We start from the raw sequence: 72,089 nt of genomic DNA, 5'->3' as shown, positions 1-72,089 counted from the left end.
TGTAATGACAATGAAACACACAAATTGCGTCACGATTCAATGCAGTAGTCTGCAGACGATTTCACACCCAGGGTCTAACACATCCACAGTCACAGGATGGACATTCTCCAGGGAGTCACGTATCTTGTGACCGACGCAAAACTGATAGTTAATTGTAACCCTCGCACCTTCGTAATGACAATGAAACAGACAAATTGCGTCACGATTCATTGCGGTAGTCTGCATCCGACTTCACTCCCAGGGTCTTATATAGCCACGGTCACAGCATAGACATTCTACTGGGAGTCACGTATCTTCTTTCCGACGCAAATCCGATAGTTAATTGTAACCCTCGCACCTTCGTAATGACAATAAAACACACAAACTGCGTCAGGATTCATTGCAGTAGTCTGCAGCCGAATTCACTCCCAAGGTCTTACACAGCCACGGTCACAGCATAGACATTCTGGTGGGAGTCACGTTTCCTGTTTCCGACGGAAAACTGATAGTCAATTGTAACCCTCGCACCATCCTAATGACAATCAAAAACACAAATATCGTCACAATTCAATGCAGTAGTCTGCTGCCGATCACACTCCCAGGATCTTACACAGCCACAGCCATAGAATGGACATTCCCCTGGAAGTCACGTTTCTTGTTTCCGACGCAAAACCGATATTTAATTGTAACCATTGCACCCTCGTAATGACAATGAAACACACAAATATCGTCACGATTCAAAGCAGTAGTCTGCTGCCGATCACACCCCCAGTATCTTACACATCCACAGAAATAGAATGGACATTCTCCTGGGAGTCACGTTTCTTGTTTCCGACCCAAACCGATAGTTAGTTGTAACCCTCGCAAACTCGTAATGATAATGAAACACACAAATTGCGTCACGATTCAATGCAGTAGTCTGCAGACGATTTCACTCCCAGGGTCTAACACACCCACGGTCACAGGATGGACATTCTCCTGGGAGCCACGTTTCTTGTTTCCGACGCAAAACCGATAGTTCATTGTAACCCTCGCACCCTCGTAATGACAATGAAACACACAAATTGCGTCACGATTCATTACAGTAGTCTGCAGACGATTTCACTCCCAGGCTCTTACACAGCCACGGTCACAGCATAGACATTCTCCTGTGAGTCACGTTTCTTGTTTCCGACGCAAAACCGATAGTTGATTGTAACCCTCGCACCGTCGTAATGACAATGATACACACAAATTGCGTCACGATTCATTGCAGTAGCCTGCAGCCAGTTTAACTCCCAGGGTCTAACACATCCACAGTCACAGGATGGACATTCTCCTGGGAGTCACGTTTCTTGTTTCCGACGCAAAACCGATATTTAATTGTAACCCTCGCACCCTCGTAATGACAATGAAACAAATAAATTGCGTCACGATTCAATGCAGTAGTCTGCAGACGATTTCACTCCCATGTTCTAACACATCCACGTTCACAGGATGGACATTCTCCTGAGAGCCACGTATCTTCTGTCCGACGCAAAACCGATAGTCACTTGTAACCCCCGCACCCTCGTAATGAGAATGAAACACAAAAATTGCCTCACGATTCCATGCAGTAGTCTGCTGCCGATCACACTCCCAGGATCTTACACAGAACAGCCATAGAATGGACATTCTCCTGAGAGCCACGTATCTTCTGTCCGACGCAAAACCGATAGTCACTTGTAACCCTCGCACCTTCATAATGACAATGAAACACATAAATTGCGTCACGATTCAATGCAGTAGTCTGTAGATGATTTCACTCCCAGGGTCTAACACATCCACGGACACAAGATGGACATTCTCCTGGGAGCCACGTATCTTGTGTCCGACGCAAAACCGATAGTTAATTGTACCCTCGCACCTTCATAATGACAATGAAAAACACATATTGCGTCACGATTCAATGCAGCAGTCTGCTGCAAATCAAACTCCCAGGAACTTGCACAGCCACAGCCATAGAATGGACATTCTCCTGGGAGACACTTTTCTTGTTTCCGAGGCAAAACCAATAGTTAATTGTAACCCTCGCACCCTCGAATTGACAATGAAACACATAAATTGCGTCACGTTTCAATGCAGTAGTCTGCAGACGATTTCACTCCCATGTTCCAACACATCCACGTTCACATTATGGACATTCTCCTGGGAGCCACATATCTTGTGTCCGACGCAAAACCGATAGTTAATTGTAACCCTCGCACCTTCGTAATGAGAATGAAACACACAAATTGCGTCACGATTCATTGCAGTAGTCCGCAGACGATTTCACTCCCAGGCTCTTACACAGCCACGGTCGCAGCATATACATTCTCCTGGGATTCACGCTTCTTGTTTCCGACGCAAAACCCTTAGTTAATTGTAACCCTCGCAGCCTCGTAATGACAATTAAACACACAAATTGCTTCACGATTCAATACAGTAGTCTGCAGACGATTTCACTCCCAGGGTCTGACACATCCACGGTCACAGGGTGGACATTGTCCTGGGAGTCACGTCTCTTGCGTCCGACGCAAAACCGATAGTTAACTGTACCCCTCGCACCTTTGTAATGACAATTAAACACACAAATTGCGTCACGATTCTTTGCAGTGGTCTGCAGACAATTTCACTCCCAGGGTCTTACACAGCCACGGTCACAGCTTAGACATTATCCTGGAAGTCACGTACCTTGTGTCCGACGCAAAACCGATAGTTAATTGTAACCCTCGAACCCGTGTACTGTCGATGAAACACACAAATATCGTCACGATTCACTGCAGTAGTCTGCTGCCGATCACACTCTCAGGATCTTGCACAGCCACAGCCATAGAATGGACATTCTCCTGGGAGACACGTTTCTAGTTTCCGACGCAAAACCAATAGTTAATTGTAACCCTCGCACCCTCGTAATGACCATGAAACACATAAATTACGTCACGATTCAATGCAGTAGTCTGCAGACGATTTCACTCCCAGGGTCTAACACATCCACGTTCACAGGATGGACATTCTCCTGGGAGCCACGTATCTTGTGTCCGACGCAAAACCGATAGTTAATTGTAATCCTCCAACCTTCGTAATGACAATGAAACACACAAATTGCGTCATGATTCCATGTAGTAGTCTGCTGCCGATCACACTCGCAGGATCTTACACAGAAACAGCCATAGAATGGACATTCCCCTGCGAGTCACGTATCTTGTGTCTGACGCAAAACCGATAGTTAATTGTACCCCTCGCACCTACATAATGACAATGAAACACACAAATTGCGTCACGATTCATGCAGTGGTCTGCAGACGATTTCACTCCCATGTTCTAACACATCCACGTTCACAGGATGGACATTCTCGTGGGAGTCACGTTTCTTGCTTCCGACGCAAAACCGATAGTTAATTGTAACCCTCGCAGCCTCGTAATGACAATGAAACACATAAATTGCGTCACGATTCACTGCAGTAGTCAGCAGACGATTTCACTCCCAGGGTCTAACACATCCACGTTCACAGGATGGACATTCTCCTGGGAGCCACGTATCTTGTGTCCGACGCAAAACCGATAGTTAATTGTAACCCTCCAACCTTCGTAATGACAATGAAACACACAAATTGCGTCACGATTCCATGCAGTAGTCTGCTGCCGATCACACTCCCAGGATCTTACACAGAAACAGCCATAGAATGGACATTCTCCTGGGAGACACTTTGCTTGTTTCCGACGCAAAACCAATAGTTAATTGTAACCCTCGCACCTTCGTAATGACAATGAAACACACAAATTGCCTCACGATTCCATGCAGTAGTCTGCTGCCGATCACACTCCCGGGATCTTACACAGCCACAGCCATAGAATGACATTCTCCTGGGAGTCACATTTCTTGTTTCCCACGCAAAACCGATAGTTAATTGTAACCCTCGCACCATCGTAATGACAATGAAACACATAAATTGCGTCACGATTCAAAGCAGTAGTCTGCAGATGATTTCACTCCCAGGGTCTAACACATCCACGGTCACAGGATGGACATTCTCCTGGAAGCCACGTATCTTGTGTCCGACGCAAAACCGATTGTTAATTGTAACCCTCGCACCTTCGTAATGACAATGAAACACATACATTGCGTCACGATTCAATGCAGTAGCCTGCAGACGATTTCACTCGCACGGTCTCATACAGCCACGGTCACAGCATACACATTCTTCTGGGATTCATGTTTCTTGTTTTCGACGCAAAACCGATAGTTAATTGTAACTCTCGCACCGTCGTAATGACAAAGATACACACAAATTGCGTCACGATTCATTGCAGTAGTCTGCAGCCGATTAACTCCCAGTGTCTAACACATCCACGGTCACAGGATGGACATTCTCCTGGGAGCTACGTATCTTGTGTACGACGCAAAACCGATAGTTAATTGTAACCCTCGCACCTTCGTAATGACAATGAAACACATAAATTGCGTCACGATTCAATGCAGTAGTCTGCAGACGATTTCACTCACAGGGTCTACCACATCTACGTTCACAGGATGGACATTCCCCTGGGAGTCACGTTTCTTGTTACCGACGCCAAACAGATATTTAATTGTAACCCTCGCACCGTCGTAATGACAATGAAACACATAAATTGCGGTACGATTCAATGCAGTAGTCTGCAGACGATTTCACTCCCAGGGTCAAACATATCCACGGTCACAGGATGGACATTCTCCTGGGAGCCACGTATCTTGTGTCCGACGCAAAACCGATAGTTAATTGTCACCCTCGCACCTTCGTAATGAGAATGAAACACACAAATTGCGTCACGATTCATTGCAGTAGTCTGCAGACGATTTCACTCCCAGGGGCTAACACAGCCAAGGTCACAATATAGACGTTCTCCTGGTTGTCACGTATCTTGTGTCCGACGCAAAACCGATAGTTAATTGTAACCCTCGCACCCTCATTATGACGATGAAACACACAAATATCGTCACGATTCAGTGCAGTATTCTGCAGCTGAACACACTCCCAGGATCTTACACAGCCACAGCCGTAGGATGGACATTGTCTTGTAAGTCACGTTTCTTGTTTCCGGAGCAAAACCGATAGTCAATTGTAACCCTAGCACCCTAGTAATGACAATGAAACACACAAATTGCGTCACGATTCAATGCAGTAGTCTGCAGACGATTTCACTCCCAGGGTCTAACACATCCATGGTCACAGGATGGACATTCTCCTGGGAGACACGTATCTTGAGTCCGACTCAAAACCGATGGTTAATTGTAACCCTCGCACCTTCGTAATGACAATGAAACACACAAATTCCGTCACGATTCGTTGTAGTAGTCTGCAGCCGATTTCACTCCCAGGGTCTTACACATCCACGGTCACAGGATGGACATTCTCCTGGGAGTCACGTATCTTGTGTCCGCCGCAAAACCGATAGTTAATTGTCCCTTTCGCACCTTCGTAATGACAATGAAACACACAAATTGCGTCACGATTCATTGCAGTAGTCTGCTTCCGATTTCACTCCCAGGGTCTAACACAGCCAAGGTCACAATATAGACGTTCTCCTGGTTGTCACGTATCTTGTGTCCGACGCAAAACCGATAGTTAATTGTAACCCTCGCACCCTCATAATCACGATGAAACACACAAATATCGTCACGATTCAATGCAGTATTCTGCAGCCGAACACACTCCCAGAATCTTACACAGCCACAGCCGTAGAATGGACATTGTCTTGTAAGTCACGTTTCTTGTTTCCGACGCCAAACAGATATTTAATTGTAACCCTCGCACCGTCGTAATGACAATGAAACACATAAATTGCGACACGATACAATGCAGTAGTCTTCAGACGAATTCACTCCCAAGGTCTTATACAGCCACGGTCACAGGATGGACATTCTCCTGGGAGTCACGTATCTTCTGTCTGACGCAAATCCGATAGTTAATTGTCCCCCTCGCACCTTCGTAATGGCAATGAAACACACAAATTGCGTCACGATTCATTGCAGTAGTCTGCTGCCGATTTCACTCCCAGGGTCTTACACAGCCACGGTCACAGCATAGACATTCTCCTGGGAGTCACGTTTCTTGTTTCCGACGCAAAACCGATAGTTAATTGTAAATCTACCAGCCTCGTAATGACAATGAATCACATAAATTGCGTCACGATTCAATGCAGTAGTCTGCAGACAGTTTCACTCCTAGGGTCTAACACATCCATGGTCACAGGATGACATTCTGCTGGGAGTCACGTATCTTGTGTCCGACGAGAAACCGATAGTTAATTGTAGCCCTCCCACCTTCGTAATGACAATGAAACACACAAATTGCGTCACGATTCATTGCAGTAGTCAGCAGCCGATTTGTCTCCCAGGGTATAACACAGCCATGGTCACAGCATAGACATTCTCCTGAGATTCACGTTTCTTGTTTCCGGCGCAAAACCGATAGTTAATTGTAACCCTCGCACCCTCGTAATGATAATGAAACACACAAATTGCGTCACGATTCATTGCAGTAGTCTGCAGACGATTTCACTCCCAGGGTCTTACGCAGCTACGGTCATAGCATAGACATCTCCTGGGAGTCACGTATCTTGTTTCCGACGCCAAACAGATATTTAATTGTAACCCTCGCACCATTGTAATGACAATGAAACACATAAATTGCGTCACGATACAATGCAGTAGTCTTCAGACGAATTCACTCCCAAGGTCCTATACAGCCACGGTCACAGGATGGACATTCTCCTGGGAGTCACGTATCTTGTGTCTGACGAAAAACCGATAGTTAATTGTCCCCCTCGCACCTTCGTAATGGCAATGAAACACACAAATTGCGTCACGATTCATTGCAGTAGTGAGCAGCCGATTTCTCTCCCAGGGTATAACACAGCCATGGTCACAGCATAGATATTCTCCTGAGATTCACGTTTCTTGTTTCCGGCGCAAAACCGATAGTTAATTGTAACCCTCGCACCCTCGTAATGATAATGAAACACACAAATTGAGTCACGATTCAATGCATTAGTCTGCTGCCGATCATACTCCCAGGATCTTACACAGCCACAGCCATAGAATGGAAATTCTCCTGGGAGTCAGGTTTCTTGTTTCCGACGCAAAACCGATAGTTAATTGTAACCCTCGCACCCTCGTAATGACAATGAAACACATAAATTGCGTCTCGATTCATTGCAGTAGTCTGCATCCGATTTCACTCCCAGGGTCTTACACAGCCACGGTCACAGCATAGACATTCTCCTGGCAGTCACGCTTCTTGTTTCCGACGCAAACCGATAGTTAACTGTAAATCCCGCACTGTCGTAATTACAATGAAACACATAAATTGCGTCACGATTCAATGTAGTAGTCTCCAGCCGATTTTACTCCCAGGGTCTTACACAGCCACGGTCACACATAGACATTCTCCTGTGAGTAACGTTTCTTGTTTCCGACGCAAAACCGATATTTAATTGAAACCCTCGCAACGTCGTAATGACAACGGAACACTCAAATTGCGTCACGATTCATTGCAGTAGTCTGCAGCCGATTTCATTCCCAGGGTCTTACACAGCCACGGTCACAGCGTAGACATTCTCCTGGGAGTCACGTTTCTCGTTTCCGACGCAAAACCGATAGTTAATTGTAACCCTCGCAACCACGTAATGACAAGGGAACCCATAAATCGCGTCACTATTCAATGCAGTAGTCTGCAGACGATTTCACTCCCAGGCGTCTAACACATCCACGGTCACAGGATGGACATTCTCCTGGGCGTCACGTATGTCTTGTGGCCGACGCAAAACCGATAGTTAATTGTAACCCTCGCACCTTCGTAATGGCAATGAAACACTTAAAATGCGTCACGATTCGATGTAGTAGTCTGCAGCCGATTTCACTCCCAGGGTCTTACACAGCCACGGTCACAGCATAGACATTCTCCTGGGAGTCACGCTTCTTGTTACCGACGCAAACCGATAGTTAACTGTAAATCTCGCACTGTCGTAATTACAATGAAACACATAAATTGCGTCACGATTCAATGCAGCAGTCTGCAGACGATTTCACTCCCAGGGTCTAACACATCCACGGTCTGAGGATGGAAATTCTCCTGGGAGTCACGTACCTTGTGGCCGACGCAAAACCGATAGTTAATTGTATCCCACGCACCTTCGTAATGACAATGAAACACAAAAATTGTGGCACGATTCATTGCAGTGGTCTGCAGCCGATTTCAATCCCAGGGTCTTACACAGCCATGGTCACAGCATAGACATTCTCCTGGACGTCACGTTTCTTGTTTCCGACGCCAAACAGATAGTTAATTGTAAATCTCGCACCCTCGTAATGACAATGAAACACTTAAAATGCGTCACGATTCATTGCAGTAGACCTGCTGCCGATTTTACTCCCAGGGTCTTACACAGCCACGGTCACAGCATAGACATTCTTCTGTGAGTCACGTTTCTAGTTTCCGACGCAAAACCGATAGTTAATTGTAAATCTCCCTCCCTCGTAATGACAATGAAACACATAAATTGCGTCACGATTCGATGTAGTAGTCTGCAGCCGATTTCACTCCCAGGGTCTTACACAGCCATGGTCACACGATGAACATTCTCCTGGGAGTCACGTTTCATATTTCCGACGCAAAACCGATAGTTAATCGTAAAACTGGCCCCATCGTAATGACAATGAAACACACAAATATCGTCACGATTCAATGCAGTAGTCTGCAGCCGAACACACTCCCAGGATCTTACACAGCCACAGCCATAGGATGGGCATTCTCTTCGGAGTCACGAATCTTGTTTCCGGCGAAAAACCGATAGTTAATTGTAACCCTCGCACTGTCGTAATGACAATGAAACACAGAAATTGCGTCACGATTCATTGCAGTAGTCTGCAGCCGATTTCATTACCAGGGTCTTACACAGCCACGGTCACAGCATAGACATTGTACTGGGCGTCACGTTTCTTGTTTCCGACGCAAAACCGATAGTTAATTGTAAATCTCCCACCCTCGTAACGACAATGAAACACATAAATTGCGTCACGATTCAATGCAGTAATCTGCAGACGATTTCACTCCCAGGATCTAACACATCCACGGTCACAGCATGGACATTCTCCTGGGTGTCACGTATCTTGTGTCCAATACAAAACCGAAAGTTAATTGTACCCCTCGCACTTTCGTAATGACAATGAAACACACAAATTGCGTCACGATTCAATGCAGTAGTCTGCAGCCGATTTCACTCCCTGGGTCTTACACACCCACGGTCACAGCATAGACATTCTCCTGGGACCCACGTATCTTGTGTCCGACGCAAACCCGATAGTTAATTGTAACCCTCCCACCCTCGTAATGACGATGAAACACACGAATATCGTCACGATTCAATGCAGTAGTCTGCAGCCGAACACACGCCCAGGATCTTACACAGCCACAGTCACGTTTCTTGTTTCCGGAGCAAAACCGATAGTCAATTGTAACCCTAGCACCCTCGTAATGACAATGAAACACACAAATTGCGTCACGATTCAATGCAGTAGTCTGCAGACGATTTCACTCCCAGGGTCTAACACATCCATAGTCACAGGATGGACATTCTCCTGGGAGACACGTATCTTGTGTCCGACGCAAAACCGATGGTTAATAGTAACCCTCGCAACTTCGTAATGACAATGAAACACACAAATTGCGTCACGATTCATTGCAGTAGTCTGCAGCCGATTTCATTCCCAGGGTCTTACACAGCCACGGTCACAGCGTAGACATTCTCCTGGTAGTCACGTTTCTCGTTTCCGACGCAAAACCGATAGTTAATTGTAACCCTCGCAACCTCGTCATGACAAGGGAACCCATAAATCGCGTCACTATTCAATGCAGTAGTCTGCAGACGATTTCACTCCCAGGCGTCTAACACATCCACGGTCACAGGATGGACATTCTCCTGGGCGTCACGTATGGCTTGTGGCCGACGCAAAACCAATAGTTAATTGTAACCCTCGCACCTTCGTAATGACAATGAAACACACAAATTGCGTCACGATTCATGCAGTAGTCTGCTGCCGATCACACTCCCAGGATCTAAAACAGCCACAGCCATAGAGTGGACATTCCCCTGGGAGTCACGTTTCTGGTTTCCGACGCAAAACCGATAGTTAATTGTAACCCTCGCACAGTCGTAATGACAATGAAACACACAAAATGCGTCACAATTCATTGCAGTAGCCTGCAGCCGCTTTCGCTCCCAGTGTCTTTCACAGCCACGGTCACAGCATAGACATTCTCCTGGGAGTCACGTTTCTTGTTTCCGACGCAAAACCGATAGTTAATTATAACCCTCGCACCCTCGTAATGACAATGAAACACACAAATTGCGTCAAGATTCATTGCAGTAGTCTGCAGCCCATTTCATTCCCAGGGTCTTAAACAGCCACAGGCACAGCATAGACATCCTCCTGCGAGTCACGTTTCTAGTTTCCGACGCAAAACCGATAGTCAATTGTAACCCTCGCAACCTCGTAATGATAAGGAAACCCATAAATTGCGTCACGATTCAATGCAGTAGTCTGCAGACGATTTCACTGCCAGGGGTCTAACACATCCACGGTCACAGGATGGACATTCTCCTGGGAGTCACGTATCTTGTGGCCGACGCAAAACCGATGGATAATCGTAACCGTCGCACCTTCGTAATGCCAATGAAACACACAAATTGCGTCACTATTCATTGCAGTAGTCTGCAGCCGATTTCACTCACAAAGTCTTACACAGCCATGGTCACAGCATAGACATTATCCTGGGAGTCACGTATCATGTTTCCGACGCAAAACCGATAGTTAATTGTACTCCTCGCACCCTCGTAATGACAATGAAACACACAAATTGCTTCACGATTCAATACAGTAGTCTGCAGCCGATTTCACTCCCAAGGTCTTACACACCCACAGTCACAGCATAGATATTCTCCTGGGAGTCACGTTTCTTGTTTCCGACGCAAAACCGATAGTTATTTGTTAATCTACCACCCTCGTAATAACAATGTAACACACAAATTGCGTCACTATTCATTGCAGTAGTCTGCAGCCGATTTCACTCACAGGGTTTTACACAGCCATGGTCACAGCATAGACATTATCCTGGGAGTCACGTGTCATGTTTCCGACGCAAAACTGATCTTTAATTGTAACCCTCGAACCCTCGTAATGACAATGAAACACGCAAATATCGTCGCGATTCATTGCAGTAGTCTGCAGCCGAACAAACTCCCAGGATCTTACACAGCCACAGCCATAGGATGGGCATTCTCTTGGGAGTCACGTTTCTTGTTTCCGGCACAAAACCGATAGTTAATTGTACTCCTCGCACCCTCGTAATGACAATGAAACACACAAATTGTGTCACGATTCAGTGCAGTAGTCTGCAGACGATTTCACTCCCATTGTCTAACACATCCACGGACACAGGATGGACATTCTCCTGGGAGTCACGTGCCTTGTGTCCGACGCAAAACCGATGGATAATCGTAACCGTCGCACCTTCGTAATGCCAATGAAACACACAAATTGCGTCACTATTCATTGCAGCAGTCTGCAGACGATTTCACTCACAAAGTCTTACACAGCCATGGTCACAGCATAGACATTATCCTGGGAGTCACGTTTCATGTTTCCGACGCAAAACCGATAGTTAAAAGTAACCCTCGCACCCTCGTAATGACAATGAAACACACAAATTGCGTCAAGATTCAATGCAGTAGTTTGCAGCCGAACACACTCCTAGGATCTTACACAGCCACAGCCATAGGATGGACATTCTCTTGGGAGTCACGTTTCTTGCTTCCGGCGCAAAACCGATAGTTAATTGTAACCCTCGCACCCTCGTAATAACAATGAAACACACAAATTGTGTCACGATTCAATGCAGTAGTCTGCAGACGATTTCACTCCCAGGGTCTTACACAGACACGGTCACAGCATAGACATTCTCCTGGGAGTCACGTATCTTGTGTCCAACGCAAAACCGATAGTTAATTGTAACACTCGCACCCTCGTAATAACAATGAAACACACAAATATCGTCACGATTCAATGCAGTAGTCTGCAGCCGAACACACTCCCAGGATAATACACAGCCACAGCCATAGGATGGGCATCCACTTGGGAGTCACGTTTCTTGTTTCCGGCAAAAAACCGATAGTTAATTGAATTCCTCGCACCCTCCGTAATGACAACGAAACACACAAATTGCGTAACGATTCATTGCAGTAGTCTGCATACGATTTCACTCCCAGGGTCTTACACAGCCACAGTCACAGCATTGAAATACTCCTGGGAGTCACGATTCTTGTTTCCGACGCAAAACCGATAGTTAATTGTAAATCTCCCACCCTCTTAATGACAATGAAACACATAATCTGCGTCATGATTCAATGCAGTAGTCTGCAGACGTATTCAATCCCAGGGTCTAACACATTCACGGTCACAGGATGGACATTCTCCTGGGTGTCACATATCTTGTGTTCGACGAAAAACCGATAGTTAATTGTAACCCTCGCTCCCACGTAATGACAATGAAACACACAAATTGCATCACGATTCGATGTAGTAGTCTGCAGCCGATTTCACTCCCAGTGTTTTACACAGCCACGGTGACACGATGGACATTCTCCTGGGAGTCAAGTTTCTTGTTTCCGACGAAAAACCGATAGTTAATTGTAACCCTCGCACCCACGTAATGACAATGAAACACACAAATGTCGTCACGATTCAGTGCAGTAGTCTGTCGCCGTACACACTCCCTGGATATTGCACAGGCACAACCATAAGATGGACATTCTCCTGGGATTCACGTTTCTTGTTTCCGACGCAAAACCGATAGTTAATTGTAAATCTCCCACCCTCGTAATGACAATGAAACACATAAATTGCGTCACGATTCAGTGCAGTAGTCTGCAGCCGATTACACTCCCAGGGTCTTACACAGTTACGGTCACAGCATAGACCTTCTCTTGGGAGTCACGTTTTCTGTTTCCGACGCTAAACCGATAGTTAATTGTAAATCTCCCACCCTCGTAATGACAATGAAACACACAAATTGCGTCACGATTCTTTGCAGTAGCCTGCAGCCGATTTCACTCCCAGGGTCTAGCACATCCACGGTCACAGGATGGACATTCTCTTGGGAGTCACGTTTCTTGTTTCCGGCGCAAAACCGATAGTTAATTGTAACCCTCGCACCTTCGTAATGACAATGAAACACACAAGTTGCATGACGATTCAATGCAGTATTCTGCAGTCGAACACACTCCCAGGATCTTACACAGCCACAGCCATAGGATGGACATCGTCTTGGGAGTCACGTTTCTTGTTTCCGACGCAAAACCGATAGTTAAGTGTAATCCTCGCACCGTCGTAATGACGATGAAACACAATCTGCGTCACGATTCATTGCAGTAGTCTGCAGCCGATTTCACTCCCAGTGTCTTACACATCCACAGTCAAGGGATGGACATTCTCCTGGGAGTCATGTTTCTTGTTTCCGACGCAAAACCGATACTTAATTGTAACCCTCGCACCCTCGTAATGACAATTAAACACACAAATATCGTCACGATTCAATGCAGTAGTATGCAGCCGAACTCACTCCCAGGATCTTACACAGCCACAGCCATAGGATGGCCATCATCTTGGGAGTCACGTATCTTGTTTCCGACGCAAAACCGGTAGTTAATAGTAACACTCGCACCCTCGCAATGAAAATGAAACACACAAATTGCGTCACGACACAATGCAGTAGTCTGCAGACGATTTCACTCCCAGGGTCTAACACATCAACGGTCACAGGACGGATATTCTCCCTGGAGTCACGTATCTTGTGTCCGACGCAAAAGCGATAGTTAATTGTAACCCTCGCCCCTTCGTAATGACATTAATACACAAATTGCGTCACGATTCATTGCAGTAGTCTGCAGCCGGTTTCACTCCCAGGGTCTTACACATCCACAGTCAAGGGATGGACATTCTCCTGGGAGTCACGTTTCCTGTTTCCGACGCAAAACCGATAGTTAACTGTAACCCTCGCACCCTCATAATGACAATGAAACACACAAATTGCGGCACGATTCGTTGCAGTAGTCTGCAGCCGATTTCACTCCCAGGGTCTTACACAGCCCCAGCCATAGGATGGAAATTCTCCTGGGAGTCACGTTTCTTGTTTCCGACGCAAAACCGATAGTTAAAAGTAATCCTCGCACCCTCGTAATGACTTTGAAACACACAAATTGCGTCACGAATCAATGCAATAGTCTGCAGACGATTTCACTCCAAGAGTCTAACACATCCACGGTCACAGGTTGGACATTCTCCTGGGAGTCACATATTTGTGTCCGACGGAAAACCGATAGTTAATTGTAACCCTCGCACCTTCGTAATGATAATGAAACACACAAATTTCGTGACGATTCAATGCAGTAGTCTGTCGCCGAACACACTCCCTGGATCTTGCACAGGCACAGCCATAAGATGGACATTCTCCTGGGATTCACGTTTCTTGTTTCCGACGCAAAACCGATAGTTAATTGTAACCCTCACACCCTTGTAGTGACAATGAAACACATAAATTGCGTGACGATTCAATGCAGTAGTCTGCAGCCAATTTCACTCCCAGGTCTTACACAGTCACGGTCACACGATGGATATTCTCCTGGGAGTCACGTTTCTTGTTTCCGACGCAAAACCGATAGTTAATTGTAACCCTCGCACCCTCGTAATGACAATGAAACACACAAATATCGTCACGATTCAATCCAGTAGTCTGCAGCCGGTCACACTCCCAGGATCTTACACAGCCACAGCCATAGGATGGACATTCTCCTGGGAGTCACGTTTCTTGTTTCCGACGCAAAACTGATAGTTAACTGAAACCCTCGCACCCTCGTAATGACAATGAAACACACAAATTGCGTTACGATTCAATGCAGTAATCTCCCGGGGTCTAACACATCCACGGTCACAGGATGGTCGTTCTCCTGGGAGGCACGTATCATGTGTCCGACGCAATACCGATAGTTAATTGTAACCATCGGACCTTCGTAATGACAATGAAACACACAAATTGTGTCACGATTCATTGCAGTAGTCTGCAGCCGATTTCACTCCCAGGGTGTTACACAGCCACGGTCACAGCATAGACATTCTCCTGCGAGTCACGTTTCTTGTTTGCGACGCAAAACCGATAGTTAATTGTAACCCCCGCACCCTCGTCATGACAATGAAACACACAAATATCGTCACAATTCAATGCAGTAGTCTGCAGCCGAACACACTCCCAGGATCTTATACTGCCACTGCCATAGGATGGACTTCTCTTCGGAATCAGGTTTCATGTTTCCGGCGCAAAACCGATAGTTAATTGTAACACTGGCACCCTCGTAAAGACAATGAAACACACAAATTGCGTCACGATTGAATGCAGTAGTCTGCAGACGATTTCACTCCCAGGGTCTTACACATCCACGGTCACAGCATAGACATTCTCCTGGGAGTCGCGTTTCTTGTTTCCTACGCAAAACTGATAGTTAATTGTAACCCTCGCATCCTGTTAATGACAATGAACCACATAAATTGCGTCATGATTCATTGCAGTAGTCTGCAGACGATTTCACTCCCAGGGTCTAACAAAGCCACGGTCACACAATGGATATTCTCCTGGGAGTCACGTATCTAGTGTCCGACGCAAAACTGATACTTAATTGTAACCCTCGCTCCTTCGTAATGACAATGAAAAACACAAATAGCTCACGACTCATTGCAGTAGTCTGCAGCCGATTTCACTCCCAAAGTCTAACACATCCACGGTCACAGGGTGGACATTCTCAAAGGGTCACAGCATAGACATTCTCCTGGGAGTCACGTTTCTTGTTTGTGAAGCAAAACCCTTATTTAATTGCAACCCACGCACCCACGTAATGAAAATGAAACACACAAACTTGGTCACGATTCATTGCAGTAGTCTGCAGACGATTTCACTCCCAAAGTCTAACACATCCACGGTCACAGGGTGGACATTCTCAAAGGGTCACAGCATAGACATTCTCCTGGGAGTCACGTTTCTTGTTTCCGACGCAAAACCGTTAGTTATCTGTAACCCTCGCACAATCGTAATGACAATGAAACACACAAATTGCGTCACGATTCAATGCAGTATTCTGCAGCCGATTTCACTCCCAGGGTCTTACACAGCCACAGTCACACGTTGGACATTCTCCTGGGAGTCACGTTTCCTGTTTCCGACGCAAAACCGTTAGTTAAATGTAACCCTCGCATCCTCGTAATAACAATGAAACACACAAATTGCGTCACGATTCAGTGCAGTAGTCTGCAGACAATTTTACTCCCTGGTCTAACACATCCACGATCACAGGATGGACATTCTCCTGGGAGTCACGTATCTTGAGTCCGACGTAAAACCGATAGATAATTGTAACCCTCGCACCCTCGTGATGATTAATGAAACACACAAATTGCGTCACGATTCATTTCAGTAGTCTGCAGCCGATTTCGCTCCCAGTGTCTTACACATCCACAGTCACAGGATGGACATTTTCCTGGGAGTCACGTTTCTGATTTCCGACGTAAAACCGATAGTTAATTGTAACACTCGCACCCTCTTAATGACAATGAAACACACAAACTGGGTCACGATTCATTGCAGTAGTCTGCAGACGATTTCACTCCCAAAGTCTAACACATCCACGGTCACAGGATGGACATTCTCAAAGGGTCACAGCATAGACATTCTCCTGGGAGTCACGTTTCTTGTTTCCGAAGCAAAACCGATATTTAACTGCAACCCTCGCACCCACTTAATGACAATGAAACACACAAATTGGGTCACGATTCATTGCAGTAGTCTGAAGACGATTTCACTCCCAGGGTCTAACACATCCACGGTCACAGGATGGACATTCTCTCAGGGTCTTACACAGCAATGGTCACAGCATAGACATTTTCCTGGGAGTCACGTTTCTTGTTTCCGACGCAAAACCGATAGTTAACTGTAACCCTCGCACAATCGTAATGACAATGAAACACACAAACTGCGTCACGAATCAGTGCAGTAGTCTGCAGACGATTTCACATTAGCAGGATCACACACAGCCATAGCCAGAGGATGGACATTCTCCTGGGAGTCACGTTTCTTAATTCCGACGCAAAACCGATAGTTAATTGTAACCCTCGAACCCTAGTAATGACAATGAAACACACAAATTACGCCACGATTCAATGAAGTAGTCTGCAGACGATTTCACTCCCAGGGTCTAACACATCCACGGTCAAAGAATGGACATTCTCCTGGGAATCAGTCATTTTGTGTCCGACGCAAAACCGATAGTTAATTTTAACCCTCGCACCTTCGTAATGACAATGAAACACACAAATTGCGTCACAATTCATTGCAGTAGTCTGCAGCCGATTTCACTCCCAGGGTCTAACAAAGCCGCGGTCACAGCATTGACATTCTCTTGGGAGTAACGTATCTTGATTCAGACGCAAAACCGATAGTTAATTGTAACCGTCGCACCCTCGGTATGACAATGAAACACACAAATATCGTCACGATTCAATGCAGTAGTCTGCAGTCGATCACACATCCAGGATCTTACACAGCCACAGCCATAGAATGGACATTCTCCCGGGAGTCACCTTTCTTGTTTCCGACGCAAAACCGATAGTTAATTGTAACCCTCGCACCCTCGTAATGACAATGAAACACACAAATTGCGTCACGATTCGTTGCAGTAGTCTGCAGCATATTTCACACCCAGGGTCTTACCCAGCCACGGTCACAGCATTGACATTCTCCTGGGAGTCACGTTTCTTGTTTCCGACGCAAAACCGATAGTTAACTGTAACCCTTGCACCCTCGTAATGACAATGAAACACACAAACTGCAACACGAATCAGTGCAGTAGTCTGCAGCCGATTTCACTCCCAGGGTCTTACACAGCCACGGTCACAGCATAGACATTCTCCTGGGAGTCACGTTTCTTGTTTCCGACGGAAAACCGATAGTTAACTGTAACCCTCGCACCCTCGTAATGATTAATGAATCACACAACTTTCGTCACGCTTCATTGCATTAGTCTGCAGACGATCACACTCCCAGGGTCTGACACAGCCACAGCCATAGGATGGACATTGTCCTGGGAGTCTCGTTTCTTGTTTCCGACGCAAAACCGATAGATAATTGTAACCCTCACACCCTTGTAATGACAATGAAACACACAAATTGCGTGACGAATCAATGCACTAGTCTGCAGCCAATTTCACTCCCAGGGTCTTACACAGTCACGGTCGGACGATGGATATTCTCCTGGGAGTCACGTTTCTTGTTTCCGACGCGAAACCGATAGTTAATTGTAACCCTCGCACCCTCGTAATGACAATGAAACACACAAATATCGTCACGATTCAATCCAGTAGTCTGCAGCCAGTCACACTCCCAGGATTTTACACAGCCACAGCAATAGGATGGACATTCCCCTGGGAGTCACGTTTCTTGTTTCGGACGCAAAACCGATAGTTAAATGAAACCCTCGCACCCTCGTAATGACAATGAAAAACACAAATTGTGTCACGATTCAATGCAGTAATCTACCGGGGTCTAACACATCCACGGTCACAGGATGGACGTTCTCCTGGGAGGCACTTATCATGTGTCCGACGCAATACCGATAGTTAATTGTAAACCTCGCCCCTTCGTAATGACAATGATACACACAAATAGCGTCACGATTTATTGCAGTAGTCTGCAGCCGATTTCACTCCCAGGGTCTTACACAGCCACGGTCACAGCATAGACATTCTCCTGCGAGTCACGTTTCTTGTTTCTGACGCAAAACCGATAGTTAATTGTAACCCCCGCACCCTCGTAATGACAATGAAACACACAAATGTCTTCACGATTCAATGCAGTAGTCTGCAGCCGAACACACTCAGAGGATTTTATACTGCCACAACCATAGGATGGGTTTCTCTTGGGAATCACGTTTCATGTATCCGGCGCAAAACCGATAGTTAATTGTAACACTGGCACCCTCGTAATGACAATGAAACACACAAATTGCGTCACGATTGAATGCAGTAGTCTGCAGCCGATCACATTCCCAGTATCTTATACTGCCACAGCCATAGGATGGATTTCTCTTGGGAATAACGTTTCATGTTTCCGGCGCAAAACCGATAGTTAATTGTAACACTGGCACCCTCGTAATGACAATGAAACACACAAATTTCGTCACGATTCATTGCAGTAGTCTGCAACTTATTTCGCTCCCAGGGTCTAACAAAGCCACGGTCACACGATGGACATTCTCCTGGGAGTCACGTATCTTGTGTCCGACGCAAATCCGATAGTTAATTGTAACCCTCGCACCCTCATAATGACAATGAAACACACAAATTTCGTCACGATTCATTGCAGTAGTCTGCAGCCGATTTTACTCCCTGGGCCTAACACATCCACGGTCACAGCATAGACATTCCCTGGGAGTCACGTTTCTTGTTTCCGAAGCAAAACCGATATTTAATTGCAACCCTCGCACCCATGTAATGACAATGAAACACACAAATTGGGTCACGATTCATTGCAGTAGTCTGCAGACGATTTAACTCCCAGGGTCTAACACATCCACTGTCACCAGATGGACATTCTCTCAGGGTCTTACACAGCCATGGTCACAGCATAGACATTCTCCTGGGAGTCACGTTTCTTGTTTCCGACGCCAAACCGATAGTTTACTGTAACCCTCGCACAATCGTAATGACAATGAAACACACAAACTGCGTCACGAATCAGTGCAGTAGTCTGCAGACGATTTCACATTCCCAGGATCACACACAGCCATAGCCAGAGGATGGACATTCTCCTGGGAGTCACGTTTCTTGCTTCCGACGCAAAACCGATAGTTAATTGTAACCCTCGAACCCTAGTAATGACAATGAAACACACAAATTACGCCACGATTCAATGAAGTAGTCTGCAGACGATTTCACTCCCAGGGTCTAACACATCCACGGTCACAGAATGGACATTCTCCTGGGAGTCAGTCATTTTGTGTCCGACGCAAAACCGATAGTTAATTTTAACCCTCGCACCTTCGTAATGACAATGAAACACACAAATTGCGTCACAATACATTGCAGTAGTCTGCTTCCGATTTCACTCCCAGGGTCTAACAAAGCCGCGATCACAACATCGACATTCTCTTGGGAGTAACGTATCTTGATTCAGACGCAAAACCGATAGTTAATTGTAACCCTCGCACCCTCGCAATGACAATGAAACACACAAATATCGTCACGATTCAATGCAGTAGTCTGCAGTCGATCACACATCCAGGATCTTACACAGCCACAGCCATAGAATGGACATTCTCCCGGGAGTCACCTTTCTTGTTTCCGACGCAAAACCGATAGTTAATTGTAACCCTCGCACCCTCGTAATGACAATGAAACACACAAATTGCGTCACGATTCGTTGCAGTAGTCTGCAGCATATTTCACACCCAGGGTCTTACCCAGCCACGGTCACAGCATTGACATTCTCCTGGGAGTCACGTTTCTTGTTTCCGACGCAAAACCGATAGTTAACTGTAACCCTCGCACCCTCGTAATGACAATGAAACACACAAATTGCGTCACGATTTATTGCAGTAGTCTGCAGCCGATCACATTCCCAGGATCACACACAGCCATAGCCATAGGATGGACATTCTCCTGGGAGTCACGTTTCTTGCTTCTGACGCAAAACAGATAGTTAATTGTAACCCTCGAACCCTCGTAATGACAACGAAACACACAAATTACGCCACGATTCAGTGAAGTAGTCTGCAGACGATTTCATTCCCAGGGTCTAACACATCCACAGTCACAGGATGGACATACTCCTGGGAGTCACGTATCTTGTATCCAACGCAAAACTGATAGTTAATTGTAACCCTCGCACCTTCGTAATGACAATGAAACACACAAATATCGTCACGATTCAATGCACTAGTCTGCAGCCGGTCACACTCCCAGGATCTTACACAGCCATAGCCATAGGATGGACATTCTCCTGGGAGTCACTTTTCTTGCTTCCGACGCAAAACCGATAGTTAATTGTAACTCTGCACCCTCGTAATGACAATGAAACACACAAATTGCATCAGGATTCAATGCAGTAGTCTGCAGACGATTTTACTCGCAGGGTCTAACACATCCACAATCACAGGACGGATATTCTCCTGGGAGTCACGTATCTTGTGTCCGACGCTAAACCGATAGTTAATTGTAACCCTCGCACCTTCGTAACGACAATAAAACACACAAATTGCGTCTCGATTCAATGCAGTAGTCTACAGACTATTTCACTCCCGGGGTCTAACACATCCACAGTCACAGGATGGACAATCTCCTGGGAGTCACGTTTCTTGGTTCCGATGAAAAACCGATAGTTAACTGTAACTCTCGCACCCTCGTAATGACAATAAATTACACAAATTGCGTCATGATTTATTGCAGTAGTCTGCAGCCGATTTCACTCCCAGGGTCTTAAACAGCCACAGTCACAGCATAGACATTCTCCTGGGAGTCACGTTTCTTTTTTCAGACGCAAAACCGATAGTTAATTGTAACCCTCGCACCCTCGTAATGAGAATGAAACACACAAATTGCGTCACGATTCTATGCAGTAGTCTGCAGCCGATTTCATTCCCAGGGTCTTACACAGCTACGACCACAGGATGGACATTCTCCTGGGAGTTATGTTACTTGTTTCCTGCGCAAAAACCGATAGTTAATTGTAACCCTCGCACCCTCGTAATGACAATGAAACACAAAAATTGCGTCACGATTCAATGCAGTAGTCTGCAGACAATTTCACTCCCAGGGTAACACATCCACGGTCACAGAACGGACATTCTCCTGGGAGTCACGTATCTTGTGTCCGACGCAAAACCGATAGTTAATTTTAACACTCGCACATTCTTAATGACAATGAAACACACAAATTGCGTCACAATTCATTGCAGTAGCCTGCAGCCGATTTCACTCCAAGGGTCTAACAAAGCCGCGGTCACAGCATAGACATTCTCCTGCGAGTAACGTATCTTGTTTCCGACGCAAAACCGATAGTTAACTGTAACCCTCGCACACTCGTAATGACAATTAAACACACAAATTGCGTCACGTATCAATGCAGTGGTCTGCAGCCTATTTCACTCCCAGGATCTTACACAGCCACAGCAATAGGATGGACATTCTCCTGGGACTCACGTTTCTTGTTTCCGACGCAAAACCGATAGTTAATAGTAACCCTCGCACCCTCGTAATGACAATGAAACACACAAATTGCGTCACGATTCAATGCAGTAGTCTGCAGACCATTTCACTCCCAGGGTCTAACACATCCACAGTCACAGGATGGACATTCTTCTGGGAGTCACTTTTCTTGTTTCCTGCGCAAAACCGATAGTTAATTGTAACCCTCGCACCCTCGTAATTTCAATGAAACACACAAATTGCGTCACGATTCAATGCAGTAGTCTGCAGACGATTTCACTCCCAGGGTCTAACACATCCACGGTCACAGAATGGACATTCTCCTGGGAGTAACGTATCTTGATTCCAACGCAAAACCTATAGTTAATTGTAACCCTCGCACCTTCGCAATGACAATGAAGCACACAAATTGCGCCACGATTCATTGCAGTAGTCTGCAGCCGATTTCACACGCAGGGTCTTACCCAGCCACGGTCACAGCATTGACATTCTCCTGGGAGTCACGTTTCTTGTCTCCTACGCAAAACCGATAGTTAATTGTAACCCTCGCCAATTCGTAATAACATTGATACACTTAAATTGTGTCACGATTAGTTGCAGTAGTCTGCAGCCGATTTCACACCCAGGGTCTTACCCAGCCACGGTCACAGCATTGACATTCTCCTGGGAGTCACGTTTCTTGTCTCCTACGCAAAACCGATAGTTAATTGTAACCCTCGCCAATTCGTAATGACATTGATACACTTAAATTGTGTCACGATTAGTTGCAGTAGTCTGCAGCCGATTTCACGCCCAGGATCTTACACATCCACAGTCAATGGATGGACATTCTCCTGGGAGTCACGTTTCTGGTTTCCGACGCATAACCGATAGTTAATTGTAACCCTCGCACCTTCGTAATGACAATGAAGCACACAAATTGCGCCACGATTCATTGCAGTAGTCTGCAGCCGATTTCACTCACAGGGTCTTACACAGCCATAATCACAGCATAGACATTCCCCTGGGAGTCACGTTTCTTATTTCCGAAGCAAAACCGATATTTAATTGCAACCCTCGCACCCACGTAATGACAATGAAACACACAAATTGGGTCTCGATTCACTGCAGTAGTCTGCAGACGATTTCACTCCCAGGGTCTAACACATCCACGGTCACAGGATGGACATTCTCCCAGGGTCTTACACAGCCACGGTCACAGCATAGACATTCTGCTGGGAGTCTCGTTTCTTGTTTCCGACGCAAAACCGATAGTTAACTGTAACCCTCGCACAATCGAAATGACAATGAAACACACAAATTGCGTCACGATACATTGCAGTAGTCAGCAGCCGATTTTACTCCTGGGTCTTACACTGCCGCGGTCACAGCGTAGACATTCTCCTGGGAGTAACGTTTCTTGTTTCCCACGCAAAACCGATAGTTAATTGTAACCCTCGCACCCTCGCAATGACACTGAAACACACAAATATCGTCACGACCAATGCAGTAGTCTGCAACCGATCACACTCCCAGGAACTAACACAGCCACAGCCATAGGATGGACATTCTCCTGGGAGTCACGTTTCTTGTTTCCGACGCAAAACCGATAGTTAATTGCAACACTCGCACCCTCGTAATGACAATAAATTACACAAATTGCGTCTTGATTCATTGCAGTAGCCTGCAGCCGATTTCACTCCCAGGGTATTACACAGCCACGGTCACAGCATAGACATACTCCTGGGAGTCACATTTCATTTTTCAGACGCAAAACCGATAGTTAACTGTAACCCTCGTACCCTCGTAATGACAATGAAACACAGAATTTGCGTCACGATTCAATGCATTAGCCTGCAGACGATTTCACTCACACATCTACGGTGACAGAATGGACATTCTCCTGGGAGTCACGTATCTTGGGTCCGACGCAAAACCAATAGTTAATTTTAATCCTCGCACCTTCTTAATGACAATGAAACTCACAAATTGCGTCACAATTAATTGCAGTAGCCTGCAGCCGATTTCACTCCAAGGGTCTAACAAAGCCGCGGTCACAGCATAGACATTCTCCTGGGAGTAACGTATCTTGTTTACGACGCAAAACCGATAGTTAACTGTAACCCTCGCACACTCGTAATGACAATTAAACACACAAATTGCGTCACGTATCAATGCAGTGGTCTGCAACCGATCACACTCCCAGGATCTTACACAGCCACAGCCATAGGATGGACATTCTCCTGGGAGTCACGTTTCCTGTTTCCGACGCAAAACCGATAGTTAATTGTAAACCTCGCACCCTCGCAATGACAATGAAACACACAAATATCGTCACGATTCAATGCAGTAGTCTGTAGCCAATCACACTTCCAGGATCTTACACAGCCACAGCCATAGAATCGACATTATCCTGGGAGTCACGTTTCTTGTTTCCTGCGCAAAACCGATAGTTAATTGTAACCGTCGCACCCTCGTAATGACAATGAAACACAGAATTTGCGTCACGATTCAATGCATTAGCCTGCAGACGATTTCACTCATACATCTACGGTGACAGAATGGACATTCTCCTGGGAGTCACGTATCTTGGGTCCAACGCAAAACCAATAGTTAATTTTAATCCTCGCGCCTTCTTTATGACAATGAAACTCACAAATTGCGTCACAATTCATTGCAGTAGCCTGCAGCCGATTTCACTCCAAGGGTCTAACAAAGCCGCGGTCACAGCATAGACATTCGCCTGGGAGTAACGTATCTTGTTTCCGACGCAAAACCGATAGTTAATTGTAACCCTCGCACCCTCGTAATGTCAATGAAACACACAAATTGCGTCACGATTCATTGCAGTAGTCTGCAGCCGATTTCACTCCCAGGGTCTTACACAGCCACGGTCACAGCACTGACATTCTCCTGGGAGTCACGTTTCTTGTTTCCGGCGCACAACCAATAGTTAATTGTAACCCTCGCACCCTCGTAATGACAACGAAACACACACATTACGTCACGATACAGTGAAGTAGTCTGCAGACGATTTCACTCCCAGGGTCTTACACTGCCACGGTCACCGGATGGACATTCTCCTGGGAGTATAATTTTTGTTTCCGACACAAAACTGATAGTTAATTCTAACCCTCCCACCCTCGTAATGTCAATGAAACACACAAATTGCGTCACGATTCAATGCAGTAGTCTGCAGACGATTTTACTCCCAGGGTCTAACACATCCACAATCACAGGACGGATATTCTCCTGGGAGTCACGTATCTTGTGTCCGACGCTAAACCGATAGTTAATTGTAACCCTCGCACATTCGTAATGACAATGAAACACACAAATTACGCCACGATTCAATGAAGTAGTCTACAGACGATTTCACTCCCAGGGTGTAACACATCCACAGTCACAGGATGGACATTTTCCTGGTAGTCACGTATCTTGTGTCTGACGCAAAACTGATAGTTAATTGTAGCCCTCGCACCTTCGTAATCACAAAGAAACACACAAATATCGTCACGATTCAATGCAGTAGTCTGCAGCCGATCACACTTCCAGGATCTTACACAACCACAGCCATAGACTGGACATTCTCCTTGGAGTAACGTGTCTTGTCTCCGACGAGAAAACCGATAGTTAATTGTAACCCTCGCACCCTCGTAATGACAATGAAACACAAAAATATCGTCACGATTCAATGCAGTAGTCTGCAGCCGATCACACTCCCAGGATCTTACACAGCCACAGCCATAGGATGGACATTCTCCTGGGAGTCACGTTTCCTGTTTCCGACGCAAAACCGATAGTTAATTGTAAACCTCGCACCCTCGCAATGACAATGAAACACACAAATATCGTCACGATTCAATGCAGTAGTCTGTAGCCGATCACACTTCCAGGATCTTACACAGCCACAGCCATAGAATCGACATTCTCCTGGGAGTCACGTTTCTTGTTTCCGACGCAAAACCGATAATTAATTGTAACTCTCGCACCCTCGTAATGACAATAAATTACACAAATTGTGTCATGATTCATTGCAGTAGTCTGCAGCCAATTTCACTCCCAGGGTCTTACACAGCCACGGTCACAGCATAGACATTCCCCTGGGAGTCACGTTTCTTTTTTCAGACGCAAACCGATAGTTAACTGTAACCCTCGCACCCTCGTAATGACAATGAAACACCAATTTGCGTCACGATTCAGTGCAGTAGGCTGCAGACGATTTCACTCCCAGTGTCTTACACATCCACAGTCAGAGTATGGACATTCTCCTGGGAGTCACGTTTCTTGTTTCCTGCGCAAAACCGATAGTTAATTGTAACCGTCGCACCCTCGTAATGACAATGAAACACAGAATTTGCGTCACGATTCAATGCATTAGCCTGCAGACGATTTCACTCACACATCTACGGTGACAGAATGGACATTCTCCTGGGAGTCACGTATCTTGGGTCCGACGCAAAACCAATAGTTAATTTTAATCCTCGCACCTTCTTAATGACAATGAAACTCACAAATTGCGTCACAATTCATTGCAGTAGCCTGCAGCCGATTTCACTCCAAGGGTCTAACAAAGCCGCGGTCACAGCATAGACATTCGCCTGGGAGTAACGTATCTTGTTTCCGACGCAAAACCGATAGTTAATTGTAACCCTCGCACTCTCGCAATGACAATGAAACACACAAATATCGTCACGATTCAGTGCACTATTCTGTAGCCGATCACATTCCCAGGATCTTACACAGCCACAGCCATAGGATGGAGATTCTCCTGGGACTCACGTTTCTTGTTTCCGACGCGAAACCGTTAGTTATTTGTAACCCTCGCACCCTCGTAATGACAATGAAACACACAAATTACGCCACGATTCAATGAAGTAGTCTACAGACGATTTCACTCCCAGGGTGTAACACATCCACAGTCACAGGATGGACATTTTCCTGGTAGTCACGTATCTTGTGTCTGACGCAAAACTGATAGTTAATTGTAGCCCTCGCACCTTCGTAATGACAAAGAAACACACAAATATCGTCACGATTCAATGCAGTAGTCTGCAGCCGATCACACTTCCAGGATCTTACACAGCCACAGCCATAGACTGGACATTCTCCTTGGAGTAACGTGTCTTGTCTCCGACGAGAAAACCGATAGTTAATTGTAACCTTCGCACCCTCGTAATGACAATGAAACACACAAATTGCGTCACGATTCATTGCAGTAGTCTGCAGCCGATTTCACTCCCAGGGTCTTACACAGCCACGGTCACAGCACTGACATTCTCCTGGGAGTCACGTTTCTTGTTTCCGGCGCACAACCAATAGTTAATTGTAACCCTCGCACCCTCGTAATGACAACGAAACACACACATTACGTCACGATACAGTGAAGTAGTCTGCAGACGATTTCACTCCCAGGGTCTTACACAGCCACGGTCACCGGATGGACATTCTCCTGGGAGTCTAATTTTTGTTTCCGACACAAAACTGATAGTTAATTCTAACCCTCCCACCCTCGTAATGTCAATGAAACACACAAATTGCGTCACGATTTATTGCAGTAGTCTGCAGCCGATTTCACCCCCAGGGTCTTACACGGCCACAGTCACAGCATAGACATTCTCCTGGGAGTCACGTTTCTTTTTTCAGACGCAAAACCGATAGTTAATTGTAACCCTCGCACCCTCGTAATGAGAATGAAACACACAAATTGCGAGACGATTCAATGCAGTAGTCTGCAGCCGATTTCATTCCCAGGGTCTTACACAGCTACGGCCACAGGATGGACATTCTCCTGGGAGTTATGTTACTTGTCTCCTGCGCAAAAACCGATAGTTAATTGTAACCCTCGCACCCTCGTAATGACAATGAAATACACAAATTGCGTCACGATTCAATGCAGTAGTCTGCAGACGATTTCACTCCCAGGGTAACACATCCACGGTCACAGAACGGACATTCTCCTGGGAGTCACGTATTTTGTGTCCGACGCAAAACCGATAGTTAATTTTAACACTCGCACATTCTTAATGACAATGAAACACACAAATTGCGTCACAATTCATTGCAGTAGCCTGCAGCCGATTTCACTCCAAGGGTCTAACAAAGCCGCGGTCACAGCATAGACATTCTCCTGCGAGTAACGTATCTTGTTTCCGACGCAAAACCGATAGTTAACTGTAACCCTCGCACCCTCGTAATGACAATGAAACACATAAATTGCGTCACGTATCAATGCAGTGGTCTGCAGCCTATTTCACTCCCAGGGTCTAACACATCCACAGTCACAGGATGGACATTCTCCTGGGAGTCACGTTTCTTGCTTCCTGCGCAAAACCGATAGTTAATTGTAACCTTCGCACCCTCGTAATTTCAGTGAAACACACAAATTGCGTCACGATTCAATGCAGTAGTCTGCAGACGATTTCACTCCCAGGGTCTAACACATCCACGGTCACAGAATGGACATTCTCCTGGGAGTAACGTATCTTGATTCCAACGCAAAACCGATAGTTAATTGTAACCCTCGCACCTTCGCAATGACAATGAAACACACAAATTTCGTCACGATTCAATGCAGTAGTCTGCGGCCGATCACACTTCCAGGATCTTACACAGCCACAGCCATAGAATCGACATCCTCCCGGGAGTCACGTTTCCTGTTTCCGACGCAAAACCGATATTTAATTGTAACCCTTGCACCCCCGTAATGACAATGAAACACACAAATTGCGTCACGATTCATTGCAGTAGTCTGCAGCCGATTTCACACGCAGGGTCTTACCCAGCCACGGTCACAGCATTGACATTCTCCTGGGAGTCACATTTCTTGTTTCCTACGCAAAACCGATAGTTAACTGTAACCCTTGCACCCTCGTAATGACAATGAAAAACACAAACAGCGTCACGATTCAGTGCAGTAGTCTGCAGACGATTTCACTCCCACGGTCTTACACAGCAACGGTCACAGCATAGACATTCTCCTGGCAGTCACGTTTCTTTTTTCCGACGCAAAACCGATAGTTAACTGTAACCCTCGCACCCTCGTAATGACATTTAAACACACAAATTGCGTCACGTATCAATGCAGTAGTCTGCAGCCGATTTCACTTCCTGGGTCTTACACAGCCACGGCCACACGATGCAAATTCTCCTAAGAGTCACGTTTTTTGTTTCCGACGAAAAAAACCGATAGTTAATTGTAACCCTCGCACCCTCGTAATGACAATGAAACACACAAATTAGGTCACGATTCAATCCAGTAGTCTGCAGACGATTTCACTCCCAGGGTCTAACACATCCACAGTCACAGGATAGACAATCTCCTGCGAGTCACGTTTCTTGTTTCCGACGCAAAACCGATAGTTAATTGTAACCCTCGCACCCTCATAATGACAATGAAACACACAAATTGTGACACGATTCAATGCAATAGTCTACAGCCGATTTCACTCACATAGTCTTACACAGCCATGGTCACGATTCAATGCAGTTGTCTGCATACGATTTCACTCCCGCAGTCTAACACATCCACAGTCACAGGATGGACATTCTCCTGGGAGTCACGTTTCTTGTTTCCTGCGCAAAACCGATAGTTAATTGTAACCCTCGCACCTTTGTAATTTCAATGAAACACACAAATTGCGTCACGATTCAATGCAGTAGTCTGCAGACGATTTCACTCCCAGGGTCTAACACATCCACGGTCACAGAATGGACATTCTCCTGGGATTAATGTATCTTGATTCCGACGCAAAACCGATAGTTAATTCTAACCCTCGCACCTCCGTAATGACAATGAAACACACAAATTGCGTCACGATTCAATGCAGTAATCTGCAGACGATTTCACTCCCAGGGTCTAACACATCCACGGTCACAGAATGGACATTCTCCTGGGAGTCACGTGTCTTGTGTCCGACGCAAAACCGATAGTTAATTTTAACCCTCGCAAGTTCGTAATGACAATGAAACACACAATTTGCGTCACGATACATTGCAGTAGTCAGCAGCCGATTTCACTCCTGGGACTTACACTGTTGCGGTCACAGCGTAGACATTCTCCTGGGAGTAACGTTTCTTGTTTCCCACGCAAAACCGGTAGTTAATTGTAACCCTCGCACCCTCGCAATGACACTGAACCACACAAATATCGTCACGACCAATGCAGTAGTCTGCAACCGTTCACACTCCCAGGAACTAACACAGCCACAGCCATAAAATGGACTTTCTCCTGGGAGTCACGTTTCTTGTTTCCGACGCAAAACCGATAGTTAATTGCAACCCTCGCACCCTAGTAATGACAATAAATTACAGAAATTGCGTCTTGATTCATTGCAGTAGTCTGCAACCGATTTCACTCCCAGGGTCTTACACAGCCACGGTCACAGCATAGACATACTCCTCGGAGTCACATTTCTTTTTTCAGACGCAAAACCGATAGTTAACTGTAACCCTCGCACCCTCGTAATGATAATGAAACACACAATTGCGTCACGATTCAATGCATTAGCCTGCAGACGATTTCACTCACACATCTATGGTCACAGAATGGACATTCTCCTGGGAGTCACGTATCTTGTGTCCGACGCAATACCGATAGTTAATTTTAACCGCCGCAAGTTCGTAATGACAATGAAACACACAATTTGCGTCATGATACATTGCAGTAGTCAGCAGACGATTTCACTCCTGGGTCTTACACTGCCGCGGTCACAGCGTAGACATTCTCCTGGGGATAACGTTTCTTGTTTCCCACGCAAAACCGATAGTTAATTGTAACCCTCGCACCCTCGCAATGACACTGAAACACACAAATATCGTCACGACCAATGCAGTAGTCTGCAACCGTTCACACTCCCAGAAACTAACACAGCCACAGCCATAGGATGGGCATTCTCCTGGGAATCACGTTTCCTGTTTCCGACGCAAAACCGATATTTAATTTTAACCCTCGCACCTTCTTAATGACAATGAAACTCACAAATTGCGTCACATATCATTGCAGTAGCCTGCAGCTGATTTCACTCCAAGGGTCTAACAAAGCCGCGGTCACAGCATAGACATTCTCCTGGGAGTAAAGTATCTTGTTTCTGACGCAAAACCGATAGTTAATTGTAACCCTCGCACTCTCGCAATGTCAATGAAACACACAAATATCGTCACGATTCAATGCACTATTCTGTAGCCGATCACATTTCCAGGATTTTACACAGCCACAGCCATAGGATGGAGATTCTCCTGGGACTCACGTTTCTTGTTTCCGACGCGAAACCGATAGTTATTTGTAACCCTCGCACCCTCGTAATGACAATGAAAAACACAAATTACGCCACGATTCAATGAAGTAGTCTACAGACGATTTCACTCCCAGGGTCTAACACATCCACAGTCACAGGTTGGACATTCTCCTGGTAGTCACATATCTTGTGTCTGACGCAAAACTGATAGTTAATTGTAACCCTCGCATCTTCGTAATGACAATGAAACACAAAAATATCGTCACGATTCAATGCAGTAGTCTGCAGCCGATCACACTTCCAGGATCTTACACAGCCACAGCCATAGAATGGACATTCTCCTGGGAGTCACGTTGCTTGTTTCTGGCGCAACACCGATAGTTAATTGTAACCCTCGCACCCTCGTAATGACAATGAAACACACAAATTGCGTCACGATTTAATGCAGTAGTCTCCAGACGATTTTACTCCCAGGGTCTAACACATCCACAATCACAGGACGGATATTCTCCTGGGAGTCACGTATCTTATGTCCGACGCAAAACCGATAGTTAATTGTAACCCTCGCACCTTCGTAATGACAATGAAACACACAAATTGCGTCTCGATTCAATGCAGTAGTCTGCAGACGATTTCACTCCCGGGGTCTAACACATCCACAGTCACAGGATGGACAATCTCCTGGGAGTCACGTTTCTTGTTTCCGATGCAAAACCGATAGTTAACTGTAACCCTTGCACCGTCGTAATGACAATGAAAAACACAAACAGCGTCACGATTCAGTGCAGTAGTCTGCAGACGATTTCACTCCCACAGTCTTACACAGCAACGGTCACAGCATAGACAATCTCCAGGGAGTCACGTTTCTTGTTTCCGACGCAAAACCGATAGTTAACTGTAACCCTCGCACCCTCGTAATGACAATGAAACACACAAACTGCGTCAAGATTCAGTGCACTAGTCTGCAGACGATTTCAATCCCATGTCCTAACACATCCACATTCACAGGATCGACATTCTCCTGGGAGTAACGTATCTTGTGTCCGAAGCAAAACCGATAGTTAATTGTAACCCTTGCACCGTCGTAATGACAATGAAACATACAAATTGCGTCACGATTCAGTGCAGTAGTCTGCAGCCGATTTCACTCCCAGGGTCTTACACAGCCACGGTCACAGCATAGACATTCTCCAGGGAGTCACGTTTCTTGTTTCCGACGCAAAACCGATAGTTAACTGTAACCCTCGCACCCTCGTAATGACAATGAAACACACAAACTGCGTCACGATTCAGTGCACTAGTCTGCAGACGATTTCAATCCCATGTCCTAACACATCCACATTCACAGGATCGACATTCTCCTGGGAGTAACGTATCTTGTGTCCGAAGCAAAACCGATAGTTAATTCTAACCCTCGCACCTTCGTAATGACAATGAAACACACAAATTGCGTCACGATTTAATGCAGTAGTCTCCAGACGATTTCACTCCCAAGGTCTAACACATCCACGGTCACAGAATGGACATTCTCCTGGGAGTCACGTATCTTGTGTCCGACGCAAAACCGATAGTTAATTGTAACCCTCACAATGACAATGAAACACAATAAATATCGTCACGACCAATGCAGTAGTCTGCAGCTGATCACACCCCCAGGATCTAACACAGCCACAGCCATAGGATGGACATTCTCCTGGGAGTCACGTTTCTTGTTTGCGACGCAAAACCGATAATTAATTGTAACCCTCGCACCCTCGTAATGACAATAAATTACACAAATTGTGTCATGATTCATTGCAGTAGTCTGCAGCCAATTTCACTCCCAGGGTCTTACACAGCCACGGTCACAGCATAGACATTCCCCTGGGAGTCACGTTTCTTTTTTCAGACGCAAACCGATAGTTAACTGTAACCCTCGCACCCTCGTAATGACAATGAAACACCAATTTGCGTCACGATTCAGTGCAGTAGGCTGCAGACGATTGCACTCCCAGTGTCTTACACATCCACAGTCAGAGTATGGACATTCTCCTGGGAGTCACGTTTCTTGTTTCCTGCGCAAAACCGATAGTTAATTGTAACCGTCGCACCCTCGTAATGACAATGAAACACACAAATTGCGTCACGATTCAATGCAGTAGTCTGCAGACAATTTCACTCCCAGGGTCTAACCCATCCACGGTCACAGAATGGACATTCTCCTTTGAGTCACGTATCTTGTGTCCGACGCAAAACCGATAGTTAATTGTAACCCTCGCACCCTCGCAATGACAATGAAACACACAAATATCGTCACAATTCAATGCACTAGTCTGTAGCCAATCACACTCCCGGGATTTACACAGCCATAGCCATAGGACGGACATTCTCCAGGGTGTCACATTTCTCGTTTCCGACGCAAAACCGATAGTTAATTGTAACCCTCGCACCCTCGTAATGGCAACGAAACACACAAATTACGTCACTATTCAATGAAGTAGTCTGCAGACGATTTCACTCCCAGGGTCTTACACAGCCACGGTCACAGCATAGACATTCTCCTGGGAGTCACGTATATTGTTAAGGACGCAAAACCGATAGTTAATAGTAACCCTTGCACCCTCGTAGTGTCAATGAGACACACAAATTGCGTCACGATTCAATGCAGTAGTTTGCAGCCGTTCACACTCCCACGACCTTAAGCAGCCACAGCCGTAGGATGGACATTCTCCTGGGAGTCACATTTCCTGTTTCCGGCGCAAAACCGATAGTTAATTGTAACCCTCGCAACTTCATATTTACAATGAACACACAAATTGCGTCACGAGTCAATGCAGTAGTCTACAGACGATTTCACTCCCAGGGTCTAACACATTCACTGTCACTTCATAGACATACTCCTGTCAGTCACGTTTCTTGTTTGCGACGCAAAACCGATAGTTCATTGTAACTCTCGCACCCTCGTAATGACAATGAAACACACAAATTGCGTCAAGATTCATTGCAGTAGTTTGCAGCCGATTTCACTCCCAGGGCTTTAAACAGCCACGGACACTGCATAGAAATTCTCCTCGGAATCATGTTTCTTGTTTCCGACGCATAACCGATAGTTAATTAAAACCCTCGCACCTTCGTAATGACAATGAAACACACAAATTGCGTCACGATTCATTGCAGTAATCTGCAGCCGATTTCACTACCATTTTCTGACACATCCACATTCACAGGATGGACATTCTCCTGGGAGTCACGTATCTTGTGTCCGACGCAAAACCGATAGTTAATTCTAAACCTAGCAGCTTTGTAATGACAATGAAACACACAAATTGCGTCACGCTTCAATGCAGTAGTTTGCAGCCGATCACACTCCCAGGATCTTACACAGCCACAGCCATAGGATGAACATTCTCCTGGGAGTCACGTTTCATATTTCCGGCGCAAAACCGATAGTTAATTGTAACCCTCGTACCCTCGTAATGACATTGAAACACATAAATTGGGTCACGATTCAATGCAGTAGTCTGCAGACGATTTCACTTCCAGGGTCTAACACATCCACGGTCACAGGATGGATATTCTTCTGGGAGTCACATATCCTGTTTCCGACGCAAAACCGATAGTTAATTGTAACCCTCGCACCTTCGTAATGACAATGAAACACACAAATTGCGTCACGATTCATTGCAGTAGTCTGCAGCCGATTTCACTCCCACGGTCTTACATTCAAGGTCACAGCATAGACACTCTCCTGCGAGTCACGTTTCTTGTTCCCGACGCAAAACCGATAGTTAATTGTAACCCTCGCACCCTCGTAATGACAATCAAACACATAAATTGCGTCACGATTCAATGCAGTAGTCTGCAGACGATTTCACTCCCAGGGTCTAATACATCCACGGTCACACGATGGACATTCTCCTGGGAGCCACGTATCTTGTGTCCGACGCAAAACCGATAGTTAATTGTAACCCTTGCACCTTCGTAATGAGAGTGAAACACACAAAATGCGTCACGATTCAATGCAGTAGTCTGCAGACGATTTCACTCCCAGGGTCTAACACATCCACGGTCACAGGATGGATATTCTCCTGGGAGTCACGTATATTGTGTCTGATGCAAAACCGATAGTTAATTGTAACCCTAGCACCTTCGTAATGACAATGAAGCACACAAATTGCGTCACGATTCATTGCAGTAGTCTGCAGCCGATTTAGCTCCCAGGGTCTTACACAGCCACGGACACAGCATAGACATTCTCCTGGAAGTCACGTTTCTTGTTTCCGACGCTAAACCCATAGTTAATTTTAACCCTCGCACCTTCGTAATGACAATGAAACACACAAATTGCGTCACAATTCATTGCAGTAGTCTGCAGCCGATTTCACTCCCAGGGTGTAACAAAGCCGCAGTCACAGCATAGACATTCTCCTGGGAGTAACGTATCTTGATTCCGACGCAAAACCGATAGTTAATTATCACCCTCGCACCTTCGTAATGACAATGAGACACACAAATTGTGTTACGATTCAATGCAGAAGTCTGCAGACGATTTCACTCCCAGGGTCTAACACATCCACGGTAAGAGGATGGACATTCTGCTGGGAGTCACGTTTCTTGTTTCCGACGCAAAACCGATAGTTAATTGTAACCCTCGCACCCTCGTACTGACAATGAAACACACAAATTGCGTCACGATTCAATGCAGTAGTCTGCAGAAAATTTCTCTCCCAGGGTCTTACATATCCACGGTCGCAGCATAGACATTCTCCTGGGAGTCACGTTTCTTGTTTCCGACGCAAAACCGATAGTTAATTGAAACCCTCGCACCCTCGCAATGACAATGAAACACCCAAATATCGTCACGATTCAATGCAGTTGTCTGCAGCCGATCACACTCCCAGGATCTTACACAGCCACAGCCGTAGGATGGACATTCTCCTGGGAGTCACATTTCTTGTTTCCGGCGCATAACCGATAGTTAATTAAAACCCTCGCACCCTCATATTGACAACGAAACACACAAATTGCGTCACGATTCTATGCAGTAATCTACCGACGATTTCACTCCCAGGGTCTAACACATCCACGGTCACAGCATAGATATTCTCCTGGGAGTCACGTTTCTTGTTTCCGACGCAAAACCGATAGTTAATTTTAAATCTCGCACCTTCGTAATGACAAGAAACACACAAATTGAGTCACGTTTCATTGCAGAAGTCTGCAGACGATTTCACTCCCAGGGTCTAACACATCCACTGTAAGAGGATGGACATTCAGCTGGGGGTCACGTTTCTTGTTTCCGACGCAAAACCGATAGTTAATTGCAACGCTCGCACCCTCGTAATGACAATGAAACACACAAATTGCGTCACGATTCAATGCAGTAGTATGCAGACGATTTCACTCCCAGGGTCTAACACATCCACGGGCACAGGATGGATATTCTCCTTGGAGTCACGTTTCTTGTTTCCGACGCAAAACCGATAGTTAATTGTAACACTCACACCTTCGTAATGACAATGAAACACACAAATTGCGTCACGATTCATTGCAGGTGTCTGCAGCCGATTTCACTACCAGGACCTAACACATGCACTGTCACAGGATGGACATTCTCCTGGGAGTCACGTATGTTGTGTCCAACGCAATACCGATAGTTAATTGTAACCCTCGCACCTACGTAATGACAATGAAACACACAAATTGCGTCACGATTAAATGCAATATTCTGCAGACGATTTCACTCCCAGTTTCTAACACATCCACGGTCACAGAATAGACATTCTCCTGGGAGTCAAGTATCTTGAGTCCGACGCAAAACCGAGAGCTAATTTTTACCCTCGCATCTTCGTAATGACAATGAAACACACAAATTGCGTCACGATTCGTTGCAGTAGTCTGCAGCCGATTTCACTACCAGGGTCTTACACAGCCACGGTCACAGCATAGACATTCTCCTGGGAGTCACGTTTCTTGTTTCCGACGCAAAACCGATAGTTAATTGTAACCCTCGCACCCTCGAAATGACTATAAACACACAAATATGGTCACGATTCAATGCAATAGTCTGCAGCCGATCACATTCCCAGGATCATACACAGCCACAGCCATAGGATGGACATTCACCTGAGAGTCACGTTTCTTGCTTCCGACGCAAAACCGATAGTTAATTGTAATCTTCGCACCCTCGTAATGACAATGAAACACACAAATTACGCCACGATTCAATGACGTAGTCTGCAGACGATTTCACTCCCAGGGTCTAACACATCCACAGTCACAGGATGGACATTTTCCTGGGAGTCACGTATCTTGTATCCGACGCAAAACTGATAGTTAATTGTAACCCTCGCACCTTCGTAATGACAATGAAACACACAAATATCGTCACGATTCAATGCAGTAGTCTGCAGCCGATCACACTCCCAGGATCTTACACAGCCACAGCCATAAAATGGACATTCTCCTGGGAGTCACGTTTCTTGTTTCCGACGCAAAACCGATATTTAATTGTAACCCACGCACCCTCGTACTGACAATGAAACACACAAATTGCGACAAGATTCAATGCAGTAGTATGCAGACGATTTCACTCCCAGGGTCTAACACATCCACGATCACAGGATGGATATTCTCCTGGGAGTCAGGTATCCTGTTTCCGACGCAAAACCGATAGTTAATTGTAACCCTCGCACCCTCGTAATGACAATGAAACACAAAAATTGCGTCACGATTCAATGCAGAAGTATGCAGACGATTTCACTCCCAGGGTCTTACACATCCACGGTCACAGGATGGACATTCTCCTGGGAGCCACGTATCTTGTGTGCGACGCAAAAAAGATAGTTAATTGTAACCCTCGCAACTTCGTAATGAGAATGAAACACACAAATTGCGTCACGATTCATTGCAGTAGTCTGCAGACGATTTCACTCCCAGGCTCTTTCACAGCCACGGTCACAGCAGATACATTCTCCTGGGAGTCACGTCTTTTGTTTCCGACGCAAAACCGATAGTTAATTTTAACTCTCGCACCTTCGTAATGACAAGAAACACACAAATTGCGTCACGATTCATTGCAGTAGTCTGCAGCCGATTTCACTCCCAGGGTCTTACATAGCCACGGATACAGAATAGACATTCTCCTCAGACTCACATATCTTGTGTCCGACGCAAAACCGATAGTTAGTTGTAACCCTCACACCTTCGTAATGACAATGAAACACACAAATTGCGTCACGAATCATTTCAGTAGTCTGAAGCCGATTTCACTATCAGGACCTAACACATCCACTGACACTGCATGGACATTCTCCTGGGAGTCACGTATCTTGTGTCCGACGCAAAACCGATAGTTAATTGTAACGCTCGCACCTTCGTAATGACAATGAAACACACAAATTGCTCACGACTCATTGCAGTAGTCTGCAGCCGATTTCACTCACAGGGTCTTACACGGCCATGGTCTCAGCATTGACATTTCCCTGGGAGTCACGTTTCTTGTTTCCGAAGCAAAACCGATATTTAATTGCAACCCTCGCACCCACGTAATGACAATGAAACACGCAAATTGCGTCACGATTCATTGCAGTGGTCTGCAGACGATTTCACTCCCAGGGTCTAACACATCCACGGTCACAGGATGGACATTCTCCCAGGGTCATACACAGCCACGGTCGCAGCATAGTCATTCTCCTGGGAGTCACGTTTATGGTTTTACACTCAAAACCGATAATTAACTGTTACCCTCGCACCCTCGTAATGACAATGAAACACACAAACTGCGTCACGAATCAGTGCAGTAGTCTGCAGTCGATTTCACTCCCAGGGTCTAACACATCCACGGTCACATGATGGACATTCTCCTGGAAGTAACGTATCTTGTGTCCAACGTAAAACCGATAGTTAATTGTAACCCTCGCACCTACGTAATGACAATGTAACACACAAATTGCGTCACGAGTCAATGCAGTAGTTTGCAGCCGTTCACACTCCCACGACCTTAAGCAGCCACAGCCGTAGGATGGACATTCTCCTGGGAGTCACATTTCCTGTTTCCGGCGCAAAACCGATAGTTAATTGTAGCCCTCGCAACTTCATATTTACAATGAACACACAAATTGCGTCACGAGTCAATGCAGTAGTCTATAGACGATTTCACTCCCAGGGTCTAACACATCCACTGTCACTTCATAGACATTCTCCTGGCAGTCACGTTTCTTGTTTGCGACGCAAAACCGATAGTTAATTGTAACCCTCGCACCCTCGTAATGACAATGAAACACACAAATTGCGTCAAGATTCATTGCAGTAGTTTGCAGCCGATTTCACTCCCAGGGTTTTAAACAGCCACGGACACAGCATAGAAATTCTCCTCGGAATCATGTTACTTGTTTCCGACGCATAACCGATAGTTAATTAAAACCCTCGCACCTTCGTAATGACAATGAAACACACAAATTGCGTCACGATTCATTGCAGTAATCTGCAGCCGATTTCACTACCATTGTCATACATAGCCACGGATACAGCATAGACATTCTCCTGAAAGTCACGTTTCTTGTTTCCGACGCAAAACCGATAAATAATTGTAACCCTCTCACCCTCTTAATGACAATGAAGCACGCAAATTGCGTCACGATTCAGTGCAGTAGTCTGCAGACGATTTCACTCCCATTTACTGACACATCCACATTCACAGGATGGACATTCTCCTGGGAGTCACGTATCTTGTGTCCGACGCAAAACCGATAGTTAATTCTAAACCTAGCAGCTTTGTAATGACAATGAAACACACAAATTGCGTCACGCTTCAATGCAGTAGTTTGCAGCCGATCACACTCCCAGGATCTTACAAAGCCACAGCCATAGGATGAACATTCTCCTGGGAGTCACGTTTCATATTTCCGGCGCAAAACCGATAGTTAATTGTAACCCTCGTACCCTCGTAATGACATTGAAACACATAAATTGCGTCACGATTCAATGCAGTAGTCTGCAGACGATTTCACTTCCAGGGTCTAACACATCCACGGTCACAGGATGGATATTCTTCTGGGAGTCACATATCCTGTTTCCGACGCAAAACCGATAGTTAATTGTAACCCTCGCACTTTCGTAATGACAATGAAATACACAAATTGCGTCACGATTCATTGCAGTAGTCTGCAGCCGATTTCACTCCCAGGGTCTTACATTCAAGGTCACAGCATAGACACTCTCCTGGGAGTCACGTTTCTTGTTCCCGACGCAAAACCGGTAGTTAATTGTAACCCTCGCACCCTCGTAATGACAATCAAACACATAAATTGCGTCACGATTCAATGCAGTAGTCTGCAGACGATTTCACTCCCAGGGTCTAATACATCCACGGTCACACGATGGACATTCTCCTGGGAGTCACGTATCTTGTGTCCGACGCAAAACCGATAGTTAATTGTAACCCTCGCACCTTCGTAATGAGAGTGAAACAAACAAATTGCGTCACGATTCATTGCATAGTCTGCAGACGATTTCACTCCCAGGCACTTACACAGCCACGGTCACAGCATAGACATTCTCCTGGGATTCTCGTTTCTTGTTTACGGCGCATAACCGATAGTTTATTAAAACCCTCGCACACTCATATAGACAATGAAACACACAAATTGCGTCACGATTCAATGCAGTAATCTAAAGACTATTTCACTCCCCGGGGCTAACACAATAACGTTCACAGGATGGATATTCTCCTCGGAGTCATGTTTCTTGTTTCCGACGCAAAACCGATATTTAATTGTAACCCTCGCACCTTCGTAATGACAATGAAACACACAAATTGCGTCACGATTCAATGCAGTAGTCTGCAGACGATTTCACTCCCAGGGTCTAACACATCCACGGTCACAGGATGGATATTCTCCTGGGCGTCACGTATGGCTTGTGGCCGACGCAAAACCGATAGTTAATTGTAACCCTTCTCCCTCGTAATGACAATGAAACACACAAATATCGTCACGATTCAATGCAGTAGTCTGCAGACGATTTCATTCCCAGGGTCTAACACATCCACGGTCACAGGATGGACATTCTCACATCTTGTGTCCGACGCAAAACCCAAAGTTAATTGTAACCCTCGCACTATCGTAATGACAATGAAACACACAAATTGCGTCACGATTCAATGCAGTAGTCTGCAGACGATTTCTCTCCCAGGGTCTAACATATCCACGGTCACAGCATAGACATTCTCCTGGGAGTCACGTTTCTTGTTTCCGACGCAAAACCGATAGTTAAGTGAAACCCTCGCACCCTCGCAATGATATTGAAACACCCAAATATCGTCACGATTCAATGCAGTTGTCTGCAGCCGATCACACTCCCGGGATCTTACACAGCCACAGCCGTAGGATGGACATTCTCCTGGGAGTCACATTTCTTGTTTCCGGCGCATAACCGATAGTTAATTAAAACCCTCGCACCCTCATATTGACAACGAAACACACAAATTGCGTCACGATTCTATGCAGTAATCTACAGACGATTTCACTCCCAGGGTCTAACACATCCGCGGTCACAGCATAGATATTCTCCTGGGAGTCACGTTTCTTGTTTCCGACGCTAAACCGATAGTTAATTTTAAATCTCGCACCTTCGCAATGACAAGAAACACACAAATTGAGTCACGTTTCATTGCAGAAGTCTGCAGACGATTTCACTCCCAGGGTCTAACACATCCACGGTCACAGGATGGACATTCTCCTGGTAGTCACGTTTCTTGTTTCTGACGCAAAACCGATAGTTAATTGTAAATCTCGTAATGACAATGAAACACACAAATAATGTCACGATTAAATGCAGTAGTCTGCAAACGATTTCACTCCGAGGGTCTTACACAGCCATGGATACAGGATAGACATTCTCCTGGGAGACAAATTTCTTGTTACCGACGCAAAACCGATAGTTAATTGAAACCCTCGCACCCTCGTAATGACAATGAAACTCACAAATTGCATCACGATTCAATGCAGTAGTCTGCAGACGATTTCACTCCCAGGGTCTAACACATCCACGGTCACAGGATGGATATTCTCCTGGGAGTGACGTTTCTTGTTTCCGACGCAAAACCGATAGTTAGCTGTAACCCTCGCACCTTCGTAATGTCAACGAAACACACAAATTGCGTCACGATTCATTGCAGTAGTCTGCAGCGGATTTCACTCCCAGGGTCTTACACAGCCATGGACAAAGCATAGACATTCTCCTGGGAGTCACGGTTCTTGTTACCGACGAAAAACCGATAGTTAATTCTCACCCTCGCTCCTTCGTAATGACAATTAAACACACAAATTGCGTCACGATTCATTGCAGTATTCTGCAGACGATTTCACTCCCAGGGTCTTACATAGCCACGGATACAGCATAGACATCCTCCTGGGAGTCACATTTCTTGTTTCCAACGCTAAACCGATAGTTAATTGTAACCCTCGCACCCTCGTAATGACAATGAAACTCACAAATTGCGTCACGATTCAGTGCAGTAGTCTGCAGACGATTTCACTCCCAGGGTCTTACACAGCCACGGCCCAGGATGGACATTCTCCTGGGAGTCACGTTTCTTGTTTCTGATGCAAAACTGATAGTTAATTGTAACCCTCGCACCTTCGTAATGACAATGAGACACCCAAATTGCGTCACGATTCAATGCAGTAGTTTGCAGGCGATCACACTCCATGGATCCTACACAGCCACAGCCATAGGATGGACATTCTCCTGGGAGTCACGTTTTTTTTTCCGGCGCAAAACCGATAGATAATTGTAACCCTCGCAATCTCGTAATGTCAACGAAACACACAAATTGCGTCACTATTCAATTCAGTAGTCTGCTGACGATTTCATTCCCAGGGTCTAACACATTCACGGTCACAGGATGGACATTCTCCTGGGAGTCAAGTTTCTTGTTTCTGACGCAAAAGCGATAGTTAATTGTAAGTCTCGTAATGACAATGAAACACAAAAATAAAGTCACGATTAAATGCAGTAGTCTGCAAACGATTTCAGTCCCAGGGTCTTACACAGCCACGGATACATCATAGACATTCTCCTGGGAGTCACGTTTCTTGTTACCGACGCAAAACCGATAGTTAATTGAAACCCTCGCACCCTCGTAATGACAATGAATCACATAAATTGCGTCACGATTCAATGCAGTAGTCTGCAGACGATTTCACTCCCAGGGTCTAACACATGCATTGTCACAGGATGGATATTCTCCTGGGAGTGACGTTTCTTGTTTCCGACGCAAAACCGATAGTTAATTGTAACCCTCGCACCTTCGTAATGACAATGAAACACACAAATTGCGTCACGATTCATTGCAGTAGTCGGCAACCGATTTCACTCCCAGGGTCTTACATAGCCACGGATACAGCATAGACATTCTCCTGGGAGTCACGTTTCTTGTTTCCGACGCAAAACCGATAGTTAATTGTAACCCTCCCACACTCGTAATGACAATGAAACACACAAATTGCGTCACGATTCAATGCAGTGTCTGCACACGATTTCACTCCCAGGGTCTAAAACATCCACGGTCACAGGATGGATATTCTCCTGGGAGTCACGTATCTTGTGTCCGATGCAAAACCGATAGTTAATTGTAACCCTCGCACCTTCGTAATGACAATGAAACACACAAATTGCGTCACGATTCATTGCAGTAATCTGCAGCCGATTTCACTCCCAGGGGCTTACGCCACAGATACAGCATAGACATTGTCCTGGGAGTCACGTTTCTTGTTTCCGAAGCAAAACCGATAGTTAATTGTAACCCTCGCACCTTCGTAATGACAATGATACACACAAATTGGGTCACGATTCAATGCAGTAGTTTGCAGCCGCTCACACTCCCAGGATCTTACACAGCCACAGCCATAGGATGAACATTCTCCTCGGAGTCACGTTTCATGTTTTCGTGCGCAAAAATATAGTTAATTGTAACCCTCGCATCCCCGAAATGACATTGAAACACACAAATTGCGTCACGATTCAATGAAGTAGTCTGCAGACGATTTCACTCCCAGGGTTTACAACATCGACGGTCAGAGGATGGACATTCTCCTGGGAGTCACGTTTCGTGTTTCTGACGCAAAACCGATAGTTAATTGTAAATCTCGTAATGACAATGAAACACACAAATAATGTCACGCTTAAATGCAGTAGTCTGCAGCCGATTTCACTCCCAGGTTATTACACAGCCACAGATAAAGCATAGCCATTCTCCTGGGAGTCACGTGTCTTGTTTCCGACGCAAAACCGATAGTTAATTCTCACCCTCGCACCTTCGTAATGACAATGATACACACAAATTCCGTCACGATTCAATGCAGTAGTTTGCAGCCGCTCACACTCCCAGGATCTTACACAGCCACAGCCATAGGATGAACATTCTCCTCGGAGTCACGTTTCATGTTTCCGGCGCAAAACCGATAGTTAATTGTAACCCTCGCACCCTCGTAATGACATTGAAACACACAAATTGCGTCACGATTCAATGCAGTAGTCTGCAGACAATTTCACTCCCAGGGTTTAACACATCCACGGACACAGGATGGACATTCTCCTGGGAGTCACGTTTCTTGTTTCTGACGCAAAACCGATAGTTAATTGTAAATCTCGTAATGACAAGGAAACACACAAATAATGTCACGATTAAATGCAGTAGTCTGCAGACGATTTCACTCCCAGGGTCTTACACAGCCACGATACAGCATAGACATTCTCCTGGGAGTCACGTTTCTTGTTACCGACAAAAAACCGATAGTTAATTGAAACCCTCACACCATCGTAATGACAATGAAACAGAAAAATTGCGTCGTGATTCAATGCAGTAGTCTGCAGACGATTTTACTCCCAAGGTCTAACACATCCACGGCGCGGGATGGACATTCTCCTGGGAGTCACGTTTCTTGTTTCTGACGCACATCCGATAATTAGTTGTAAATCTCGTAATGACAATGAAACACAGAAATAATGTCACGATTAAATGCAGTAGTCTGCAGCCGATCACACTCCCAGGATCTTACACAGCCATAGCTAGAGGATGGACATTCTCCTGGGAGTCACGTTTTTTGTTTCCGGCTCAAAAAAGATAGTTATTTGTAACCCTCGCAATCTCGTAATGTCAATGAAACACACAAATTGCGTCACGATTCAATGCAGTAGTCTGCTGACGATTTCACTCCCAGGGTCTAACACATTCATGGTCACAGGATGGACATTCTCCTGGAAGTCAAGTTTCTTGTTTCTGACGCAAAAGCGATAGTTAATTGTAAGTCTCGTAATGACAATGAAACACAAAAATAATGTCACGATTAAATGCAGTAGTCTGCAAACGATTTCACTCCCAGGGTCTTACACAGCCACGGATACAGCATAGACATTCTCCTGGGAGTCACGTTTCTTGTTACCGACGCAAAACCGATAGTTAATTGAAACCCTCGCACCCTCGTAATGACAATGAATCACACAAATTGCGTCACGATTCAATGCAGTAGTCTGCAGACGATTTCACTCCCAGGGTCTAACACATCCATGGTCACAGGATGGATATTCTCCTGCGAGTGACGTTACTTGTTTCCGACGCAAAACCGATAGTTAATTGTAACCCTCCCACACTCGTAATGACAATGAAACACACAAATTGCGTCACGATTCAATGCAGTGTCTGCAGACGATTTCACTCCCAGGGTCTAACACATCCACAGTCACAGGATGGATATTCTCCTGGGAGTCACGTATCTTGTGTCCGACGCAAAACCGACAGTTAATTGTAACCCTCGCACCTTCGTAATGACAACGAAACACACAAATTGGGTCACGATTCATTGCAGTAGTCTGCAGCCGATCTCATTCCCAGGGTCTTACACAGCCACGGACAAAGCATAGACATTCTCCTGGGAGTCACGGTTCATGTTTCCGACGCAAAACCGATACTTAATTCTAACCCTCGCACCTTCGTAATGACATTGAAACACACAAATTGCGTCACGATTCAATGCAGTAATCTGCAGTCGATTTCACACACGTGGTCTAACACATCCACGGTCACAGGATGGATATTCTCCTGGGATTCACGTATCTTGTGTCCGACGCAAAACCGATAGTTAATTGTAACCCTCGCACCTTAGTAATGACAACGAAACACATAAATTGCGTCACGATTCATTGCAGTAGTTTGCAGCCGATTTCACTCCCAGGTTCTTACACAGCCACAGATAAAGCATAGACATTCTCCTGGGAGTCACGTTTCTTGTTTCCGACGCAAAACCGATAGTTAATTCTCACCCTCGCACCTTCGTAATGACATTGAAACACACAAATTGCGTCACAATTCAAAGCAGTAGTTTGCAGCCGCTCACACTCCCAGGATCTTACACAGCCACAGCCATAGGATGAACATTCTCCTCGAAGTCACGTTTCATGTTTCCGGGGCAAAACCGATAGTTAATTGTAACCCTCGCACCCTCGTAATGACATTGAAACACACAAATTACGTCACGATTCAATGCAGTAGTCTGCAGACGATTTCACTCCCAGGGTCTTACACAGCCACGGATACAGCATAGACATTCTCCTGGGAGTCACGTTTCTTGTTTCTGACGCAAATCCGATAATTAGTTGTAAGTCTCGTAATGAAAATGAAACACAGAAATAATGTCACGATTAAATGCAGTAGTCTGCAGTCGATCATACTCCCAGGATCTTACACAGCCACAGCCATAGGATGGACATTTTCCTGGGAGTCACGTTTTTTGTTTCCGGCGCAAAACCGATAGTTAATTGCAAACCTCGCAATCTCGTAATGTCAATGAAACACACAAATTGCGTCACGATTCAATGCAGTAGTCTGCTGACGATTTCACTCCTAGGGTCTAACACATCCACGGTCAGAGGATGGATATTCTCCTGAGAGTCACGTTCCTTGTTTCCGACGCAAAACCGATAGTTAATTCTAAACCTCGCACCTTCGTAATGACAATGAGACACACAAATTGCGTCACGATTCAATGCAGTAGTTTGCAGGCGATTTCAGTCCCAGGGTCTAACCCATCCACGGTCACAGGATGGATATTCTCCGGGGAGTGACGTTTCTTGTTTCCGACGCAAAACCGATAGTTAATTGTAACCCTCGCACCTTCATAATGACAATGAAACACACAAATTGCGTCACGATTCAATGTAGTAATCTGCAGACGATTTCACTCCCAGGGTCTAAAACATCCACGGTCACAGGATGGATATTCTCCTGAGAGTCACGTTCCTTGTGTCCGATGCAAAACCAATAGTTAATTGTAACCCTCGCACCTTCGTAATGACAACGAAACACACAAATTGCGTCACGATTCATTGCAGTAGTCTGCAGCCGATTTCACTGCCAGGGACTTACACAGCCACGGACAAAGCATAGACATTCTCCTGGGAGTCACGGTTCATGTTTCCGACGCAAAACCTATACTTAATTCTCACCCTCGCACCTTCGTAATGACAATGAAACACACAAATTGCGTCACGATTCAATGCAGTAGTCTGCAGACGATTTCACTCCCAGGGTCTAACACATCCACGGTCAGAGGATGGACATTCTCCTGGGAGTCACGTTCCTTGCTTCCGGCGCATAACCGATAGTTAATTGTAACCCTCGCACCTTCGTAATGACAATGAAAAACACAAATTGCGTCACGATTCATTGCAGTAGTCTGCAACCGATTTCACTCCCAGGGTCTTACATAGCCACGGATACAGCATAGATATTCTCCTGGGAGTCACGTTTCTTGTTTCCGACGCAAAACCGATAGTTAATTGTAACCCTCCCACACTCGTAATGACAATGAAACACACAAATTGCGTCACGATTCAATGCAGTGTCTGCAGACGATTTCACTCCCAGGGTCTAACACATCCACAGTCACAGGATGGATATTCTCCTGGGAGTCACGTATCTTGTGTCCGATGCAAAACCGATAGTTAATTGTAACCCTCGCACCTTCGTAATGACAATGAAACACACAAATTGCGTCACGATTCATTGCAGTAATCTCCAGCCGATTACACTCCCAGGGGCTTACATAGCCACAAATACAGCATAGACATTCTCCTGGGAGTCACGTTTCTTGTTTCCGACGCAAAAAAAATAGTTAATTGTAACCCTAGCACCCTCGTAATGACAATGAATCACACAAATTGCGTCACGATTCAATGCAGTAGTCTGCAGACGATTTCACTCATAAGGTCTAACACATCCACGGTCACAGTATGGATATTCTCCTGGGAGTCACGTATTTTGTGTCCGACGCAAAACTGACAGTTAATTGTAACCCTCGCACCTTCGTAATGACAACGAAACTCACAAATTGGGTCACGATTCATTGCAGTAGTCTGCAGCCGATCTCATTCCCAGGGTCTTACACAGCCACGGACAAAGCATAGACATTCTCCTGGGAGTCACGGTTCATGTTTCCGACGCAAAACCGATACTTAATTCTAACCCTCGCACCTTCGTAATGACATTGAAACACACAAATTGCGTCACGATTCAATGCAGTAATCTGCAGTCGATTTCACACACATGGTCTAACACATCCACGGTCACAGGATGGATATTCTCCTGGGATTCACGTATCTTGTGTCCGACGCAAAACCGATAGTTAATTGTAACCCTCGCACCTTAGTAATGACAACGAAACACATAAATTGCGTCACGATTCATTGCAGTAGTTTGCAGCCGATTTCACTCCCAGGTTCTTACACAGCCACAGATAAAGCATAGACATTCTCCTGGGAGTCACGTTTCTTGTTTCCGATGCAAAACCGATAGTTAATTCTCACCCTCGCACCTTCGTAATGACATTGAAACACACAAATAGCGTCACAATTCAAAGCAGTAGTTTGCAGCCGCTCACACTCCCAGGATCTTACACAGCCACAGCCATAGGATGAACATTCTCCTCGAAGTCACGTTTCATGTTTCCGGGGCAAAACCGATAGTTAATTGTAACCCTCGCACCCTCGTAATGACATTGAAACACACAAATTACGTCACGATTCAATGCAGTAGTCTGCAGACGATTTCACTCCCAGGGTCTTACACAGCCACGGATACAGCATAGACATTCTCCTGGGAGTCACGTTTCTTGTTTCTGCCGCAAATCCGATAATTAGTTGTAAATCTCGTAATGAAAATGAAACACAGAAATAATGTCACGATTAAATGCAGTAGTCTGCAGTCGATCATACTCCCAGGATCCTACACAGCCACAGCCATAGGATGGACATTTTCCTGGGAGTCACGTTTTTTGTTTCCGGCGCAAAACCGATAGTTAATTGCAAACCTCGCAATCTCGTAATGTCAATGAAACACACAAATTGCGTCACGATTCAATGCAGTAGTCTGCTGACGATTTCACTTCTAGGGTCTAACACATCCACGGTCAGAGGATGGACATTCTCCTGAGAGTCACGTTCCTTGTTTCCGACGCAAAACCGATAGTTAATTCTAAACCTCGGACCTTCGTAATGACAATGAGACACACAAATTGCGTCACGATTCAATGCAGTAGTTTGCAGGCGATTTCAGTCCCAGGGTCTAACCCATCCACGGTCACAGGATGGATATTCTCCTGGGAGTGACGTTTCTTGTTTCCGACACAAAACCGATAGTTAATTGTAACCCTCGCACCTTCATCATGACAATGAAACACACAAATTGCGTCACGATTCAATGTAGTAGTCTGCAGACGATTTCACTCCCAGGGTCTAAAACATCCACGGTCAGAGGATGGATATTCTCCTGAGAGTCACGTTCCTTGTGTCCGATGCAAAACCAATAGTTAATTGTAACCCTCGCACCTTCGTAATGACAACGAAACACACAAATTGCGTCACGATTCATTGCAGTAGTCTGCAGCCGATTTCACTCCCAGGGTCTTACACAGCCACGGACAAAGCATAGACATTCTCCTGGAAGTCAAGTTTCTTGTTTCTGACGCAAAAGCGATAGTTAATTGTAAGTCTCGTAATGACAATGAAACACAAAAATAATGTCACGATTAAATGCAGTAGTCTGCAAACGATTTCACTCCCAGGGTCTTACACAGCCACGGATACAGCATAGACATTCTCCTGGGAGTCACGTTTCTTGTTACCGACGCAAAACCGATAGTTAATTGAAACCCTCGCACCCTCGTAATGACAATGAATCACACAAATTGCGTCACGATTCAATGCAGTAGTCTGCAGACGATTTCACTCCCAGGGTCTAACACATCCATGGTCACAGGATGGATATTCTCCTGCGAGTGACGTTTCTTGTTTCCGACGCAAAACCGATAGTTAATTGTAACCCTCGCACCTTCGTAATGACAATGAAAAACACAAATTGCGTCACGATTCATTGCAGTAGTCTGCAACCGATTTCACTGCCAGGGTCTTACATAGCCACGGATACAGCATAGATTTTCTCCTGGGAGTCACGTTTCTTGTTTCCGACGCAAAACCGATAGTTAATTGTAACCCTCCCACACTCGTAATGACAATGAAACACACAAATTGCGTCACGATTCAATGCAGTGTCTGCAGACGATTTCACTCCCAGGGTCTAACACATCCACAGTCACAGGATGGATATTCTCCTGGGAGTCACGTATCTTGTGTCCGATGCAAAACCGATAGTTAATTGTAACCCTCGCACCTTCGTAATGACAATGAAACACACAAATTGCGTCACGATTCATTGCAGTAATCTCCAGCCGATTACACTCCCAGGGGCTTACATAGCCACAAATACAGCATAGACATTCTCCTGGGAGTCACGTTTCTTGTTTCCGACGCAAAAAAAAATAGTTAATTGTAACCCTAGCACCCTCGTAATGACAATGAAACACACAAATTGCGTCACGATTCAATGCAGTAGTCTGCTGACGATTTCACTCCTAGGGTCTAACACATCCACGGTCAGAGGATGGACATTCTCCTGAGAGTGACGTTCCTTGTTTCCGACGCAAAACCGATAGTTAATTCTAAACCTCGCACCTTCGTAATGACAATGAGACACACAAATTGCGTCACGATTCAATGCAGTAGTTTGCAGGCGATTTCAGTCCCAGGGTCTAACCCATCCACGGTCACAGGATGGATATTCTCCTGGGAGTGACGTTTCTTGTTTCCGACGCAAAACCGATAGTTAATTGTAACCCTCGCACGTTCATAATGACAATGAAACACACAAATTGCGTCACGATTCAATGTAGTAGTCTGCAGACGATTTCACTCCCAGGGTCTAACACATCCACGGTCAGAGGATGGACATTCTCCTGGGAGTCACGTTCCTTGCTTCCGGCGCATAACCGATAGTTAATTGTAACCCTCGCACCCTCGTAATGACAATGAGACACCCAAATTGCGTCACGATACAACGCAGTAGTTTGCAGCCGATCACACTCCCAGAATCTTACACAGCCACAGCCATAGGATGGACATTCTCATGGGAGTCACGTTTCATGTTTCCGGCGCAAAACCAATAGTTAATTGTAACCCTCGCACCCTCGTAATGACATTGAAACACACAAATTACGTCACGATTCAATGCAGTAGTCTCCAGACGATTTCACTCCCAGGGTCTTACACAGCCACGGATACAGCATAGACATTCTCCTGGGAGTCACGTTTCTTGTTTCTGACGCAAATCCGATAATTAGTTGTAAATCTAGTAATGACAATGAAACACAGAAATAATGTCACGATTAAATGCAGTAGTCTGCAGCCGATCATACTCCCAGGATCTTACACAGCCACAGCCATAGGATGGACATTTTCCTGGTAGTCACGGTTTTTGTTTCCGGCGCAAAACCGATAGTTAATTGTAACCCTCGCAATCTCGTAATGTCAATCAAACACACAAATTGCGTCACGAGTCAATGCAGTAGTCTGCTGACGATTTCACTATCAGGGTCTAACACATCCACGAACAGAGGATGGACATTCTCCAGAGAGTCACGTTCCTTGTTTCCGACGCAAAACCGATAGTTAATTATAACCCTCGCACCTTCGTAATGACAATGAGACACACAAATTGCATCACGATTCAATGTAGTAGTTTGCAGGCGATTTCAGTCCCAGGGTCTAACACATCCACGGTCACAGGATGGATATTCTCCTGGGAGTGACGTTTCTTGTTTCCGACGCAAAACCGATAGTTAACTGTAACCCTCGCACCTTCATAATGACAATGAAACACACAAATTGCGTCACGATTCATTGCAGTAGTCTGCAGCCGATTTCACTCACAGGGTCTTACATAGCCACGGATACAGCATAGACATTCTCCTGTGAGTCACGTTTCTTGTTTCCGACGCTAAACTGATAGTTAATTGTAACCCTCGCACCCTCGTAATGACAATGAAACACACAAATTGCGTCACAGTTCAATGCAGTGTCTGCAGACGATTTCACTCCCAGGGTCTAACACATCCACGGTCACAGGATGGATATTCTCCTGGGAGTCACGTCTCTTCTGTCCGATGCAAAACCGATAGTTAATTGTAACCCTCGCACCTTCGTAATGACAATTAAACACACAAATTGCGTCACGATTCATTGCAGTAATCTGCAGCCGATTTCACTCCCAGGGGCTTACATAGCCACAGATACAGCATAGACATTCTCCTGGGAGTCACGTTTCTTGTTTCCGACGCAAAAAAATAGTTAATTGTAACCCTAGCACCCTCGTAATGACAATGAAACACACAAATTGCGTCACGATTCAATGCAGTACTCTGCAGACGGTTTCACTCATAAGGTCTATCAGATCCACGGTCACAGGATGGATATTCTCCTGGGAGTCAGGTATCTTGTGTCCGACGCAAAACCGACAGTTAATTGTAACCCTCGCACCTTCGTAATGACAATGAAACACACAAATATCGTCACGATTCAATGCAGTAGTCTGCAGACGATTTCACTCCCAGGGTCTAACACATCGACGGTCACAGGATGGACATTCTCCTGGGAGTCATATTTCTTGTTTCCGACGCGAAACAGATAGTTAATTGTAACTCTCGCAATGACAATGAAACACACAAATAGTGTCACGATTAAATGCAGTAGTCTGCAGCCGATCACACTCCCAGGATCTTCCACAGCCACAGCCATAAGATGGACATCCTCCAGGGAGTCACGCTTCTTGTTTCCGACGCAAAACCGATAGTTAATTGTAACCCTCGTAATGAGAATGAAACACACAAATAATGTCACGATTAAATGCAGTAGTCTGCAGCCGATCACACTCCCAGGATCTCACACAGCCACAGCCATAGGATGGACTTTCACCTGGGAGTCACTTTTCTTGTATCCTACGCAAAACCGATAGTTAATTGTAACCCAAGCACCCACGTAATGACAATGAAACACACAAATTGCGTCACGATTCAATGCAGTAGTCTGCAGACGATTTCACTCCCAGGGTCTAACACATCGACGGTCACAGGATGGACATTCTCCTGGGAGTCATATTTCTTGTTTCCGACGCGAAACAGATAGTTAATTGTAACTCTCGCAATGACAATGAAACACACAAATAGTGTCACGATTAAATGCAGTAGTCTGCAGCCGATCACACTCCCAGGATCTTCCACAGCCACAGCCATAAGATGGACATCCTCCAGGGAGTCACGCTTCTTGTTTCCGACGCAAAACCGATAGTTAATTGTAACCCTCGTAATGAGAATGAAACACACAAATAATGTCACGATTAAATGCAGTAGTCTGCAGCCGATCACACTCCCAGGATCTCACACAGCCACAGCCATAGGATGGACTTTCACCTGGGAGTCACTTTTCTTGTATCCTACGCAAAACCGATAGTTAATTGTAACCCAAGCACCCACGTAATGACAATGAAACACACAAATTGCGTCACGATTCAATGCAGTAGTCTGCAGACGATTTCTCTCCCAGGGCCTAACACATCCACGGTCACAGGATGGACATTCTCCTAGGAGTCAATTTTCGTGTTTCCGACGCAAAACCGATATTTAATTGTAAACTTCGCACCTTCGTAATGACACTGAAACACACAAATTGCAACACGATTCAATGCAGTAATCTGCAGACGATTTCACTCCCAGGGTCTAACACATCCACGGTCACAGGATGGACATTTTCTTGGGAGTCACGTTTCGTGTTTCCGACGCAAAACCGATAGTTAATTGTAACCCTCGCACCCTCGTAATTACAATGAAACACACAAATAATGTCACGATTAAATGCAGTAGTCTGCAGCCGATCACACTCCCAGGATCTTACACACCCACAGCCATAGAATGGACATTCTCCTGGGAGTCACGTTTCCTGTTTCCGACGCAAAACCGATAGTTAATTGTAACCCTCGCACCCTCGTAATGACAATGAAACACACAAATAATGTCACGATTAAATGCAGTAGTCTGCAGCCGATCACACTCCCAGGATCTTACACAGCCACAGCCATAGGATGGACATTCTCCTGGGAGTTACGTTTCGTGTTTCCGACGCAAAACCGATAGTTAATTGTAACCCTCGCACTCTCGTAATGACAATGAAACACACAAATTGCGACACGATTCAATGCAGTAGTCTGCAGACGATTTCACTCCCAGGGTCTAACTCATCCACGGTCACAGAATGGACATTCTCCTGGGAGTCACGTATCTTGTGTTTGACGCAAAACCGGTAGTTAATTGCAACCCTCGCACCTTCGTAATGACAATGAAACACACAAATTGCGTCAGATTCAATGCACGAGTTGCGGACGATTTCACTCCCAGGGTCTAACACATCCACGGTCACAGGATTTACATTCTCCTGGGAGTCACGTTTCGTGTTTCCGACGCAAAACCGATAGTTAATTGTAACCCTCGCACCCTCGTAATTACAATGAAACACACAAATAATGTCACGATTAAATGCAGTAGTCTGTAGCCGATCACACTCCCAGGGTCTTACACAGCCAGAGCCATGGGATGGACATTCTCCTGGGAGTCACGTTTCTAGTTTCCGACGCAAAACCGATAGTTAATTGTAACCCTCGCACTCTCGTAATGACAATGAAACACACAAATAATGTCACGATTAAATGCAGTAGTCTGCAGCCGATCACACTCCCAGGATCTTACACAGCCACAGCCATAGGATGGACATTCTCCTGGGAGTCACGTTTCTTGTTTCCGACGCAAAACCGATAGTTAATTGTAACCCTCGCACCCTCGTAATGACAATGAAACACACAAATAATGTCACGATTAAATGCAGTAGTCTGAGGACGATCACACTCCCAGGATCTTACACAGCCACAGCCATCGGATGGACATTCTCCTGGGAGTCACGTTTCTTGTTTCCCACGCAAAACCGATAGTTAATTGTAACCCTCGCACTCTCGTCATGACAATGAATCACACAAATTGCGTCACGGTTAAATGCAGTAGTCTTCAGCCGATCGCACTTCCAGGATCTTACACAGCCACAGCTATAGGATGTACATTCTCCTGGGAGTCACACTTCTTGTTCCGACGCAAAACCGATAGTTAATTGTAACCCTCGCACCTTCGTAATGACAATGAAACACACAAATTGCGTCACGATTCAATGCAGTAGTCTGAGGACGATCACACTCCCAGGATCTTACACAGCCACAGCCATCGGATGGACATTCTCCTGGGAGTCACGTTTCTTGTTTCCCACGCAAAACCGATAGTTAATTGTAACCTTCGCACTCTCGTAATGACAATGAAACACACTAATTGCGTCTCAATTCAATGCAGTAGTCTGCAGACGATTTCATACCCAGGGTCTAACACATCGACAGTCACAGGAAGGACATTCTCCTGGGAGACACGTATCTTGTGTCCAAAGCAAAACCGATAGTTAATTGTAACCCTCGCACCATCGTAATGACAATGAAACACACAAATAACGTCACGATTAAATGCAGTAGTCAGCAGCCTATTACACTCCCAGGATCTTACACAGCCACAGCCATAGGATGAACATTCTCCTGGGTGTCAGGTTTCGTGTCTCTGTTGCAAAACCGATAGTTATTTGTAACCCTCGTAATGACAATGAAACACACAAATAATGTCACGATTAAAAGCAGTAGTCTGCAGCCGATCACACTCCGTGGATCTTACACAGCCACAGCCATAGGATTGACATGCTCCTGGGAGTCACGTTTCTTGTTTCCGACGCAAAACCGATAGTTAATTGCAACCCTCGCACCTTCGTAATGACAATGAAACACACAAATTGCGTCAGATTCAATGCACGAGTTGCGGACGATTTCACTCCCAGGGTCTAACACATCCACGGTCACAGGATTTACATTCTCCTGGGAGTCACGTTTCGTGTTTCCGACGCAAAACCGATAGTTAATTGTAACCCTCGCACCCTCGTAATTACAATGAAACACACAAATAATGTCACGATTAAATGCAGTAGTCTGTAGCCGATCACACTCCCAGGGTCTTACACAGCCAGAGCCATGGGATGGACATTCTCCTGGGAGTCACGTTTCTAGTTTCCGACGCAAAACCGATAGTTAATTGTAACCCTCGCACCTTCGTAATGACAATGAAACACAGAAATTGCGTCAGATTCAATGCACTAGTTGCGGACAACTTCACTCCCAGGGTCTAACACATCCACGGTCACAGGATGGACATTCTCCTGGGAGTCACGTTTCTGGTTTCCGACGCAAAACCGGTAGTTATTTGTAACCCTCTTAATGACAATGAAACACACAAATAATGTCATGATTAAATGCAGTAGTCTGCAGCCGATCACAGGACCAGGATCTTACACAGCCACAGCCATCGGATGGACATTCTCCTGGGAGTCACGTTACTTGTTTCCGACGCAAAACCGATAGTTAATTGTAACCCTCGCACTCTCGTAATGACAATGAAACACACAAATAATGTCACGATTAAATGCAGTAGTCTGCAGCCGATCACACTCCCAGGATCTTACACACCCACAGCCATAGGATGGACATTCTCCTGGGAGTCACGTTTCTTGTTTCCGACGCAAAACCGATAGTTAATTGTAACCCTCGCACCCTCGTAATGACAATGAAACACACAAATAATGTCACGATTAAATGCAGTGGTCTGTAGCCGATCACACTCCCAGGGTCTTACACAGCCAGAGCCATAGGATGGACATTCTCCTGGGAGTCACGTTTCTAGTTTCCGACGCAAAACCGATAGTTAATTGTAACCCTCGCACCCTCGTAATGACAATGAAACACACAAATAATGTCACGATTAAATGCAGTAGTCTGCAGCCCAACACACTCCCAGGATCTTACACAGTCACAGCCATAGGAAGGACATTCTCCTGGGAGTCACGTTTCTAGTTTCCGACGCAAAACCGATAGTTAATTGTAATCTTCGCACCCTCGTAATGACAATGAAACACACAAATTGCGTCACTATTCAATGCAGTAGTCTGCAGACGATTTCACTCCCAGGGTCTAACACATCCACGGTCACAGAATGGACATTCTCCTGGGAGTCACGTGTCTTGTGTCTGACGCAAAACCGGTAGTTAATTGCAACCCTCGCTCCTTCGTAATGACAATGAAACACACAAATTGCGTCACATTCAATGCACTAGTTGCGGACGATTTCACTCCCAGGGTCTAACACATCCACGGTCACAGGATGGACATTCTCCTGGGAGTCACGTTTCTGGTTTCCGACGCAAAACCGATAGTTATTTGTAACCCTCTTAATGACAATGAAACACACAAATAATGTCACGATTAAATGCAGTAGTCTGCAGCCGATCACACGACCAGGATCTTACACAGCCACAGCCATCGGATGGACATTCTCCTGGGAGTCACGTTACTTGTTTCCGACGCAAAACCGATAGTTAATTGTAACTGTCGCACTCTCGTAATGACAATGAAACACACAAATAAAGTCACGATTAAATGTAGTAGTCTGCAGCCGATCACACTCCCAGGATCTTACACACCCACAGCCATAGGATGGACATTCTCCTGGGAGTCACGTTTCTTGTTTCCGACGCAAAACCGATAGTTAATTGTAACCCTCGCACCCTCGTAATGACAATGAAACACACAAATAATGTCACGATTAAATGCAGTAGTCTGCAGCCGATCAAACTCCCAGGATCTTACACAGCCACAGCCATAGGATGGACATTCTCCTGGGAGTTACGTTTCGTGTTTCCGACGCAAAACCGGTAGTTAATTGTAACCTTCGCACTCTCGTAATGACAATGAAACACACAAATTGCGTCACTATTCAATGCAGTAGTCTACAGACGATTTCACTCCCAGGGTCTAACTCATCCACGGTCACAGAATGGACATTCTCCTGGGAGTCACGTATCTTGTGTTTGACGCAAAACCGGTAGTTAATTGCAACCCTCGCACCTTCGTAATAACAATGAAACACACAAATTGCGTCAGATTCAATGCACTAGTTTCGGACGATTTCACTCCCAGGGTCTAACACATCCACGGTCACAGGATGGACATTCTCCTGGGAGTCACGTTTCGTGTTTCCGACGCAAAACCGATAGTTAATTGTAACCCTCGCACCCTCGTAATTACAATGAAACACACAAATAATGTCACGATTAAATGCAGTAGTCTGTAGCCGATCACACTCCCAGGGTCTTACACAGCCAGAGCCATAGGATGGACATTCTCCTGGGAGTTACGTTTCTAGTTTCCGACGCAAAGCCGATAGTTAATTGTAACCCTCGCACTCTCGTAATGACAATGAAACACACAAATAATGTCACGATTAAATGTAGTAGTCTGCAGCCGATCACACTCCCAGGATCTTACACAGCCACAGCCATAGTATGGACATTCTCCTGGGAGTCACGTTACTTGTTTCCGACGCAAAACCGATAGTTAAATGTAACCCTCGCACTCTCGTAATGACAATGAAACACACAAATAATGTCACGATTAAATGCAGTAGTCTGCAGCCGATCACACTCCCAGGATCTTACACACCCACAGCCATAGGATGGACATTCTCCTGGGAGTCACGTTTCTTGTTTCCGACGCAAAACCGATAGTTAATTGTAACCCTCGCACCCTCGTAATGACAATGAAACACACAAATAATGTCACGATTAAATGCAGTAGTCAGCAGCCGATCACACTCCCAGGATCTTACACAGCCACAGCCATAGGATGGACATTCTCCTGGGAGTTACGTTTCGTGTTTCCGACGCAAAACCGATAGTTAATTGTAACCTTCGCACTCTCGTACTGACAATGAAACACACAAATTGCGTCACTATTCAATGCAGTAGTCTGCAGACGATTTCACTCCCAGGGTCTAACACATCCACGGTCACAGGATGGACATTTTCCTGGGAGTCACGTTTCGTGTTTCCGACGCAAAACCGATAGTTAATTGTAACCCTCGCACCCTCGTAATGACAATGAAACACACAAATAATGTCACGATTAAATGCAGTGGTCTGTAGCCGATCACACTCCCAGGGTCTTACACAGCCAGAGCCATAGGATGGACATTCTCCTGGGAGTCACGTTTCTAGTTTCCGACGCAAAACCGATAGTTAATTGTAACCCTCGCACCCTCGTAATGACAATGAAACAAACAAATAATGTCACGATTAAATGCAGTAGTCTGCAGCCGAACACACTCCCAGGATCTTACACAGTCACAGCCATAGGAAGGACATTCTCCTGGGAGTCACGTTTCTAGTTTCCGACGCAAAACCGATAGTTAATTGTAATCTTCGCACCCTCGTAATGACAATGAAACACACAAATTGCGTCACTATTCAATGCAGTAGTCTGCAGACGATTTCACTCCCAGGGTCTAACACATCCACGGTCACAGAATGGACATTCTCCTGGGAGTCACGTGTCTTGTGTCTGACGCAAAACCGGTAGTTAATTGCAACCCTCGCTCCTTCGTAATGACAATGAAACACACAAATTGCGTCACATTCAATGCACTAGTTGCGGACGATTTCACTCCCAGGGTCTAACTCATCCACGGTCACAGGATGGACATTCTCCTGGGAGTCACGTTTCTGGTTTCCGACGCAAAACCGAAAGTTATTTGTAACCCTCTTAATGACAATGAAACACACAAATAATGTCACGATTAAATGCAGTAGTCTGTAGCCGATCACACTCCCAGGGTCTTACACAGCCAGAGCCATAGGATGGACATTCTCCTGGGAGTTACGTTTCTAGTTTCCGACGCAAAACCGATAGTTAATTGTAACCCTCGCACTCTCGTAATGACAATGAAACACACAAATAATGTCACGATTAAATGTAGTAGTCTGCAGCCGATCACACTCCCAGGATCTTACACAGCCACAGCCATAGTATGAACATTCTCCTGGGAGTCACGTTACTTGTTTCCGACGCAAAACCGATAGTTAATTGTAACCCTCGCACTCTCGTAATGACAATGAAACACACAAATAATGTCACGATTAAATGCAGTAGTCTGCAGCCGATCACACTCCCAGGATCTTACACAGCCACAGCCATAGGATGGACATTCTCCTGGGAGTTACGTTTCGTGTTTCCGACGCAAAACCGATAGTTAATTGTAACCCTCGCACTCTCGTAATGACAATGAAACACACAAATAATGTCACGATTAAATGCAGTAGTCTGCAGCCGATCACACTCCCAGGATCTTACACAGCCACAGCCATAGGATGGACATTCTCCTGGGAGTTACGTTTCGTGTTTCCGACGCAAAACCGATAGTTAATTGTAACCTTCGCACCCTCGTACTGACAATGAAACACACAAATTGCGTCGCTATTCAATGCAGTAGTCTGCAGACGATTTCACTCCCAGGGTCTAACTCATCCACGGTCACAGAATGGACATTCTCCTGGGAGTCACGTATCTTGTGTCTGACGCAAAACCGGTAGTTAATTGCAACCCTCGCACCTTCGTAATGACAATGAAACACACAAATTGCGTCACATTCAATGCACTAGTTGCGGACGATTTCACTCCCAGGGTCTAACACATCCACGGTCACAGGATGGACATTCTCCTGGGAGTCACGTTTCTTGTTTCCGACGCAAAACCGATAGTTAATTGTAACCCTCTTAATGACAATGAAACACACAAATAATGTCACGATTAAATGCAGTAATCTGCAGCCGATCACACTCCCAGGGTCTTACACAGCCAGAGCCATAGGATGGACATTCTCCTGGGAGTTACGTTTCGTGTTTCCGACGCAAAACCGATAGTTAATTGTAACCTTCGCACTCTCGTACTGACAATGAAACACACAAATTGCGTCACTATTCAATGCAGTAGTCTGCAGACGATTTCACTCCCAGGGTCTAACTCATCCACGGTCACAGAGTGGACATTCTCCTGGGAGTCACGTATCTTGTGTCTGACGCAAAACCGGTAGATAATTGCAACCCTCGCACCTTCGTAATGACAATGAAACACACAAATTGCGTCACATTCAATGCACTAGTTGCGGACGATTTCACTCCCAGGGTCTAACACATCCACGGTCACAGGATGGACATTCTCCTGGGAGTCACGTTTCTTGTTTCCGACGCAAAACCGATAGTTAATTGTAACCCTCTTAATGACAATGAAACACACAAATAATGTCACGATTAAATGCAGTAATCTGCAGCCGATCACACTCCCAGGGTCTTTCACAGCCAGAGCCATAGAATGGACATTCTCCTGGGAGTCACGTTTCTAGTTTCCGTCGCAAAACCGATAGTTAATTGTAACCCTCGCACCCTCGTAATGACAATGAAACACACAAATAATGTCACGATTAAATGCAGTAGTCTGCAGCCGATCAAACTCCCAGGATCTTACACAGCCACAGCCATAGGATGGACATTCTCCTGGGAGTTACGTTTCGTGTTTCCGACGCAAAACCGATAGTTAATTGTAACCTTCGCACTCTCGTAATGACAATGAAACACACAAATTGCGTCACTATTCAATGCAGTAGTCTGCAGACGATTTCACTCCCAGGGTCTAACTCATCCACGGTCACAGAATGGACATTCTCCTGGGAGTCACGTATCTTGTGTTTGACGCAAAACCGGTAGTTAATTGCAACCCTCGCACCTTCGTAATGACAATGAAACACACAAATTGCGTCAGATTCAATGCACTAGTTTCGGACGATTTCACTCCCAGGGTCTAACACATCCACGGTCACAGGATGGACATTCTCCTGGGAGTCACGTTTCGTGTTTCCGACGCAAAACCGATAGTTAATTGTAACCCTCGCACCCTCGTAATTACAATGAAACACACAAATAATGTCACGATTAAATGCAGTAGTCTGTAGCCGATCACACTCCCAGGGTCTTACACAGCCAGAGCCATAGGATGGACATTCTCCTGGGAGTCACGTTTCTAGTTTCCGACGCAAAACCGATAGTTAATTGTAACCCTCGCACTCTCGTAATGACAATGAAACACACAAATAATGTCACGATTAAATGTAGTAGTCTGCAGCCGATCACACTCCCAGGATCTTACACAGCCACAGCCATAGTATGGACATTCTCCTGGGAGTCACGTTACTTGTTTCCGACGCAAAACCGATAGTTAATTGTAACCCTCGCACTCTCGTAATGACAATGAAACACACAAATAATGTCACGATTAAATGCAGTAGTCTGCAGCCGATCACACTCCCAGGATCTTACACAGCCACAGCCATAGGATGGACATTCTCATGGGAGTCACGTTTCTTGTTTCCGACGCAAAACCGATAGTTAATTGTAACCCTCGCACCCTCGTAATGACAATGAAACACACAAATAATGTCACGATTAAATGCAGTAGTCTGCAGCCGATCACACTCCCAGGAACTTACACAGCCACAGCCATAGGATGGACATTCTCCTGGGAGTTACGTTTCGTGTTTCTGACGCAAAACCGATAGTTAATTGTAACCTTCGCACTCTCGTACTGACAATGAAACACACAAATTGCGTCACTATTCAATGCAGTAGTCTGCAGACGATTTCACTCCCAGGGTCTAACTCATCCACGGTCACAGCATGGACATTCTCCTGGGAGTCACGTATCTTGTGTCTGACGCAAAACCGGTAGTTAATTGCAACCCTCGCACCTTCGTAATGACAATGAAACACACAAATTGCGTCACATTCAATGCACTAGTTGCGGACGATTTCACTCCCAGGGTCTAACACATCCACGGTCACAGGATGGACATTCTCCTGGGAGTCACGTTTCTTGTTTCCGACGCAAAACCGATAGTTAATTGTAACCCTCTTAATGACAATGAAACACACAAATAATGTCACGATTAAATGCAGTAATCTGCAGCCGATCACACTCCCAGGGTCTTACACAGCCAGAGCCATAGGATGGACATTCTCCTGGGAGTCACGTTTCTAGTTTCCGACGCAAAACCGATAGTTAATTGTAACCCTCGCACTCTCGTAATGACAATGAAACACACAAATAATGTCACGATTAAATGCAGTAGTCTGCAGCCGATCACACTCCCAGGATCTTACACAGCCACAGCCATAGGATGGACATTCTCCTGGGAGTCACGTTTCTTGTTTCCGACGCAAAACCGATAGTTAATTGTAACCCTCGCACCCTCGTAATGACAATGAAACACACAAATAATGTCACGATTAATTGCAGTAGTCTGAGGACGATCACACTCCCAGGATCTTACACAGCCACAGCCATAGGAAGGAAAATCTCCTGGGAGTTACGTTTCGTGTTTCCGACGCAAAACCGATAGTTAATTGTAACCTTCGCACCCTCGTAATGACAATGAAACACACAAATTGCGTCAGATTCAATGCACTAGTTGCGGACGATTTCACTCCCAGGGTCTAACACATCCACGGTCACAGGATGGACATTCTCCTGGAAGTCACGTTTCTTGTTTCCGACGCAAAACCGATAGTTAATTGTAACCCTCTTAATGACAATGAAACACACAAATAATGTCACGATTAAATGCAGTAATCTGCAGCCGATCACACTCCCAGGATCTTACACAGCCACAGCCATCGGATGGACATTCTCCTGGGAGTCACGTTTCTTGTTTCCGACGCAAAACCGATAGTTAATTGTAACCCTCGCACTCTCGTAATAACAATGAAACACACAAATTGCGTCACGATTCAATGCAGTAGTCTGCAGACGATTTCACTCCCAGGGTCTAACACATCCACGGTCACAGGATGGACGTTCTCCTGGGAGTCACGATTGTTGTTTCCGACGCAAAACCGATAGTTAATTGTAACCCTCGCACTCTCGTCATGACAATGAAACACACAAATTGCGTCACGGTTAAATGCAGTAGCCTTCAGCCGATCGCACTTCCAGGATCTTACACAGCCACAGCTATAGGATGTACATTCTCCTGGGAGTCATACTTCTTGTTCCGACGCAAAACCGATAGTTAATTGTAACCCTCGCACCTTCGTAATGACAATGAAACACACAAGTTGCGTCACGATTCAATGCAGTAGTCTGCAGACGAACACACTCCCAGGATCTTACAGAGCCACAGCCATAGGATGGACATTCTCCTGGGAGTCACGTTTCGTGTTTCCGAAACAAAATCGATAGCTAATTGTAATCCTCGTAATGACAATGAAACACACAAATAATATCACGATTAAATGCAGTAGTCTGCAACCGATCACACTCCCAGGATCTTACACAGCCACAGCCATAGGATGGACATCCTCCTGGGAGTCACGTTTCGTGTTTCCGACGCAAAACCGATAGTTAATTGTAACCCTCGCACCCTCGTAATGACAATGAAACACACTAATTGCGTCTCAATTCAATGCAGTAGTCTGCAGACGATTTCATACCCAGGGTCTAACACATCGACAGTCACAGGAAGGACATTCTCCTGGGAGACACGTATCTTGTGTCCGAAGCAAAACCGATAGTTAATTGTAACCCTCGCACCATCGTAATGACAATGAAACACACAAATATCGTCACGATTCAATGCAGTAGTCTGCAGACAATTTCACTCCCAGGGTGTAACACATCCACGGTCACAGGATGGACATTCTCCTGGGAGTCACGTTTCTGGTTTCCGACGCAAAACCGGTAGTTATTTGTAACCCTCTTAATGACAATCAAACACACAAATAATGTCACGATTAAATGCAGTAGTCTGCAGCCGATCACACGACCAGGATCTTACACAGCCACAGCCATCGGATGGACATTCTCCTGGGAGTCACGTTACTTGTTTCCGACGCAAAACCGATAGTTAATTGTAACCCTCGCACTCTCGTAATGACAATGAAACACAAATAATGTCACGATTAAATGCAGTAGTCTGCAGCCGATCACACTCCCAGGATCTTACACACCCACAGCCATAGGATGGACATTCTCCTGGGAGTCACGTTTCTTGTTTCCGACGCAAAACCGATAGTTAATTGTAACCCTCGCACCCTCGTAATGACAATGAAACACACAAATAATGTCACGATTAAATGCAGTAGTCTGTAGCCGATCACACTCCCAGGGTCTTACACAGCCAGAGCCATAGGATGGACATTCTCCTGGGAGTCACGTTTCTAGTTTCCGACGCAAAACCGATAGTTAATTGTAACCCTCGCACCCTCGTAATGACAATGAAACACACAAATAATGTCACGATTAAATGCAGTAATCTGCAGCCGAACACACTCCCAGGATCTTACACAGTCACAGCCATCGGGTGGACATTCTCCTGGGAGTCACGTTACTTGTTTCCGACGCAAAACCGATAGTTAATTGTAACTGTCGCACTCTCGTAATGACAATGAAACACACAAATAAAGTCACGATTAAATGCAGTAGTCTGCAGCCGATCACACTCCCAGGATCTTACACACCCACAGCCATAGGATGGACATCCTCCTGGGAGTCACGTTTCTTGTTTCCGACGCAAAACCGATAGTTAATTGTAACCCTCGCACCCTCGTAATGACAATGAAACACACAAATAATGTCACGATTAAATGCAGTAGTCTGCAGCCGATCAAACTCCCAGGATCTTACACAGCCACAGCCATAGGATGGACATTCTCCTGGGAGTTACGTTTCGTGTTTCCGACGCAAAACCGATAGTTAATTGTAACCTTCGCACTCTCAAAATGACAATGAAACACACAAATTGCGTCACTATTCAATGCAGTAGTCTGCAGACGATTTCACTCCCAGGGTCTAACTCATCCACGGTCACAGAATGGGCATTCTCCTGGGAGTCACGTATCTTGTGTTTGACGCAAAACTGGTAGTTAATTGCAACCCTCGCACCTTCGTAATGACAATGAAACACACAAATTGCGTCAGATTCAATGCACTAGTTTCGGACGATTTCAATCCCAGGGTCTAACACATCCACGGTCACAGGATGGACATTCTCCTGGGAGTCACATTTCGTGTTTCCGACGCAAAACAGATAGGTAATTGTAACCCTCGCACCCTCGTAATTACAATGAAACACACAAATAATGTCACGATTAAATGCAGTAGTCTGTAGCCGATCACACTCCCAGGGTCTTACACAGCCAGAGCCATAGGATGGACATCCTCCTCGGAGTCACGTTTCTAGTTTCCGACGCAAAACCGATAGTTAATTGTAACCCTCGCACTCTCGTAATGACAATGAAACACACAAATAATGTCACGATTAAATGTGGTAGTCTGCAGCCGATCACACTCCCAGGATCTTACACAGCCACAGCCATAGTATGGACATTCTCCTGGGAGTCACGTTACTTGTTTCCGACGCAAAACCGATAGTTAATTGTAACCCTCGCACTCTCGTAATGACAATGAAACACACAAATAATATCACGATTAAATGCAGTAGTCTGCAGCCGATCACACTAGCAGGATCTTACACACCCACAGCCATAGGATGGACATTCTCCTGGGAGTCACGTTTCTTGTTTCCGACGCAAAACCGATAGTTAATTGCAACCCTCGCACTCTCGTAATGACAATGAAAATAATGTCACGATTAAATGCAGTAGTCTGCAGCCGATCACACTCCCAGGATCTTACACACCCACAGCCATAGGATGGACATTCTCCTGGGAGTCACGTTTCTTGTTTCCGACGCAAAACCGATAGTTAATTGTAACCCTCGCACCCTCGTAATCACAATGAAACACACAAATAATGTCACGATTAAATGCAGTAGTCTGCAGCCGATCACACTCCCAGGATCTTACACAGCCACAGCCATAGGATGGACATTCTCCTGGGAGTTACGTTTCGTGTTTCCGACGCAAAACCGATAGTTAATTGTAACCTTCGCACTCTCGTACTGACAATGAAACACACAAATTGCGTCACTATTCAATGCAGTAGTCTGCGGACGATTTCACTCCCAGGGTCTAACTCATCCACGGTCACAGAATGGACATTCTCCTGGGAGTCACGTATCTTGTGTCTGACGCAAAACCGATAGTTAATTGTAACCCTCGCACCCTCGTAATGACAATGAAACACACAAATAATGTCACGATTAAATGCAGTAGTCTGCAGCCGATCACAATCCCAGGATCTTACACAGCCACAGCCATAGGATGGACATTCTCCTGGGAGTTACTTTTCGTGTTTCCGACGCAAAAGCGATAGTTAATTGTAACCTTCGCACTCTCGTACTGACAATGAAACACACAAATTGCGTCACTATTCAATGCAGTAGTCTGCAGACGATTTCACTCCCAGGGTCTAACTCATCCACGGTCACAGAATGGACATTCTCCTGGGAGTCACGTATCTTGTGTCTGACGCAAAACCGGTAGTTAATTGCAACCCTCGCACCTTCGTAATAACAATGAAACACAAAAATTGCGTCACATTCAATGCACTAGTTGCGGACGATTTCACTCCCAGGGTCTAACACATCCACGGTCACAGGATGGACATTCTCCTGGGAGTCACGTTTCTTGTTTCCGACGCAAAACCGATAGTTAATTGTAACCCTCTTAATGACAATGAAACACACAAATAATGTCACGATTAAATGCAGTAATCTGCAGCCGATCACACTCCCAGAATAGTACACAGCCACAGCCATCGGATGGACATTCTCCTGGGAGTCACGATTCTTGTTTCCGACGCAAAACCGATAGTTAATTGTAACCCTCGCACTCTCGTAATGACAATGAAACACACAAATCGTGTCACGATTAAATGCAGTAGTCTGCAGCCGATCACACTCCCAGGATCTTACACAGCCACAGCCATAGGATGGACATTCTCCTGGGAGTCACGTTTCTTGTTTCCGACGCAAAACCGATAGCTAATTGTAACCCTCGCACCCTCGTAATGACAATGTAACACACAAATAATGTCACGATTAAATGCAGTAGTCTATAGCCGATCACATTACCAGGATCTTACACAGCCACAGCCATCGGATGGACATTCTCCTGGGAGTCACGTTACTTGTTTCCGACGCAAAACCGATAGTTAATTGTAACCCTCGCACTCTCGTAATGACAATGAAACACACAAATAATGTCACGATTAAATGCAGTACTCTGCAGCCGATCACACTCCCAGGATCTTACACAGCCACAGCCATAGGATGGACATTCTCCTGGGAGTCACGTTTCTTGTTTCCGACGCAAAACCGATAGTTAATTGTAACCCTCGCACCCTCGTAATGACAATGAAACACACAAATAATGTCACGATTAAATGCAGTAGTCTGCAGCCGATCACACTCCCAGGATCTTACACAGCCACAGCCATAGGATGGACATTCTCCTGGGAGTTACGTTTCGTGTTTCCGACGCAAAACCGATAGTTAATTGTAACCTTCGCACTCTCGTACTGACAATGAAACACACAAATTGCGTCACTATTCAATGCAGTAGTCTGCAGACGATTTCACTCCCAGGGTCTAACTCATCCACGGTCACAGAATGGACATTCTCCTGGGAGTCACGTATCTTGTGTCTGACGCAAAACCGGTAGTTAATTGCAACCCTCGCACCTTCGTAATGACAATGAAACACACAAATTGCGTCACATTCAATGCACTAGTTGCGGACGATTTCACTCCCAGGGTCTAACACATCCACGGTCACAGGATGGACATTCTCCTGGGAGTCACGTTTCTTGTTTCCGACGCAAAACCGATAGTTAATTGTAACCCTCTTAATGACAATGAAACACACAAATAATGTCACGATTAAATGCAGTAATCTGCAGCCGATCACACTCCCAGAATCTTACACAGCCACAGCCATCGGATGGACATTCTTCTGGGAGTCACGATTCTTGTTTCCGACGCAAAACCGATAGTTAATTGTAACCCTCGCACTCTCGTAATGACAATGAAATACACAAATAATGTCACGATTAAATGCAGTAGTCTGCAGCTGATCACACTCCCAGGATCTTACACAGCCACAGCCATAGGATGGACATTCTCCTGGGAGTCACGTTTCTTGTTTCCGACGCAAAACCGATAGTTAATTGTAACCCTCGCACCCTCGTAATGACAATGAAACACACAAATAATGTCACGATTAAATGCAGTAGTCTGAGGACGATCACACTCCCAGGATCTTACACAGCCACAGCCATAGGAAGGACATTCTCCTGGGAGTTACGTTTCGTGTTTCCGACGCAAAACCGATAGTTAATTGTAACCTTCGCACCCTCGTACTGACAATGAAACACACAAATTGCGTCACTATTCAATGCAGTAGTCTGCAGACGATTTCACTCCTAGGGTCTAACTCATCCACGGTCACAGAATGGACATTCTCCTGGGAGTCACGTATCTTGTGTTTGACTCAAAACCGGTAGTTAATTGCAACCCTCGCACCTTCGTAATGACAATGAAACACACAAATTGCGTCACATTCAATGCACTAGTTGCGGACGATTTCACTCCCAGGGTCTAACACATCCACGGTCACAGGATGGACATTCTCCTGTGAGTCACGTTTCTTGTTTCCGACGCAAAACCGATAGTTAATTGTAACCCTCTTAATGACAATGAAGCACACAAATAATGTCACGATTAAATGCAGTAGTCTGCAGCCGATCACACTCCCAGTATCTTACACAGCCACTGCCATAGGATGGACATTCTCCTGGGAGTCACGTTTCTTGTTTCCGATGCAAAACCGATAGTTAATTGTAATCCTCGCACCCTCGTAATGACAATGAAACACACAAATAATGTCACGATTAAATGCAGTAGTCTGCAGCCGATCACACTCCCAGGATCTTACACAGCCACAGCCATAGGATGGACATTCTCCTGGGAGTCACGTTTCTTGTTTCCGACGCAAAACCGATAGTTAATTGTAACCCTCGCACCTTCGTAATGACAATGAAACACACAAATTGCGTCACGATTCAATGCAGTAGTCTGCAGCCGAGCACACTCCCAGGATCTTATACAGCCACAGCCATAGGATGGACATTCTCCTGGGAGTCACATTTCTTATTTCCGACGCAAAACCGATAGTTAATTGTAACCCTCGTACCCTCGTATTGAGGTTGTAACACACAAAGTGCGTCACGATTCAATACTGTAGTCTCCAGCCGATTTCCCTGTAAGGGTCTAACGCTGCCACGGTCACCGGATGGACGTGCTCCTTGGAGTCAAGTGTCTTGTTTATGATGCAAAACTGACAGTTAATTGTAACAGTCCTACCCTCGTATTGACGATGGAACACACAAATTGCGTCGCTTTTCAATGCGTCATCCCCCTTCCGACTTAACTACAAGCTACAATTGCTGCCATGGTCACCGTTTGGACGTGCCCCTGGGATCGAAGGTTCTTGATCCCGACGCAAAACTGAATTTTAATTCTAACACTCGAACCCGCGTAATGAAAATAGTACACCCACAGATTGCGTCGCAATTAAATACAGTAGTCTCCGGTCGATATCTCTCCAAGATACTAAAGCAGCCACTCCCTGCACCAAGTGCCTATCCATTGTAGATCTTCCTGCATTTCGCCACAATTTTCTAATGCTACAGCTTCTCTGTATACTGCAGCATCTTCCTCTAAAAGCTGCATGGATCTTCCGACACTATCGACAAGGTCATTTATATACATTGTGAAAAGCAATGGTCCCATAACACTCCCCTGTGGCACGCCAGAGGTCACTTTAGCGTCTGTAAACGTCTCTCCATTGATAACATCATTCTGTGTTCTGTTTGCTAAAAACTCTTCAATCCAGCCACACAGATGGTCTGATATTCCGTAGGCTCTTACTTTGTTTATCAGGCGATAGTGCGGAACTTTATCGAACGCCTTCCGGAAGACAAGGAGAATAGCATCTACCTGGGAGCCTATATCTACTATTTTCTGGGTCTCATGAACAAATAAAGCGATTTGGGTCTCACACGATCGCTGTTTCCGGTTCCATGTCGGCTCCTACAGAGTAGTACCTTGTACTACTTGGACCTTGTAGAGAAGTCGTCTGGAAGCTGATGCACTAAGTCGCGACGCAATGTG

The sequence above is a fragment of the Schistocerca gregaria genome, chromosome X (assembly GCF_023897955.1).
Source record: "Schistocerca gregaria isolate iqSchGreg1 chromosome X, iqSchGreg1.2, whole genome shotgun sequence".
Taxonomy (NCBI): domain Eukaryota; kingdom Metazoa; phylum Arthropoda; class Insecta; order Orthoptera; family Acrididae; genus Schistocerca; species Schistocerca gregaria.
The sequence above is the reverse complement of the archived record's forward strand: the minus strand, read 5'-3'. Positions refer to the sequence as shown.